We start from the raw sequence: 72,089 nt of genomic DNA on the forward strand, positions 1-72,089 counted from the left end.
GAGTCGTTGATGAAGCCATGTGTCGAGCGATGAGTGAGGGGTTTGGTGGAGCGTCAGAAAAGCAGAAGGTACAACCGTTTGGAATTCTGCGTCAGTGCCACGTAGACCGGTGTTGACGTGACTCTTTCAGTCTTTTCGCTAGACAAGTCTTCGCTTAAGACTGAGGGGCTTGTGTACCGCCCTGGTAGTCGGGAGTGATGACGTGGCATCCTGCTACAGTATAGGCGTGTTGGCAAGGCGCCAGGCTGGCAAAAGGGAAGGAAGTCGGGGGGGCTCGTGAAGCCGCCAGTTATTAAGTTGGCGTGTTCCGATCTCCAGCATATCAGAATAGGCGATCACCGGGTTAAAGATGAAGTCGCCAGATGTGAACTCAGGCGACCAAGCGGTTGGAGATCGCCAGAGAAAGCACATCGCCGAAGATGAAGGAGAAGCAAATTATGAAGGCGGCCGGCGAGACCACAGGGAAGGTGTATGAGGACACCCTAACTCGCCAACTCCAGTAGAGATCGCACTCCCAAGTTAGCTATGCACTGGGCAGTACCATGCATAAGTAACTTAGCCAAAATGAGAGTAGAAGCAGCGCCAAGTCAAGGAGGCTCCAGATGATGGCACGTGTACGACTGGATGCGAGCCACGTGTCCAGGTCTGTAACTGCCAGGAGAGAGAAAACAACCAGGTATATAAGAGTTCTCAACAAACTTTCTGAGGTACGCACGTTCAGATTATACTCTTTACGCCTTCGAGTTATAGAGCTGACTGTGAGAGAGGATTTGCACGGTTCTTGTTCTCTTAGTATTTGGTGATACCGTCACTAACTTGGGCGTTGGAGTGCGATCGGCCGCAGCGGCGCCGCTCTGTTTCTTTGCAGGTTCTTGAGGTGGATCTCGAAGAGGAACGGAGGTTCCAAGCGGTGCGCACGTCGATCCTTTGACGAGGCAGTTTCCAGCGTTCCGGTCAATAGGCAGGATCAGTTATCATGATCACGATCTCTCGCAGTAGAGAAGTTATTCTTGTTACTGGATATATAGCGTAGTAGTGTAAGTACATGTCTAGGAAAGTTCTAGCGAGGAAAGACTTGGTATTTAAGCGTGTCCATTGGTGACCCACCTCTCTTTCCTGGGAACTTACCTGGTGTACTAGTTCACTATCTACAATATACAATAAAGATCAACTCTGACAAATTTTCCAGAACTCATGTGTCGAGAATCACAAATGATTATGTCCTATCGTAACTCGACAGTAAAGGGCAGTATAACACCAAACTTTTATACCATGCAGGTTCATGGAAGTGTTGGGCGACGAAACCTTTCAGCTGGAAATTCAAGACGATAGAGCCATTCCTCGGACGATTAACGCGCCAAGCCTCAAGTTCTATTTTAGTTTTTTTTTAACGAGGTCACCCAATAAAATTATAGTTATTCAGTTAAAAGAATATATCTTCAAGCATTTTGTACAATGCAGTTACGAACCTCTCCCTTGGGTTAGAAACTGGGAATAGTATGGTTCTTAGTGAACCTCCCTCTTGCGTGGGAACGCCAAGGTCAAGAAGAGTATGGTTCCCAGTTAAAATCCTCCATTGCCTCTATACGGCAAGGACGAGGTCAGTAAGCGAACCTCTCCCTTGGGTTAGAAACACCAAGATTGGGAATAATATGGTTCTTAGTGAGTCTCCCTCTTGCGTGGGAACGCCAAGGTCGAGAAGAGTATGGTTCCCAGCTAAATCCTCCCTTGACTTATTAAGATCTTCCCTTGACTTCATACAACAAGGATGAGGCCAGTTATTAAGGTCCTCCCTTGACTTCATACAGCAAGGATGGGGTCAGTTATTAAGATCCTCTCTTGACTTCATACAGCAAGGATGAGGTCAGTTATTAAGATCCTCCCTTGACTTCATACAGCAAGGATGAGGTCAGTTATTAAGATCCTCCCTTGACTTCATACAGCAAGGATGATGTCAGTTGTTAAGATCCTCCCTTGACTTCATACAGCAAGGATGATGTCAGTTGTTAAAATCCTCCCTTGACTTCGTACAGCAAGGATGAGATCAGTTACGAATCGTTCACTTGGGTTAGAAGCCTCGAGATTGGGAGAGGATGATTCATAGAAAACACCTCCCCCTTGAGTGAGAACGCCAAGGTTGAACATTATGGTTCCCAGTTAAAATCCTCCATTGCCTCTATACGGCAAGGACGAGGTCAGTAAGCGAACCTCTCCCTTGGGTTAGAAACACTAAGATTGGGAATAATATGGTTCTTAGTGAACCTCCCTCTTGCGTGAGAATGCCAAGGTCGAGAATAGTATGGTTCCAAGTAAGACATCTCCCTTGCCTTCATACGCCAGGTCGAGAACAGTAAGAAAACCTCTCCCTTACCTTTATACGCCAAGGTCGATAATAGTATGGTTCCAAGTAAGACATCTCCCTTGCCTTCATATGTCGAGGTCGAGAACAGTAAATGAACCTCTTCCTTGCCTTTATACGCCAAGGTCGAGAACAATAAGGTTCCGAGTAGACATCTCCCTTGCCTTTATATGCCAAGGTCGAGAAACAGTAAAGTTCAAGTGAACCTCTCCCTTGGGTTATATGCCAAGGTCAAGAAACAATAAGGTTCATAGCGAACCAAAGTAAAATCTCCCTTTATGGAGCAGTTAGGTTCATAGCGAACCACAGTGAAATCTCCCTTTGGGGAGCAGTAAGGTGATTCAGATGGAACGACCCAGGCTCAGTAAGACTCTGAACTCGGGTGCCCTGAATCGTAGCTAGCCATGACTAATATTGTTTTGCTTAATCCAGCAAAGATAACCTTGTGGAGGTAGAGTTGCACCATAAAGGTGTTAAGAGTAGACTTAGTGTGTAAGCCAACACTCAAGTCAGATACTCTAAGTTTCCAAATGCCATTTAAGAGCAGACTTGGTGTAGAGATCGGCCTCGAGTCAGATGCTCAGGTCCCCCCGGATCTCGGGGGAGGATGTGTAAAGAAACCGATAAAACATTCCAAATGCATTACTTTGATAAGGTTGTCAGTTATATTGCCATCAGTTAATTAAGGCGTACATTGGCCCAAGGTAGTTGAGGTTTACTGAGTTATCACCTACCCCTGAAAACTGTTGTTAGCCACCTAAGAACTCAATAGTCTCTTCACTGAAACGAGTTACAGCTCGAGACTGGGGGGCTTGTGTACCAACCAGTCCTCGGACATCGATGTCAGGGATCGACATCAGACCTCGCTAACAAAGGAAGAGATCGGACATCGGTGGTCTGAACAGCTATATTGGGCCACGTAAGGTGGGCCCCAGAATTATACTAGTTACCAGTTAAAACATCATATATGAGAGGAAGCCCTAAGACACGAGGGATCCATGCAATTGATGCGTATAGCACATTCAGAAGCGACACGAGTTAATAGCCCTTAGAGGCGCTAAGGACCAATTAGGGTTAGGATTTCCAAGGGAAGTTGCATGAATGGCACGTGAATACTTAGGGCACCCACAGAACAGATGGCCCTAGAGATTTGGTGCACAAGTTGGTACCCAGGCAGCCATTCTGTTAGTCGTTGCACTCCAGTTTACGCTAAGATTACGTAATAGCGGCGCAGGGACATTCTCCAAGGAACCCTAGACATGGGTAACAGAATAGAGGTAAACCCTAGTTCAACCTATATAAAGGGTGCTAAGAATCCTAGCAAGGTAGACAGTTTCTAAGACTGAAACTACTTTATACACTTAGTGTTTCTTTGCCTTTATACTGACTTGAGCGTCGGAGTGCAAACGGTCATCAAGGTGCCCCTTTGTCTTTGCAGGTGAGAGATTCTTCAACCAAGGAAGTTCGATTCTCAGGCGGAGATAGGAGGGCCAAAGGCTATCGTTCGAGTCAACCGACGAAGCGAGTCAACCGATAAGAACAGTAGAGAACACCTGCCCCCTCGAGTGAGAACGCCAAGGTTGAACGAAATAGTTCACCAGTTAAATCCTTCTTCTCCTTTGAGCGAAGGTAAGGTCAGTTACGAACGTTCGCTTGGGTTAGAGGTCCCGAGAGTGGGAAAGGTAGGTCCGTAGAGAACACCTCCCCCTTCTAGTGAGAACACCAAGAATGAACAAGTATGGTTCACCAGAGAAATCCTCCTCGCCTTTTAGCAAGGATGAGGTCAAGTACGAACTATTCCTTTGCGTTAGAGGTCTCGAGATGGGAAAGGTAGGTTCGTAGAGAACACCTCCCCCCTCAAGTGAGAACGCCAAGGTCAAACAAAATAGTTCATCAGTAAAATCTGCCTTCATGAGGTCAGTTCAAGTTAGTATGCAAACCCCCGCTACCTAATTGAGAGTATGCGGTAAAATGGGGCAGGGAAGCGTGCTACCTAAGGTTCAAGCGTTTGTCGAAAAACGTTGTTAGAAGCATCAGTGCGAGGTGCGATAGTTAATGATCAAAGATGAAGAATGCAAGTTAAGCGAAATAGAATAGCAACATTCAAACAGATCAAGATCGATAAAGTTAAAGGCTTAAGGCAGTTAAAGGACAGAAACAGCTGTAAGTAAATAAAGCATTCATAAGAAATAAAGATTGTTTGCTAGAAGACTGAGTATAGTTTAAGATGGTGGAGCCCTGGGCACAATCTGACCATCCACAACACGATTCGACGTCGCGAAAGGCGAGGCGTCCATCTTAGAGTGCGCGCAGGCAACCTGAGCAAGGGCATCCTCGAACCCCGCAGCATACGCATCGACGACGTCCTCAATGAGCTCAGCCTCAGCCTTCTTGAAGTTTTCGGCCTGTTGGGTGAGCTCCGCCTTCGCACGGCCAAACTGTACTTCCTGGTTGGTGGCCCTTTCTTCAAGCTTCGCTATCTTACCCTTTGTTGCCACTGCCTCTTCTTCCAGCTCCACCACCCTGGTGCGCAGAGGCAAGACCCTTGACTCAAGATCAATGTAATCTTGACCTTTGTCGAAGAGCCTTTTCTTGGTCTCCCTTTCAGATTGGCGGAGGCTGCTCAGTTCCTGCTCCAACGCGGTTTCGTGATTGGTGAAGACTTGAACCAGTTGAGCCAATTCTTCCTTCTTTTTCTCCTCCGCCAGAGCTAAGTCTTCTTGGGCCTTTGCCTCCACCAAGGCCAGTTGCTGCCTCATCACCTCAGCCCTGTTGATTTGAGCGTTTTCTTGGGCAAGGAGTTCGCTGAAGCCAAGGCCCAAGCGTTCCCTGACCACGTCCTCGTCCACCTCCATCGCTGCCCCTCGTTGGAAACCCTTGAGGGTATGCTGAACGACAGCAGGAAGGTCGGGTGCAGGTGGAGTTTGCCCATTCCCAGGGGCGCTCTCACCGCCACCTTCGAGCGCAAGGAGGTTGTGAGGTGAAGAAGCACTTGGCGGGTGCTCCTTGAAAGATGCAGGGCGACCCGCAGTAGTAGAGTGAGAGGTCACGGCCACCATCGCTCTACGCCTTTTGAAGACATGCCCTTCAGCGGAGTCCTCGTCAGACTCAATCTCCACCACCCTTTTGCTTTTCTCAAGGGGGTGGGAGTAGGTGAAGCATGGATGGCAGCAAGTGGAACCGCGGCGATGGGAGCGGAAGGAGCGGGGGAATGCGCGGCGGCGGCAGAGATGGGGGCGGGAGGAGCAAAGGCACTTGCGGCCCCAAGCACCCCTTGGCGACGAGCAAGGGCGTCAGCGAGCCTTGCCTGTTTTTCCTCGTTCAGCACCATACCTCTGCCAAGGTCAGAATGCAAGAGGTCAGCAAAGCAATTCAGAATGCAAGAGTAAGCATACAAGCATGCAGAGGCAGAGTATACAAGTATAGCAGCATGCTAATAGGCATGACAAAGTAAGACAAGAGAATATCGATACCAATATAACCCTTTAGGGCCCCGACATCATACTCATGCTTGATTAGCTAGACCGTGTTGAACACCGCCCCCAAACTTGAGAGAACCTGGCACACTTCGCGGTCGGGAGGGGCCAGCTCCTCCAAGGTCTTGGGTTTCTTAAACTTGAGTTCCTTCACCTAGTAAAGGGGGACCCCGTTCAGTAGAGTAGGGTCGTGCTCAGTGCAACACACCCTAAGGAACTTCCCTTTGAAGCCCTTGTAAGATTGTTGGAAGAGCGTAAGGAGGACTCTCCCTGCCACACCACTGAAGCTCACCCAAAGATTCTTCCCGGGGCTCTTGGCCTCGAAGAAGTGGAGGAACACATCGACGGAGCGGGGTGCCTAAAGTGGTTGCACAGTATGAAGAATGTCCTTATGAAGGCCCAGCTGTTGGGATGCAGTTGGGCGGGGGCCACGTTGATTTTCGTCACCAACGCCCTCTCAAAGCCAGTGAGGGGTAGACGCAACTTAATACGGTTTGATAGAGGAAGAAGAAGGGTTTTCCTTCGTTTGCCCGTTCATCGGCGCACACGGGTTCGCCCTTGGCACAGGGTCGAACGGAAACGTAGGCATCACTTTCACCCCTAAAGACACGCCTTATACAGTCAGGCTCGCCTTCCCGATGTTTTGTCACGTCCATACTGGAAGTAAGTGAAGAGGTCTTAGCGAGAAGTTCGGCAAAAGCCCAAGGGTACAAGGCTTTGTAATCTACGTTTGGTGGAGGGTTGGAAGTCGTTTTCGTTCGAGCCATCTCGAAGAAAGCTAAAAAGCAAGAAAAAGAAAGAAGGAAACGAGGGTTCAAAAGAGGGTGACGGCACAACCCAGCAAAAACCAGAAAAACCCCACACTCGAAGAAAACCCAGAAAATAGAGGAACGGGGAAAAGCAAAGGAAGCTTAGAATGCAAGGAATTTAAACAGTCTCAGGTAGTTATCAAGCAGCGAAATCGAAAAATAAGGGCGACCAATGGATAAAGTTCATACCTTTCAATCGATGTGGGTGGAAAGTTATGGACTTTGCAGAAGGAAATGCGAGAGCGCTCGAGGAAGAAGATGAAGCAATCAAATGTGTTTCTGAGAATAATGGAACAATGATTGGAAGCGCGCGTTTTCGAAAACTTAACGTAAACTAAGAAGCGCAAGCGACGTTAAGTCCTGACCGTTGATCAAGACACGTGTGTGCAGATTAGAATGGGCACAGAGAAGCGTGACTTCGGTGCACTGTTCACGTCCTATCACGCAAAGCCACGTAGGTCGCCAGGGGCGAGAACTTAGTCTCTTCGCTGAACAAGTTACAGCTCGAGACTGGGGGCTTGTGTACCGACCAGTCCTCGGGTGTAGTTGATCGCTAGTAATGATGGGGCCACGCAAGCTGGGTCTCACGAGCGGCGTGGGCCAGTGTCTCGCAAGGCACGTGAGCCAAGGTGCCGAAGAGTGGTCAGAGATCGATCACCAGGATGTGCTGATGTGTCCTCGGGAGCATAGTGAGGGCGATGAGAGATCGAAAATCAGTGATTTGAACAACAGAGCTGGGCCACGAGAAGTGGGTCTCGGACCATACGCCAGTTATCAGTTAGGGAGAAGCCTAAATCACAAGGGGCTCATGCGTGTGGTGTGGATGACGCGTTCAGGCGTAACACAAGTAAAGAGCCACTAGAAGAGATACGACCCGTGAGGGTCACGTTCCAAGGGTGAGCTGCATGCATGGCACGTGAATAGCTAGGGCACTCCCAAATGGATGACCCCAAAGATAAGGTGCACCAGTTGGTACCCAGGTGGTCATCCCGTCAGAGGTTGCACTCCAGCAAGGGAGTCTTACGCGCTAGATTGCTCTAAGAGTGAGTATAGCGGTTCTAAGGCACACCCTCAGTAAACCTAATTATGGTTAGTGGAATTAATGGAAACCCTAGAGTATATAAAGGGTATTATCAAACCCAATAAGGTACGCGCAATTTTACGCACAGTTTTTACACAGAACACACATATTACACAAGAGCCTTTTACAGCTTACTTTGGTGTTTCCTAGCCTTACACTGACTTGAGTGTCAGAGTGCAAACAGCTGCTAGGGCACCCTTTGTCATTGTGATTTCAGGTGTTTGATCGAGAGAGACACGAATGAAGACAGAGACAATTGGGTGTGTGGTCGTCGTAGACGTACGAAGGAAATCAGGTCAACCGACAGGAACACAAACAGAGATTGGCTTTTTCAACTTCACTTGTAGATATGCTTGATGAGTCATAATTGCAGGCTTTTCTTAATTTTCCTTTTTTCTCTTCTTTGTTTAGTCTTTTAGCTTTAGTATATCCATGCTCACCACATTCAAGGTATGTATAATTGTTAGTTCTAACCTTGGTAGGGTTTTTTTTATCATACATTTTGGATGAGTCTCTTTTGCTGATTCTTTTCTTCAAGAATTTTCTGAGTTTCTTAAACAACATGCTAAGCACTTTCTCTTCATTCTCATTTGTCCCTTCATGAATGACTTCTAAAGTGTCCCACATTTCTTTAGTTAATTCACAATGTGAAATCCTGAAAAATTCATTGGACTTTACAGCAAATGTTATGATATTCTTGACAATGCAATCAAATTTGGCCTTTTCACTTTCTTCATTAGTCCATTGGGACCAAGGTTTTTTAGTAAAAGATCCAACCTTTTCAATTTAGGAATGAAAAGGCCATTTTCAATTGCATCCCAAATTCCTTAATCAATAGATTCAACAAAGATTTCCATTCTAGCTTTCCAATACTTATAATTCAAACTGCAAAACAAAGGTGGTTTGTTAGTTGAAGCACCCTCCTCAAAAGGTAGTTTTTCAACCATAGAAAAAGATTTTAGGATCAAACTTGAATATTTTTCAAGTACCTTGCTCTTGATGCCAATTTTTAGAATATATGCCCTTAAACGAGAGGGGGGTGAATTGTTTAAGAGAGGTTTTTAAAAACTTTTTGAGGTTTAACAAAATTCTTTGTGTGAATTCAAAACGAGAATCAAGTTAGCCAAGAATATAAGCAATTAAACAACAAAGCAACAGAAAAACAATTGGTTGTTTCTTTGAAACAATCGGTTGTTTATACTAGTAAAGCTTAACAATAGAATTAAATGAGTTCAGAGTAAGAGAGAGAGATACACCAACAATTTATACTGGTTCACTCTTAAGCCAAGAGCTACATCCAGTCCCTAGAAAGCCACTAGGTAATCCACTAAGCAATCAAATGAGATTACAACACACAAACCACCAAAGTAGTGACCTTCAACCCTTCAAGAAACACACTCCCTTTGGTAAAACACACCAAGAGTATTGATCTTGACCACCTCAAGAACACACAACACTCCTTGGCAACACAACACCAGAAATACAGTAGGTTGAGAAGGGATTACACTTGTTCACGGTACAAACTGAAATCAATACAATTCCAATCCTATTCAACTCTCTTTGAAAACCCAAAGCTTGATGTGAATGTTCAAATCTTATAATCCATTTTGTCACAACTAAAAAACTCAAATATGTTTCTCTCTTTTGTTTGAAAACATAAACAAACCATTTATATTTTCCAAAGATTGGTCAAAGCAATTAATGAATGAGCGTATTCAGTTGAAAAACATTTAAAGCACATTCAACAACCAAAACTGAATTTTGTTAATATTTTCAAAGAAACAATCGGTTGAAACCATGAAACAACTGATTGTTTGGCTTGACAGTTAAGTCAACCAAACTAAAACAGTTTTCAACCTTTTCAAAACTCTTAAGAGCAAAACAACCGGTTGATTTGACAAAACAACAGGTTGTTTTTCACTTAGTTGGAAAAACACTTGATTTCAAAACGGTTTTAAATCACATCAGTTTTAGATTCAACAAAGGAGTGGATCACATTCTATTCTACCCAGATCCCTCCCAAACACAGCAACAACACCAGCCTTTCATCAAACACTTTGGATTTGGATTCTACAAAGCACTTTATCACTCTTGATCAACACATGTGATCCTTGGTGGGGTCTTGAATTGTTCGTTGAGATGACTGTTCACCATGTGCTTTGTCTTTTGTTTCTTTGGTCATCTTTGTAGCTACTTGGGTTGTATCACCCTACTTCTTCTTCATCTTCACGTTAAGGGTTTCTTTCTTGTTTTCTCCACTGTAATAGTTTTTGGTTTCTTGTTTGGAGCAGCAATTGTATTATGGTATCAAGAAGAGTTTTGTTATGCACTCTAATATCTTTTTTCTTCCATTAATTTCTTGCTCTAGTCTTTCTTTTCTCTTTAGATATGGATGAGAAATGCTTAGCACAACCGGCTCAATCTGACTAATCGAATCAATCGACAAATAGTTACGTCTATTTGCATCCTAATGAGAACCTTGTCGCTCCATTGGTTTCACTAGTCTCGATTCCAAAAACTATCATTCTTGTAGCATATCAGTGATGAAAGTGTTAAGCGCGAAAAACAAAGTTGAGTTCATTCTAGGTTCACATCCCTATCTAGCCAAGAATCATCCAATGTATTTGGCCAAGAAAAGATGTAACAACATGGTAGTTTCCTAGTTTGTTCATTCTGTCTTTGTTCCTATTAGGCAGAACATCATATGAATGACATGGCTTTAGATATCTAGAATGATTTTAAAACGAGGTATCCCTTGGGGGATTTGTCTAGAATTTCTTATTTACAACTGGAAGTTGTTTTTTTAAGTCAAGAGGATTTATCTATCACTAAATATTTTACTAAGCTTAGAATAATTTCGGATAAATTAGAAAATTTTAGACCCAATCCTATATGCATTTGTCAAACCAAATGCTCTTGTTTTGTTGCTTTAGTTATTACTCAAAGAAAGTGTGAAGATCAAGTTATGCACGAGTATCCTCTTAGGTACAAATTCTATAATGGAAAAACGAATCAGATTAATAATTTTTTGCGAAGTTTTTCTAAGCAATGCAAAAGATGACATGAAAGTCGAGATTTTCGCCTCACAGCACAATAATATCAACATTTCAAGATAAAAAAATTGGGGGACCTTACGTGTTTTTTAGGCCTTGAAGTGGCATGCAACAGTTCTGGAATACATCTCCGTCAAAGGAAGTATACTTTATATCTTCTTCATGAAACAGGTATGCAAGATTATGCACATATGACTACACCAATGACTCATTCTTCTTGCCTTTCATCCAACAAGGGCGTAAAACTCACTGAAGAGGAATCATCTACTTACCCTAGACTAATTGGGCGCCTGATCTATCTTACCAATACAATGCCTGTCATTACCCTCAGTGTTAACAATCTCAGTTAGTTTGTTTGCTCCCACCAAGCATCATCAAGAAGTTCCATTTCGCATTTTGAGGTATCTTAAGAGTAATCATGGTTCTGGTATTTTTCTTTATAATAATAGTATTATTCAACTAAGAGCATATAGTGACTTAGATTGGGCCATTTGTCCTTAATCAAGAAAATTTGTAACTGGTTTTTTTTTTTTGGTGAGTCTCTTATCTCATGTTAGTTAAAAAAAGAAACAAATTTTCTCCAAAAGCTCCCCTGAAGCCGAGTATAGAGCTCTTGCAGCAACCACATGTGAACTTCAGTGACTCACATATATTCTTAAAGATCTTGGCATTCCTTACATTGCACCAACTACCTTATATTGTGACAATCAGTCAACAATACAAATTGTCTCCAATCAGGTTTTTTTGCAAGAGAACAAAACACATTGAAATTGACTGTCACATTCTCAGAGAAAAGCTTAATATCAGTATTCTCAAATTACTTTATGTTTCTTCTTCTATGAAAACTGCAAACATCTTCACAAAACTTCTTACTCCTTACTCTTTCTATTTTTAAAACTCTCAAATCCAAGTTGAGAATGAAGAATATTTATTCCCAACTTCTTCTTCTCATCCTTTCTAGAGGTTTCACGCCCTGCTTCTTCTTCATCTTCACCTTAAGGGTTTCTTTCTTGTTTTCTCCGTTGCAGTAGTTTTTTTTTTCTTGTTTGTAGCAACAATCATATGTCTTTGCTTAAAAAAAACTATTTGTAGTTGTTATGGAGTTTGAAAGAGTCAACTCCATTTATAAATTAAGTGATAACCTTTTTTACTTCAATTTATTCTTTTATCATTTTTAAATTTAAATTATAAAATTTATTAAATTTAAAAATGATAATTGAAAATCAATAATATTGTTGGCTTAATTTTAAATAAAATAGGTAAATCATATATATTTTTAAAATATATTTAATAATTCTCTTATATAAAAAATATTGTTGAAACATTGACTTAAATTACCTATCATAGATCTACTTTATTTGGATTAACTAAGCTAGGTGAGAATAAGAATAAGGAGTGTATCCTATGCACTTAAGTGGAAATTAAAGTTTCAGATTTTAAAAGAGGTTAGACACTTTCATGTCCAAAACCTTAAAAATTAGGTAATAAAATATAATTTTCAATATAACTTTGATTTGAACAATACATGGTATGGTAAGTCAAAGAAAAGTGTGAATCTTCCCTTTTTTTAGAAAGTTTCTTGTGTTATTTTGTGGTGACTTTCTCCCTTATGTTTCTTTTGGTCATTCTTAGCTTATCCAATAATAAGTTTGGTCATCTTGTGATTCTTCTTGATAGTACTTTTTAACTTATCAAAGTTAATCCATCTTTTGGGTAAGTGTTAGTCACGTATTTGTTTGTAAGAGTCTTTACTAATTTTGATTCCATTCCTTTTTATTTTTTTGTTATATATTTCCTTTCTTTGAAGAACAATGAAGTCAAGTTATTCCTTTCTCTCTTGTATCATTTAACCATGATCTTCCGAGCAACCAATAACTAAGAAACCTTAAGCTAGCGACAATCAACTATGTCCCATATTGAACCTTATCCATAGTTCAATCAATGCTTCATAACTCACTCGGGAAACAACTAAAAACTCAAATTTCAACCTTATACATCATAATTAGCCTTAAAACATAATTTCTGAAAACTATACTCATTGCCTTGCTCCAAGAGTCATCAAGATTCTTCTAAAAAGTTGACTAAATCCTTGCCAAACCTTCCAAGAACCCTTTTCTATCTACTAATGCACAAATTGTAACCCCACTAAAGTAGGTGGTTGTTTTTCTTTTCATTTTTATGTGAATATATATTTCTTTTTCAAATTTTCTTTAGAGAATCACATAAATAAATCATGTAAATAGTCCGTGCATTTGACGAGTCAAATAAGGAATTGGATTTATTAATTTATAGTATCACTGAAAATTTACATAAGATTGAAATTATATATCTTATTTTATTTTTGTTACTATGTACTTATTTGTCTAATAACGTTGAGATGATATACATTTACACCCAATCATTGTCCACATTAAATAAACTTTGATAGACCAATAATAGTGAAAATATATAGAGATATTTAGTTTTTTACCAACAAGATAAACCACGTCATTTCACTACAAAAGAAAATTATTAAATAAAAATTAATTTTAGATACAAAAAATAATTAGTTACTATATTGATTAAATTAGAGACGATTTTGCATACTAAAAAAATATTTTTCTGAATTAGTTTCTATTATTGATAAATAGTTTCTAAATTGGTGGATAATTAGATACCAATTTAGAAACTATTTATCAATAATAGAAACTGATTTAGAAATAAATAATTTTTGTAGTCTCTAATTTAGTAAATATAAAACTAATTATTTTTTGTCTCTAAAATTGGTTTCTATTTAATGATTTTCTTATAGTGTTTGTTCTCAGTGACCGACCAACTGGTTAAAGACATATTTAAAGCAGTTACAAGAAACCGCAGTCAAGACAATTGTAAGAACCTTTAAGAATCTGGGACATGTCCCATCAAATCTGGGTAACACCCCAATAAAATAGGAAACTTCCCTAAAAATAATCTAATGATAATATATGATAGATTCAGCCCATTACAATAGATGACCCATGATCAAACACTATAAATCAACCTTTTACATAGGATATGCTTTAATCAGTTCTTAACATATACTCCGAATACTGAGTACTACTTGATCGTCAGAGTATCTTTTAAAGGTCAACCCCGATCGAACACGGACAAATTAAAGACGAAGACTTATAATGAAGAACAAAAGAGCGACCGAATGATCGACACGTCAACAATTGTATAACCAGTTTCAGGTACTATCTAGGCTCACTTTGTCTATACAAGTACAATTTAAAAAAAAAAATATTTTCACCTTTTGTAAATATATATATATATATATATATATATATATATATATTTGTACCGTCCCGGGGCGTTGACCAAAAGTCAAAGTCAACTCGTGGCTGGACCGCTCGAGGGCCCCCAAAGAAGGAAAACAAAGTCAACAGGTTGACCGCTTGGGGCATCGCCAGGTTAGGGCGTCACCTAAGAAAGACGTCGCATCGCAAAGGCGTCGCCAAGAAAGGCGTCGCCAGGCTAAGGCGTGACCAAGTTAAGGAATAGTCAAGTTAAGACATCGACGGTGTTACCCCTCGAAACCCATGGGTAGGAAAGACCATGGAGGGGGCAACACCGTGAGGAAGTCTCGGGCCCCGATGGCTCAAAACAACAATGAAGAGAAAAGAAAGGTGGCTTCAAGGCCATAAGTTCTAAGTACCAGTAGGGGGTAACCTGACTCGTGAAATACCCACGCCACCGCTGGGAGACCCTGGGACAGATACGACCCATGAGGGGGCCACGCCCAGGGGAGAACCACGTGCATGGTACGAGAGAAAGGTAGATACACTCCCAAGGTGAGTGACTAGAAGTTGGGGCGCATGAGTTGGCACCCAGAAAGTCACCCCCTTGCGCCAAATGCACTTCGAGAAAGGAGGGTTTGCACGATGGATTAACCCTAAGTTGGGTTACGGCGCTGTAGGGCCCTCCACGAAGAGTCGCGATCAAGTCAGAAGAACACGTGGCAATAAGCACTGAAAACATCAAGGCTTTCCTAAAAGTTCGCTAAGGTACGCGTTAATTCAATTAAGATTCGAACGTTCCAAGGAATATTTTTATACGCTTTCAATGCGCTTTAACGCGCTTTAAATGCAGAAGGTGCATAAAAAGGGGCCTTGGGACATTTGAAAGGGATCCGAGTTTTGACCTAATTCTCGCAGCATTACACAGAGCACAAACCCTAGTTGTTTTCGCTGCGCACCCATTGTGTGCATAAGACGATTAGGGCAACACAGTTTCAGTCATTCAGTATAGTTTTCTACCACTCTTAGACCATTCAGTCACAGTGTTCTACCCGGGGGTGCGTCACCTTTGATGTTTCTCGCTAGCTGACTTGATCGTCGGAGTGCAAACGGCCGCGAGGGCGCCCCTTTGTTCACTTCTTTTCAGGTACTCACAGACGGAGCAGAACGAAGGTGCCCTAGCTCGTAAGGACAAAGCCACGCGTAAAGACGACCCAGGTCAACCGACGGGAACATCAGTCCCACTACACAAGTTTTTTCAGTTCCAGTTCTCAAAACCCAGATAAGTTAAGAAGGTTTCCAGGAAGCCACGAACATGAGACCTGCACGCGCTAGGAGTGAAAAGATGACCATGCAACAACTCATGGGCATGATGCAAGGGCTGCAGAAAGCAATGGCAGCATCGAAAGCGGAGCAAGAGTGCATGCAGGCGGATCTCACAGCATCTCAGGCGAGAAACGATGAGCTCCACCGTGCCAATGAGGAGTTACGCCGTGGATGGCGCGACGTAGATGAACCTGAGACTACCACCCCACCCAGGGAATTCTCAACACCATTCTCACAGGCAATCCTAGAGACAGTGATCCCCAACACGTTCACGGGACCCAAAGTAACCTTCACAAGGATGGAGGATCCTGAGGCACACCTCACTGCGTTCCACACACAGATGATGCTGGTAGGCGGTTCTGATGTCGTAAGGAGCAAACTCTTTATGAGCACCTAGACTGGGATGCCCATGGACTGGTTCATCAGCCTCCCAAAGGGTCACATCACGTCTTTCGCGCAGCTTTCACGGTTATTCAAACAGCAGTATTTAGCCAACAGGGCCCCAGCCCCAGTCTCATACGACCTATTCGACGTGAAGCAGTATCAAGGGGAGACCCTGAAAGAGTACATAAGCCGCTTCGGGGCGCAGGTGGTGAAAGTGGGTACCACAGACGAACCCATGATCGTGTACGCATTCAGGAAGGGGTTGTGTCCTGGATCTTTCAGCAAGTCGCTCAATCGCAGCCGCCCCAAAACTTTTGCTGAAGTAAGGCGTCGGGCAGTAGAACACGTTGCCTCTGAGGGCGAGGCATACAAGAAGTGCACGACTGCCGCGCCCACACGCCCAAGAGCCCAGATGCGCGCACAACCTGCTAGAGTCCACGAAGCCACTACAGAAAGAAAGAATCAAGATAGAAGGCGCACCTACGAGACAAGGAGAACCCAACCTAGGGGTCGATCACAAGGAAGGAGAGAGGGCAATAGACCTCTAAGGCACAACTTTGTGGTAGAACTTAAAGACCTCATCGTTGTGCCCAACATAGCTGACAGGTTGAGGCCAACGGTGAAGTCAAACAAGGTACTGGACCTCACAAGGAATCATGGTGCGAATTTCACGAAGCATTCGGGCACCACATTAACAACTGCTTAGCGCTGGGCTATCAGTTGGATGAGCTTGTGAAGAATGGCTTCTTGAAAGATTATCTCGCTGGGACCACTACGACCACAGCCACGACGACACCAGAGGAAGGTCAAGCGCATGAAATCCCAACTCACGGGGAAGTACACACCATCTCTGGCAGCTTCTCCGGGGGGGACCCACTGCCTCTCAACGTAAGAAATATGTGAGGTCAGTAAGTTCGGTTGTAGAGGAATTCCTAGACGACCCGTGGGAGTCAGACCTCGTTTTCATGAGGGCTGACCTGCGGGATGTCGTCCCACACGATAATGACCCAATGGTCATTTCAATAGTCACAGCGGGAAGGAAGGTACATAGGGTCCTCGTCGACCAAGGCAGTTCTGCAGACGTCATGTTTTGGTCGACCTTCAATAAGCTACAGTTGTCGCCCGACCTTTTGAGACTCTATACTGGATGCTTGTATGGGTTTGCAGATAACCCAGTAGAGGTACGTGGCTACTTGGAGCTGAGGACGACATTCACTGATGGAGCAGCATCACGCACCGAGAGCATTCGGTACTTGGTGGTTAACGCCAACTCAACGTACAACATTTTGTTAGGTAGACCTGCCTTGAACAGATTAAGGGCGGTGTCCTCCACGCGCCACATGAAGATGAAGCTACCAGATCTTAGTGGCAAGGTGATTGTGATCAAGTCAGATCAAGAAGAGGCCCGTAAGTGCTATGAAAATAGTCTGAAGACAAAAAGAGGCGTGGTCATGGTGATTAAGCGACCACTCGTCTCAGATTCGCAAATGGAGTTAGAGCTGTTGGAAGAGGCGACGCCCGCGAAGTCCACGCCGGTTGAAGCCACCCTTGGGGCGACGCCTATAGAAGATGCACATACAGGAGGAAGAGATGGCGATGCCTCGCCGATGGGAGGAGTACGTGGCAGGGCCTCGCCCGCTGAAGAAGTGCCAGAGGAGGCGACGCCCGATGCATCCATTGGGGCGACACCTATGGAAGAGGACTCCACGAATGAGACTCTTGCAGGAAATGCGCAAAATAAGCGACCCCAACCAGAGGATAACATAGAAGAAAGACAAATAGGGGGTAAGGTGTTCAAGATAGGACGCTTGTTGAGCCAAGGAGAACAAGAAGAGGTAGCCGCAGTAATCTCGCGCCACCTAAATGCTTTCGCGTGGACTGCGACGGATATGCCAGGTATTGACCCAGACTTTTTGTGCCACCATCTCACCATGCACGCCAAGGTTCGCCCTGTGAGACAAAGAAGGAGGAAGTTCAACGAAGAGCGATGCCTCGTCATGAAGGAAGAAACACAGAAGCTGCTCAGCGCTGGACACATCAGGGAGATACAATACCCTGAGTGGTTAGCCAATGTAGTTTTAGGGAAGAAGGGGAATGGGAAGTGGAGGATGTGCGTTGACTTCACAGATCTGAACAAGGCGTACCCAAAGGATTCGTATCCGCTACCCAACATCGACGCATTAGTGGATAGCGCCTCGGGCTGCAAAATGCTGAGTTTCTTGGATGCATTCTCAGGTTATAATCAAATCAAGATGCACCCAAGGGATGAGAGTAAAACGACGTTCATGACAGAGACATACAACTACTGTTATAAGGTGATGCCATTTGGTTTGAAAAATGCAGGCGCCACCTACCAGAGGCTGATGGACAAAGTCCTTGCACCCATGCTAGGAAGGAACGTGCAGGCCTACGTAGATGACATGGTGGTGACTTCACACGAGAGAGGGCGGCACGCAGCTAATCTGGAAGAGCTGTTTGCTACCATATCGAAGTATCACCTCAAGCTAAACCCAGAAAAGTGCATTTTTGGCGTGTAGGTGGGAAAGTTTTTAGGTTTCATGCTCACAGAGAGGGGGATCGAGGCAAACCCTGACAAGTGCGCAGCCATCATCGCCATGAGGAGCCCAACCTCAGTTAAAGAAGTCCATCAATTGACTGGGAGGATGGAAGCTTTGTCTAGGTTTGTGTCCCCTGGGGGAGAAAAAGGCCACCCTTATTTCCAATGCCTCAATCGGAATAGCCGTTTTGCATGGACAGATGAGTGTGAAACGACGTTCCTCAAATTAAAGGAGTACTTGGCGACGCCACCAGTGCTTTGCAAGCCACAACTAGGCGTCCCCCTCCGCTTATACTTTGCGGTAACTAAGTGAGCCATTAGCTCTGTGCTGGTCTAGGAACAAAGCCAGGTGCAGAAGCCCATTTACTTCGTGAGCAAGGCCTTGCAAGGCCCAGAATTGAGGTACCAGTCACTAGAGAAGGTGGCGCTAGCGGTAGTATTCTCAGCACGAAGGCTCCGCCATTATTTCCACAGCTTCACAGTGGTAGTAATGACAAACCTCCCCATCCAGAAAGTACTTCAAAAGCCAGATGTAACAGGGAGGATGGTTCGCTGGGCGGTAGAGTTATCGGAGTTCGATATCCAGTATGAACCCAGGGGGTCCATCAAAGGACAGGTCTATGCCAATTTTGTGGCAGAGCTCTCATCGGGAGGGGACCCCCAAGAAGTGGAGTTGGGGTCACAGTGGATGCTCTCAGTGGATGGGTCTTCCAACCAGCAAGGGAGTAGCGCTAGAATAATCTTGGAAGGGCCTAATGGAGTGCTGATCGAGCAAGCCTTACGCTTCGCCTTCAAAGCAAGCAACAACCAGACGGAGTACGAGGCGTTGATTGCTGGGATGTTGTTGGCTAAAGAAATGGATGCTCAGAGCCTCCTGGCGAAGAGTGACTCACAGTTGGTCACAGGGAAATTAACAGGGGAGTACCAGGCAAAGGATCCATAGAGGCCGCATACTTGAGATACGTCGAGGTGTTGAAGAGAGCCTTCGCCGCGTTTGAGCTGGTGCATGTCCCTAGGGAGCAGAATGTCGGAGCTGACCTGCTCGCCAAGCTGGCCAGCTCAGGCAAGGGGGGAAGGCAGAGGACTGTGATACAAGAGACCCTTAAAACGCTGCGAAAGTTTGTTGCAGACAACAGGGTGGAAGTTCTTCACGTTAGTACAACAAGAGGAAAACCAAGGAGCCATCGCTCTTTTAGTCAAGATACGGCAAGGGCACCCTGCATCAGTACCTATGCGACCTCGCCAGAAGAAGAAAAAGGTGTACAAGTGTGTGCTTTAGAGGAAGGCGACACATGGATGACCCCTTACAGGCAATACCTAGCGGACGGAATCCTCCCAGCGGAGCCGGAAGAAGGCAAGAAGATTAAGAGGAATGTTGCAAGGTACACATTGGTAGATGGGATATTATTCAGACACGGGTTCACGCACCCCATCTTGACGTGCGTAAGTGAAGACGAGTGCACTAGGATAATGGTTGAGCTCCACGAAGGTATTTGCGGGAGCCACGTAGGAGGAAGATCCTTGGCATCCAAGGTAATACGCGCAGGGTTTTTCTGGCCAACAGTAAGAGAGGATTGTGTGCGATACGCCCAGCATTGCAAGCAGTGTCAGATGCACGCTGATTGGCACAAGGCGTCGCCAGAGGAACTAAGATCCATATACAGCCTGTGGCCTTTTCATACTTGGGAAATTTATATCTTGGGCTCGTTCCCATTGGCGATAAGGCAGATGAAGTACTTGATCGTTGCCATCGAGTACTTCACCAAGTGGATAGAGGCCGAACCAGTGGCACAGATCACTGCCCACAAGGTACAACACTTTGTTTGAAAGAACATTGTGTGTCGTTTTGGGGTGCCAAGGCGTGTCATTTCAGACAATGGCACCCAGTTCGCGAGCCAACAGTTGGGGAAGCTATGTACAAAAGTAGGAATCAAGCAAGTGTTCGCATCAGTCGAACACCCCCAGACAAATGGGCAGGTCGAGTCAGCAAACAGAGTTTTGTTGAGGAGTTTGAAACGCAGATTAGAGAAGGCTAAAGGTGCATGGGCAGAAGAAGTACAAAGGATTGTATGGGCTTACCACACCACGCCTCAATCCTCCACCATGGAGACGCCTTTCAGCCTGGTGTATGGATCGGACGCCATGATCCCAGTGGAGATCCACGAGAGTTCTCCCCGTTTCCTAGGTTTCGTGGCAGAAGAGTCCAACGAAGAAAGGAGGGTGAACCTGGATCTAATAGATGAAGCCAGAGAAGAGGCGAAAATTAAGGCTGAGGCTGTGAAGAGAAGAGTGGAGCGTCAGTACAGCTCTAAGGTGAAGCTACGACAGTTCCAGGTTGGTGATCTGGTCATGAGGAAGGCTCACCCGTACGAGTTAGAAAACAAGTTGTCTCCCAAGTGGACTGGACCATTCAGAGTAACCAAAGCTAAGGGTATGGTTCGTACAAGTTAGAGAGACTCTAGAAGGAGGCCCCATCCCACGTAGTTGGAATGCGGCGAATCTAAAGTTTTATTTCAGTTGAAATTTTGTAAAGGGGACACTCTTTTTCCCTCTTGAGGGTTTTTTAACGAGGTCACCCAAATAAAGAAAAGAAAAGTTTAAGATATTCTTGCCTTAGTTTTCCCTTTCATGTAAGATCAAAGATCAAAGAAACAAAAACAAAGACGAGGCGTCGCCAAGATGAGGCGTCGCCAAGATGAGACGTCGCCAAGATGAGACGTCGCCAAGATGAGGCGTCGCCAAGATGAGACGTCGCCAAGGTAAGGCGTTGCCAAGAGTAGGTACTGCCAAATAAAGAAGCGGAGGTCAGACGCAGAGCAAGATAACAGGTATGTCAATACAAGTTAAAATCCGGGAGCCTAGTCCTTGGGCAGGGGTTAAGGGATTCCTTCGGGACCCCCCCTCCTCAAGTATGAATAGCTAGCCCCAGTAACAGATGTCAGTACAAGTTAAAGTCCGGGAGCCTAGTCCTTGAGCAGGGGTTAAGGGATTCTTTCGGGACGCCCCTCCTCAAGTATGAATAACTAGCCCCGGTAGCAGATGTCAGTAAAAGTCAAAAATCCGGGCGTCTAGTCCTTGAGTAGGGGTTAGGGGATTCCTTCGGGACACCCCCTCCTCAGGAAAATACAGCTAGCCCCGGTGTCTGGTGTTTTAGACACCCTGAGGACGATACGGCGCTAACGTAGTAGGCCTCTACTCAGGTGTGGGCACCAAACGCAAAGAGATAAGGGCTAAGTTGCCTTGGTGTTTTAGACACTCCATGGACGATACGGTGCTGATTGTATAGGCCTCTCCATGGGCGTGGGCACCAGAGCGCGACTTTTGTCCCAAGTGTCTAGATACGCTGAGGACCCCCAGAGCAGGTCCCTCCTCGAGCATGGGCACCTAGTACAGTTGAGATAAGCCCTCCTCGCCTTCGAGCGATGTCGAGGCCACAAGAGAATAGCTAAGCCCTCCTCGCCCTTGAGCGATGTCGAGGCCAGAAAGAAAAGGACGAGACCTCTTTCGCCCCAAGCAATGGTAAAGCCAGCGATGCCCTTGGTAGTAAGCGCTTGGGGGCTCAAGAACAAGTAAGTAAAGAGTAAGAAGGAGAAGCATAAAAACATGAGTTATCAGAGACAAGAAAAATACGCGAAGTTTAATCCTCCTTTGCCTTTGGGCAATGACAAGGCAGGCGTCGCCTTCATGGGGAAGATTCCTCGCGGATATGAAGGCCGAGTGAAGTGCTAACCGAAAAGAACAGAAGAAGGGTATGCACCGCTACTCAGAATGGAAGAATGAAAAGAGAAGGTCACGTGCTACCTAAAGAGTTAAAGGCAAGGCGAAGAAGCGACGCATCGAAAGTAAGTACCAGTTATGCCTTTGTTTTAGTAAAGCAAGCAGTAAAACAGAGAAGCTAAAAGTACACGAGGATGTAAAGATAAAGCTCGAATAAACATTTAAGATGAAGTTGAGTGTCAGAATTACAGAGCAAATGTTAGAAATACCAATTTACAAATGAAGATTAATTAGATGAAGTTCAATCCCCAAGGTCGAGGGGAATGACCTTCCCATCGACAATATGGTTAAGAGGGTTGCAGTTGGAGGTGTCAACTCCCGGGTTTTCGCAGGCGGCTTGAGCTAAGGCCTCCTTGAATCCCTCTGCAAAGATATCAGCCATATTATCAAAGAGCTTTCATTTAGCCCACTCCAGATTTTCAATGGTGGAGTCTCGGGCTTCCCTCTCTGCAATAAGCTCCCTTTTGGCCCTCTCCAGTTCTTCAATCGTGGAGTCACCAGAGGCTAGCTGCTTCTCAAGAGCCTCATTCTCCACTTGAAACCTGTTCAGTTCAGTCTGAAACTGATTGTGCTCGGTTTGGAGAAGGTTGAGCTTTTCCATCTTTTCAGCCAGCTCCCCCTCGGTTTTCTCCAGCGATTGCCCCCGGGCAGCACATTGATCAGCAAGCAGTTTCTGTTGTGCCTCGGAAGTTCACATCGCCGCTTCAAGGGCGACGATCTTGGACTGAAGAGACGTTACCCGTTCAAGAAGCTCAGTGAGCCGCTTGCAGGCTTCTGTGTTGGACTGTTGGGCATCTCTCAAGGAGGCTTTGTAGACCTCCTCCTGGCACGCCCAACTGCGGCACAAGTTCTCTTTCTCCTCCTTCAGGGTAGCCAAAAGTCAAAGTCAAAGTCAACTCGTGGCGGGACCGCTTGAGGGCCCCCAAAGAAGGAAAAGAAAGTCAACAGGTTGACCGTTTGGGGCATCGCCTAAGAAAGGTGTCGCCAGGCTAAGGCATCGCCAGGTTAAGGCGTCACCAAGTTAAGGAATAGTCAAGTTAAGACATCGACGGTGTTACCCCCCGATACCCATGGGTAGGAAAGGCCATGGAGGGGGCAACACCGTGAGGAAGTCTCGGGCCTCGATGGCTCATAACAGCAATGAAGAGAAGAGAAAGGTGGCTTCAAGGCCATAAGTTCTAAGTACCAGTAGGGGGTAACCTGACTCGTGAAATACCGACGCCACCGCTGGGAGACCCTGGGACAGATACGACCCATGAGAGGGCCACGCCTAGGGGAGAACCACGTGCATGGTACGAGAGAAAGGTAGATACACTCCCAAGGTGAGTGACTAGAAGTTGGGGCGCATGAGTTGGCACCCAGAAAGTCACCCCCTTGCGCCAAATGCACTTCGAGAAAGGAGGGTTTGCACGATGGATTAACCCTAAGTTGGGTTACGGCGCTGTAGGGCCCTCCACGAAGAGTCGTGTGTTGAAGATGGCTGCTGCCCCTTCAAGATTGTGTTTGATGAAGACTTGTATGCTGTGTTTGATGAAGACATTTATGTACTTTCCATGTATTTTGTGCTTTGCTTTAAGTGTGTCTTAGTTAGTGCTTAGAGGTTGTCTAAGAGTAGCTTTTTGCTGAGTATCTCACCTCATAACCACTGGCCATGTGTTAAGAACAAGCATAAGTTTTCTAAAACTGTTTTGCACATGTTTTACACAAAAACACATTTTACTGCATAAAAATAAATCTGTTCTTTTCTAAATAAACAGATTCATTTTCTTCACTGATGCCTTGGCTAAAGTCTTGTAAAAATTAGATTTTGTGCATCAGGTATTTTGACCAAGTCTTCTTCTTTTCAAAACGACTGAGTTTCAAATAGTTAAATTTTCTCTGTTTTCGTTTTGAAAAATAAATCTGTTCATCTGTAAATGAATAGATTCTTTTTTGCCTCTGGTGCCATGTCAAGCTTAAACGTTTTTCAGTTTTATCTCAGCACCAGAGTGGTTGACTAAGTCTCCTCACTTAACAGTTTCTCTAACTGCTTTTGAAAATAAATCAGTTTATTTTATTTTCAATCTGTTCATTTTATAACAGCTTTAACTGTTTTTCAAAATTCTGTTATAGGCTGGCTTTCTATAAAATGCAAACTTGTTTTCTGAGTTTAATAACGATTCAAACAGTATATACATTTGCAAAAACAAGTTTTGACAGCAGAGAGTTAAGTGTTTTCAAGGATTAGCATTTGTTCTTCAAAGATTTCAAAAATCACAAAGTGCTTGTTCTTGGTTTGGTTCCAAAAGCTTGGTGTGAGGTGCAGCTACTGTTCTAGCAATCTTGCCTACTGGTTTAAGGCTGATCTTTGTTACCTCAATCAGGTGTAGTCGTTTCATTTCTTATTACTTGTAATAGTTTGGTTGAATCCTCTTCTTGATAGGTGTTCTTGGAGAGTGGATGTGTGTGTATGAGTGCTGAAATAGGTTTTTTCAGCAAGAGTACCTAAGTTCTTGTAGGTTTCAAGAACAGTGGGAAGTGTACTTGATTGTACTGTGTGTTAGTGAATTCCACCTGTTGTTGGTGAAGACTGGATGTAGCTCAGGTTGAGTGAACCAGTATAATTGTTTGTGTTCATTCTCTCCCTCACTCTGCAATTTCGTTTCTGCATAATTGATAAAACAACAAAGAAATAAATCTGTTCAATTGAAAATAAATCTGTTCTTTCTGGGCACTGTGCATGCTGTTCTTGATTTCTGAAAAAGGTATTTGAATCTGATAAGAACATACATAATTTGCTAAAACCATTGGAACAGATTGACTGTGATAGGTTGCTCAAGAAAACTGTCAACGTCATTAATTGAACCTTAAACAATTGCTTAAAATTAAAGCTTGCTGTTTTGTGATTAAGTGTTCTTAATTTCTGGAAAATTGCTTAACATCAAGAAGAACATTCATAGTCTGTTAAAAGCCACTGAAACAGCTTGTTTGCAAAGATCACTCAATTAATTAGCATGCTATCAATTGAACCTTAATCACTTGCTTGAAATTGAAGCTTGCAGTTTCTGTGTTTCACTGTTTTTCAAATCTGATATTTGTGTGTGTGCTGCTGGAAATTCTCACTGCATAATCTTGTGATTAATCTTGCTGAATTAAAAGCTTTTCAAACAAAAACAGTGCTGAAATAAATCTGTTCATTTTTACATAAATCGATTTATTTTCTGTAAAACTGGGTTAAACACTGTTTCTGTGAAGAAGTTTTAAAAGGTCAATTCACCCCCCCTCTTGAACTTTGGCACTATTAAACCCAACATCGTGATCAAGTCAAAAGAACACGTGGCAATAAGCACTGAAAACATCAAGGCTTTCCTAAAAGTTCGCTAAGGTACGCGTTAATTCAGTTAAGATTCGAACGTTCCAAGGAATATTTTTATACGCTTTCAATGCGCTTTAACGCGCTTTAAATGCAGAAGGTGTATAAAAAGGGGCCTTGGGACATTTGAAAGGGATCCGAGTTTTGACCTAATTCTCGCAGCATTACACAGAGCACAAACCCTAGTTGTTTTCGCTGCGCACCCACTGTGTGCACTAGACGATTAGGGCAACACAGTTTCAGTCATTCAGTATAGTTTTCGACCACCCTTAGACCATTCAGTCACAGTGTTCTACCCGGGGGTGCGTCACCTTTGATGTTTCTCGCTAGCTGACTTGATCGTCGGAGTGCAAACGGCCGCGAGGGCGCCCCTTTGTTGACTTCTTTCCAGGTACTCACAGACGGAGCAGAACGAAGGTGTCCTAGCTCGTAAGGACAAGCCACGCGTAAAGACGGCCCAGATCAACCGGCGGGAACAATATTATTTGAGTTGTTTTCATAAATCCAAAATTTTTATATTTCTTTTATGTGTATGGTTATGTTTTATAATTTTATTTTAAGTTGTCATATTGTTACAATTAGTCAAACTAACATATACATATATTTTTTATAAGTGACATTTTTAGTTTTCGGTACTTTAAAAATAATACTTATAATGTTTTAATATATTTTTATCACTTTAATTTTCTATATTTTCACAAAATTCACTTATAGTTTCATAATGCTTTTAACTAGTTTTAGTTTCTTTATTGTTTTCATAGTTGGTTTTAGTATTTCACGTAGGTTCATGGTTTGATGTATATTAGGTAATAAAATGTAAACAATAATGTGATAATTATGTATTTTACATTATATTGTATAAAAAATTGCAGTGTCTTATATGAATATTATATGAAACTACTTGATCTAACATAATTAATACTTTACTTTAGTCAAATGAAACCTCAATAATAAAAGAAGCAATATATCAGCGTTGAAATCAACATCAACCTACTCACATTACTAGTATATATATATAATTCTAAAAAATAATTAGAAAATTTGCTCCAACGGCAGGTAAGTCACCAGAAAGGGTAATTCGGACATTAAATGAAATAATTAATGTCGTTTCTTTCTACATGAATCATATAGCTGACACGTGACTCGTAAAGTTTTTATCCACAGCCACTAATTCAACACGTTAGACTTTTTTTCTTTCACACTTGCATTATTTTTATATGGGCATATTAAGCAGAAAAGCAAACAAAATATTCTATTAAAAATAAAGAACTATTTATTAAAATATATATTAAATGTTTTATAACTATTATTTCATAAATTATTTAATAATATTTTTATAGTATTATAAATTGTAGTTTTATTTTAGTATAAAAGAAATTTTAATATTTCAAAATAAAATATAATTCATATTTATCAGAACTCACTCTATATTGTCATATTATCTTGTTCATTAATTATTAATAGGAGTGGAGAGAAGAGTGAATTCCTATTCTATATCTATCTCATTTTTTTAACAATATGAATTAAACGTTGGTTCTATTTATTATTGAGATAATTTTAATGTGCAAAGTTGTTTTGTATGAAGACCAAAAACGTAACAGTATTAATATTGTGGATTATTAAAATTAATCTAGATGGATTTTGGAAAAGTCAAATATTCAAGAGAGGATAACTTCGATTGAGTTTTTTTTTTTTCTTTCGAAATTTTTATTATTGATTACTTTTCTTTTTTATAATAATTTTTAAAATCAGTTTGATGATCTCAAATTATGTGAAATAATATTATTATAATAATTTTAAAATCAATTTCACCTCAATTTACTTGAAATAACATTATTGTACATAGAATTATAATTTTATTCTTAAAAAATATGATTAAAGAAAAAGAATATACTCAAATTATTTATAATTTTGATTTCTAAATGATATAAGATTATTGACGTACTATAATAAACTTTTAATTGAGAATTGTAAGAATAATATTCGTCTTTAAAATCACTTATTATATTAATGTTTTAACATCAAATACATTGAAATAAAATAATTAGGTTCAATAAGTGAAATATCAACAACCTAAGATAAGTAAAACCTTATCATTAAAACCGAAAATCCGTTCACAATGTAATATGCAGAGTGAATTACACTATTTCAAGATAAGTCATAATAACTAAAGAATTTGAATAATCTAACTTTGTAAAAGTATGACAGCTTGGATCTCAAATGTGAAAAGTTGATATTCAATTGTTGTTAAAAATTCGTTTATCTACCAAATTAATCTACTTATGATTTCAATCTCAAAATTTATGTACTAACTAATTCCAAATATTCTGAAATATGTTTTCCACTTTCAAGATATGTGAAGAAAACTAATTACAATATAAACAACTTAAAATACTTAAAAACTAAATAACCATGCTAAGTAACGAATATTTAGTAACAAGTAATTTTTAAATATTGTAACCTAGGTGAATATTGTAACAAGTAATTTTCATTTTATACTCATATTTTTATTTCTTTAACTTTTATTGAGTTGAGCCTAGGTGAATATTTTATAGGTGTACTCAAATGTTTTTTCTTCACAACAACTCATTGATCATTTCTCAAAGAACCAAGCTCGGCTTCCCAAAGCCCTACTCGTCTGAGACCCTCCCCTTCGCCAACAATAAGAAAACGCTTGCCGCCGTACCAACTATTCATCACCGCCATACGACTATTCATCACCGCCATAAATGGCCTTATCTCGAAAATCCGACAACCATCTTTGCATCACCAATGAGTGTGTGAGTAACTTGAGGCGGATATAGGGTAAATCCGGGAAAGAGAAAATAAAAGAAAAATAAAAAAGAAGAAAAAAATGTGAGCCCTTAATTTAACAATAAATCTAACGGTCTGGAAAAGTTCCTCATTGTGGAAGACATACTCACCTTTCCCACGCTGGCCTCTATCACTGTTCACAGAGTTTCATTTTCTGTTGTTTGTTGCTTTCTCTTTCTCTCTTCTTTCCCTCCTCTGCGTTCCTTTCGACTTAACCAGAGAACCGAACACTACTTTTATTTGTGGTTGTGGCTTAGTTTCCTTCCCTTCCAATCAAAACCCTAACCTAATCCTTTGATTCATTCGTTTTTCATTAACTTACCGGCTACTACTGCAGCTGTTCGCTATTAAATTGTCCGAGAATGTCGGAGAAATTTTCGGCAGGGCTTCGGATTGGAGATCTCAACGATTTCATCGCTCCATCACAGGCATGTATTGTCTCCCTCAAGGGATTGAAAAAGAACGATAAACCTGAGGTATTTTCGTTTCGTTCTCTGTATTGGATTCAAAATATCTTACGAAGCAGTTGTGAAACCCTTGATGACATTTAAATTCACTGTAGGTGTCACTTGCTAACAAGCAGGTCAAGTCTGAACCTGTTAAAATTTCGCTCAAGGATTGTTTGGCATGCAGGTTTGTCTTTCTCTCTCTTTCTATTTATTTCTCTGCTTTTAACAGGTATATTTTGGGGGCGAATTTACAAGTCAGCGGATATTTTTTGCTGTTTTACTTGTTTCTGTGGTTAGCAAATGTGTAGTATATTGGTGCAGATTGAAAAAGGTACTATGTGGGTCGATGTTATAGGGATTTGGAGAAAAGAGAATACCCACGAGTTCCTATGAATCATTGATTCAGGGAAACATTGTAGAGAAATATAGTTCTGGTGACCAAAAGCAAAGTTAGAGTAGTTAACATAGATAGTCAGAACTAATAGTAAATGTAGAAAGTCAGAAACAATATTACTGTAAATTTCATTACTAATGCATTATGACTGAATATGATCAATTTCCCCTCTGTAAAAACGCTGTAACAAATTTACTTGAAATGAAAACATGAAAATAAGTAACCTTTAGCAATTCTGTGATGTTACATGGTCCACACCTGCTCAACCTATATCTGTAATCTACTGAAAACAATAGTCACCCTATATTATAACATGAACAGCCCACAAACTTTTCACTTGAAAAAAAAAAAACACTTTATTTAATGGATGAATTCAAATTTGCGAGGTTCTGTGGTCATTTTATTTATGGCTTATTTGCATGTCTAGGATTTAGGAATATCAAGTGCTTGATTGTCTTCTGTATTACTTGCAGGACATTTAGAAACTGTTGCTTAAAGCTTTAGTGTCTAAGTGACCATACATGATTCATTACAATTTTTACATTGATTGTGTTTCTTAAGTCTATGGTGTTGTTGATATGTCAAAATTCTACCTTTATTTGGAATAATAATTTATTTGTCTGGTAATGCAGTGGTTGTGTCACATCGGCGGAGACAGTTATGCTGGAGAAGCAAAGTTTGGATGAGTTTCTGAACAATATTAATTCAGGAAAGGCTGTGATTGTATCTCTTTCTCCCCAGTCAAGGGCTTCTATTGCTCTTCATTTTGGCATTTCTCCAATTCAGGTTACACTTTAGATATTGCTTTACTCATAATATTTTTTTTGGTTATATACGTTTTGGGTTTGAAAAAGAAATTGTTTTGGTCGTTGTAATTATCATTGATGGCTTTTATCACTTCAAAATCTAGAGTTATCACATTTAGTCAATGGACCTTAACAACTTTCTCGGGCTTAACATCACACGTGCAATGCCTCCATGTTTTTATGGTGAAGTGGGACTCGGGGTTACATTAAAATGGAGTGAAAGTGATTAATGGTTTCCCTAGGACGAAAGAAAACATTGAAAGTATGTACAGTGAACAAAGTTTACACATTTTTGTTTTCATGATTTGAGGAAAATTTTGGAAAAGTCAATTTGAGATGGAAAGTGAGTGTCCACATGAGTGATGAAAATCTTAAAATATATTTAACCCTACTCTTAAAAATTATTTTAATAAGGTTCTGATTTTAAATACATTTGGGGGGGAAAATCCAACTTCTTTTCCTCCTGGCTGACAACCAAACACTTGGAATTACAGGCTTTCAAAAAACTGACAAGATTTTTTAAATCCTTGGGAGTGAAGGCAATTTTTGATACAAGCTGCAGTAGAGATTTGACCCTTGTCGAATCTTGTGCGGAGTTCATCACAAGGTATAGACAGAATGAATTAGTTGATGATGAGAGGAGTAAATCAAGCCTACCTATGATTGCATCAGCATGCCCAGGTATAGATTGTTGAACTTATCAATATCATAGTATATGCAAATTATGTCTGTGAAGCAATAGACTTGGATGCTGGACATGACTTTGGCACATGCTATGGCACATGAATATTGACCTAGCAAAACCAAAATTATAAGAACACAACAAAGTGATGTGTATTAAAAATTATACAAGATTATGTTATCAATAAAAACATATTTAGGGAGTCATATGACATCTTGATAGTGGAACTTGCGAATAAAATTTGAAAAACTGTTAGATGATTTTTGTATATTCAAACTTTTGAAGTAGGAATATAAGCTGGAATTTCAGGAGGTTCTGTTGACTATGATTTGTGTTTCTCACTAACTTGGCTCCTTTTTTCTATTGTGATGTTATGTGATGCTCATACCCTTTCATTTTGTGTTAGATATACAGGGTTGGGGACCAGATTTACTTTTCAATGTGCAAAATAAGTTCTGGTTATTGATGTGAATATCTATGTGCAGGTTGGATATGCTATGCAGAAAAGCAACTTGGATCCTTTGTTCTTCCTTACATTTCATCAGTGAAGAGTCCACAGCAAACAGTTGGAGTTATAATAAAGAACTGTGTTTGCCAAGAATTAGGACTCAGGTTGTTTATTAACTCTAAATTATAATTTGAGGTGGAAAAACATACATTTACCTTGAAGTTGAGGGAGGTCACTTGATCTTTTGATGATTATGATGCCTCAATCATTAGTGATATGATATATTTTGGCATGATTTCCTGAGAGTTATATGCATAGTAAAAGAATTAAATAATTGTTTTAACAGGCCTGAAGAAGTTTACCATGTCACTGTAATGCCTTGTTATGATAAAAAGCTTGAGGCTGCTAGGGATGACTTTGTTTTCCAATCCGAGTCCCATGTTGAAGGGCATGAAGATGAAATTAATATGATTTCAGAGGTAGATTTAGTATTGACTACGGGAGAAGTTTTGGAGTTGATTCAGGTTATAAATTTGATGCATTCAGACTATTCTGGTTATTTTTCCACTTTTAACTAATGATATGTATACTAATTATTGTTTGGGGTTCAATCTTATTATAGTCAAAAGAAGTTGATTTTAAAAGCCTTGAAGAGACTCCTCTGGACAAATTGTATGAAACTAATTTTTGCTTCCATTTTTTAATTTCATGTGTTTGTCAAACAATGGTGTTCAGATGTAGTGTGGTGCTTGCAGGCTAACAAATATTAATGAAGAAGGATGCCTTTATGGGGTGCGTGGAAGCTCTGGAGGTTATGCAGAAACAATTTTCCGATATGCTGCTAAAACACTTTTTGGAAGACAAATTGATGATTCTTTGACCTTTAGAAACATCAGGAATTCAGATTTTCAGGAAGTTACTCTGGAGGCAAGTTCGAGTGAAGTTTATGAAATTATTTTTATGCTTGATTGTTATCATTTTCTATTTTATGGGAATATCTTCACTATAAATGTTGAATATTATGCATTATAAAAATTTGAGCTATTAGTAATTTTCTAAGAGCTATGTCTTGATGACATAAATTTCTGATGCAGTTTCTGGTTTTGATGTGTTATTTATTTTCTCTCGTTATTTCTTCAAAGTCATCATTCTTTCATGAACAAGAGTCCATTATTATTCTTTCAGCAGCAGTGTTTGCTTGCTTCCATCATTCTTTCATCTTGCTGTGGCAATTTATATTTGTTCCCTGAAAGAATTTTTTCACCTGCAAAATTATTCCCTAGGGATGAAATTGGTAATATAGACTTTTATACTTTGTTTGGGAGAGGGAAAATAAATAGAGAGAGAGGAAGTGGGTAAGTGAGAAATAAAGAAGAAGGAAAATAGGTGGTTCGTTGAAGATAATAGAATGGAAATAAGAGAAAAAAATAATTACTTTTTTTAGATAATAAATTATATATATGTAACTGATTATGTTATATTTGGCATAAAACACAATCGATTATTGATTATGCGGATACTTTTGGTGTAAGTTTTATTGTGAGATGAAAGGATAACAAATTACGTTAGAAACATATTTGATTGTCTGTAACTTTCTCATCTAATTAATGTTCAGGTCTTTGCAGTTATGTGAAGAAATAAAAAGGTGCGTGGACACACCTTTTTATTTCTTCATTCTTCTATTTTGATTGTTTCAAGCGATACTCTCTTCTAAATTGCTGCATTTATTTGCTCTTTGCTCCCCCCTTCTATTCTCTTTTTGCGGTTCCAAACAGTGCTTTAGCAAGCAAGTATAGGACATCTTCTTGGAACAAACCGACATATAAGTAACTACTTTCAGGGAAAAAGTTACGTATTAAGGCGAAGATTCTTTAGGGGTTTGCTGTGCCTTTGTATGGCCTGAGTTTCTTTATCTGGGTACATTTAATTTTGTTATTTCGTCTAGAATTTAAATTCAAAATTAGGCTTTCTGATTTGGGATTGTTTATTTTATATTCTGGATTATCTAATTTCTGGCTCAAAATAGGATTATTTGATTATGATGCTTCGCTGTCAATAAACCGTAGGCATAAACAGTTAGTCACTTTCTCCAATAGTAGTAGATCATGATATTTTGATTCCTTTAGATAGTTTCTCGATCCTATTATAGTACCCTGCCAAACCAAGAGGACGTAAGTACTCTTGCTTACTGTTGTACATCATATTGTCTGTGCAGGTTGAGGGAAAAACAGTGTTGAAATTTGCTCTGTGTTATGGTTTCCGGAACCTGCAGAACATTGTACGAAAACTTAAAACTGGAAAATGTGATTATCATTTCCTAGAAATCATGGCATGCCCTTCAGGTACCGTACTTTTCCTTTTATCAGAAATTTTATTATTTGTTAACTTTTTTATCAATACTTTTTTTTATGAGGCCCATAAAATTGGTAGGTATTGAACTGAAAGAATGTTCATGGATCAGGTTGCTTAAATGGGGGAGGTCAAATTAAACCAAATTCAGGGCAATCTCCCAAAGAACTGAGTCAGTTGTTAGAATCAGTTTACATGGAAACTGTAAGTACTATTATCTCAGACAAGCAAGTACTTTAAGGTCCACTCTTTCCATTAAAAATTTGACTTGCCACTTCAGTGTTTGTCTGCATCTGCATTAGTGGGAGCATCAAAAGCGTTGAACATGTAGATTCTTGTAGGACAAAATTACAAAACAATTGTTTGTCTGTATCCATATTGGTGCTCTCTGCTGCTCTACCATATTTGCTTCTTGCCCTTTGGCACTTTGTCATTGGGTTTTTACCTCATTTTTTTTGTTTTGCACCTCTTTTTGTGAGTAGCCTTTGTTGAGTTTGTTTTTTTTTTCTTCACTTTTCTGCAATCAAACTTTTAATTGGGGATTCATTATGTTTCTTTGTACACTAGGTTTTGGCAGCATCACCATTTGACAATCCCATTATTAAAGGCTTATATGACAAGTGGCTTGAGCAGCCAGGTTCTGTGAAAGCTAGGAGATACATGCACACCCAATATCATCCTGTTGAAAAAAGCATTACTTCTCAGTTGCATAATTGGTGAGGCGTTGAAATGGAACCTTTTCATATTGTTTCCTCTTGAGATCATTTTGTGATATTATAAGGCTCCTTGTGAATATTTTTGCATACTGGAGTCGTCCAATTTTGGTAGTGAACAGATTTTTTTAATGTATATAGACTCTTGATCTGCACCCATATAGGTAGAAATACACATTTTGTTATTTACCATATGGACCTCAGCTTTGTTGTTCCAGCAGGTCCTCTATTATTTTTATTAGGGTCTATTAGGTTCTCAATAAATTATTCCTTCATTATACGTGTTAGTGCGCGTGATTGATCAGATGAGAGGACGTGTGACAGTGCCTGTTGTTGTAGGACAAATTGTAGGCCTTAAATTCGAATGAAGCAACAATTGTTTTTTAGGATTTCCTATTTTGTGGTAACTGTACACCTGATGTAACGTATTCTTCAAATTTCTGTATTCTACAAATATTTCATCCACTAATACTAGTACCTCCTATATTACTATTATTATTATTATTATTATTATTATTATTATTATTATTATTATTATTATAAAAACACATTTTCATGTGGTTGCCGATTCGTATGGGACATCCTGAAGTGTCCCTCTTTTTATCATATTTTTTGCTTATAAAATTTTTTTATTATGAAAACACTCGAGAGCTCACAAGAAGTAACAAGCAATAAGCAATGACCGTGTAAGTGCAAGTTACAATTGCTACATATTTATTCTATTCTTATTTAAATAAAGTTGCCCCCTTTGCCATTGTGTTTCTTTTTTCAGCACAAAGTGTTACTTTAATAAGATAATTTCTTGATGCCTGAACGCTTTTATAAAAAAGAAGATAATTTCTTATGATTTTTAAAATGTTAGAGTTGTTCTCGCCGGTTAACCTGGGTTGTCTTTATGCGTGGCTTGTCCTCACGAGTTAGGCACCTTCGTTCTGCTCCGTCTGTGAGTATCTGAAAAAAAAAGTGAACAAAGGGGTGCTCTCGCGATCGTTTGCACTCCGACGATCAAGTCAGCTAGCGAGAAACATTAAAGCTGACTCACCTCCGTGTCGGAACATCGTAAACGAATGCTTTGAAGGTGGTCAACATGCCCCTCAGACAGTCACTTCTGCTACCTCTTCCTCCCATGGGGACGAGTCTTTGAGGGAGGACCCTCCGAGTGCCACCTCTCCTCCTCAACCAATGAATCTGGAGGGAGGAGTTAAAACTGAGCCCACAGGCGTTCCTCCACCTGCCCCAGAACTCCCTCTTCCCATGCAAGATTCATTGAGGGGTTTCTTGGGCAGAGCGTCCCCCCGTGACCAAGTTGAAGGGCCCCAGAGGGAAAGTCTATATTACTATATGGGGGCCTCCATGTCTTGCGCCCATTCCTGGCATATGCAGGCCAGAGCTAAGGCTGTCCAAGCCTCCGCCTTTCAAGCACTGGAAAAGGAAGTTGCCTCCCTGAAGGAGAAGGAGAGGTTGGCCACCCACTAGGGGCGTCAGGAGGACGCATACAAGACCTCCTTGAGGGTGGCGCAAAAGGCGAAGGAGGAGGCCAATAAACGGTTACACGAGGCGTCTCGGGCCAACGCTGAGCTCCTTAACCAGGTGGTGCCTCTTCGAGTGAAGATTGCTGATCTTGAAGAGGCGGCCAAGACCTCCGCGGCGCAGCAGAAAAAACTTGAAAACCAGTGTGTCGATCGGGAGCAAACACTGGGGAAGACTGAAGCTGCGCTCGAGGAAAAGACTGGTGAGTGCTCCCGATTGGTCAGTGAGAACGTCACCCTCCAAGCCAAGGTGGAGGATTGAGGAGTGGTGCGGTAAGCCCATACAATCCTTGGTACTTCTTCTGCCAACACCCTTTTAGCTCTCTTTAATTTGCGCTTCAAATCCCTCAACAAAACTTTGTTTGCTGATTGGACCTGCCCATTTGTCTGGGGGTGTTCGACTGATGCGAACACTTGCTTGATTCCTACTTCTGTACATAAGTTTCCCAACTGTTGGCTCGCGAACTGGGTGCCATTGTCTGAAATGAGACGCTTTGGCACCCCAAAACGACACACAATGTTCTTCCAAACAAAGTGTTGTACCTTGTGCGCAGTGATCTGTGCCACTGGTTCTGCCTCTATCCACTTAGTGAAATATTCGATGGCCACGATCAAGTACTTCGTTTGCCTTATCGCCAATGGGAACGGGCCTAAGATATCAATTTCCCAAGTATGGAAAGGCCATGGGCTATATATGGATCTCAGTTCCTCTGGCGGCGCCTTGTGCCAATCAGCGTGCATCTGACACTGCTTGCAACGTTGGGCGTATCACACGCAGTCCTCTCTTACTGTTGGCCAGAAAAACCCTGCACGTATTACCTTGGATACCAAGGACCTTCCTCCCATGTGGCTCCCACAAATACCTTCGTGGAGTTCAATCATTATCCTGATGCACTCGTCGCCACTGACACACGTTAAGATAGGGTGCGCAAACCCGTGTTTGAATAATATCCCATCCACTAAGGTGTACCTTGTAGCGTTCCTCTTGATCTTCTTGTCCTCTCCTGGTTCTGCTGGGAGGATCCCATCCGCTAGGTATCGTCTGTAATAGGTCATCCATGTGTCGCCTTCCTCCAAGGCGCATACCTGTTCACCCTTCTCTTCTTCCGGCAAGGTTGCGTAGGTACTGATGCAGGGCGCCCTCCGTATCTTGACTCAAAGAGCGATGACTCCTTGGTTTTCCTCTTGTTGTACTAACGTGAAGAACGTCCACCCTGTTGTCTGCAACAAACTTTCGCGGCGTTTTGAGGGTCTCTTGTATTACAGTCCTCTACCTTCCCCCTTGCCTGAGCTGGCCAGCTTGGCAAGCAGGTCAGCGTTGGCATTCTGCTCCCTAGGGACATGCACCAGCTCAAACGCAGCGAAAGCTCTTTTCAACACCTCGACGTACCTCAGGTAGGCGGCTATCTGTGGGTCCTTTGCCTGATACTCCCCTGTCACTTGCCTTGTGACCAACTGTGAGTCACTCTTCGCTAGGAGGCTTTGAGCACCCATTTCTTTAGCCAACAACATCCCAGCAATCAACGCCTCGTACTCCGCCTGGTTGTTGCTCGCTTTGAAGGCGAAACGTAAGGCTTGCTCGATTAACACTCCATTAGGCCCCTCCAAGATTACTCCAGCGCCACTCCCTTGCTGGTTGGAAGATTCATCCACTGAGAGCATCCAATGTGACCCTAATTCCACTTCTTGAGGGTCTCCTCCTGGTGAGAGCTCTGCCACGAAATCAGCATAGACTTGCCCTTTGATGGACCCCCTGGGTTCATACTGGATATCAAACTCTGGCAGCTCTACCGCCCAGCGAACCATCCTCCCTGCTACATCTGGCTTTTGAAGTACTTTCTTGATGGGGAGGTTTGTCATCACCACCACCGTGAAGCTGTGGAAATAGTGGCGGAGTCTTCGGGCTGAAAACACCACTGCTAGTGCTGCCTTCTCTAGTGACTGGTACCTCAATTCTGGGCCTTGTAAGGCCTTGCTTACAAAGTAAACAGGCTTCTGCACTTGGTCTTGTTCCTGGACCAATACGGAACTAATGGCTCATTCTGTTACCGCAAAGTATAATCGGAGGGGGACGCCTACCTGTGGCTTGCAAAGCAGCGGTGGCGTCGCCAAGTATTCCTTCAACTTGAGGAACGCTGCTTCACACTCATCCGTCCATGCAAAACGGCTATTCCTCTTGAGGCATTGGAAATAAGGGTGGCCTTTCTCCCCTCCAGCAGACACAAACCTAGACAAAGCTGCCATCCTCCCAGTCAATTGCTGAACTTCTTTAACTGAGGTTGGGCTCCTCATGGCTATAATAGCTGCACACTTATCAGAGTTTGCCTCTATTCCCCTTTCAGTGAGCATAAATCCCAAGAACTTCCCTGCTTCCACGCCAAAAACACACTTTTCTGGGTTTAATTTGAGGCGATATTTTGATATGGTGGCAAACAGCTCCTCCAGATCAGCTGCGTGCTGCTCTCTCTCGTGTGAAGTCACGACCATGTCATCTACGTAGGCCTGCACGTTCCTTCCCAGCATGGGTGCAAGGACCTTGTCCATCAGCCTCTGTTAGGTGGCGCCTGCATTCTTCAGCCCAAACGACATCACCTTGTAACAATAATTGCACGTCTCCGTCATGAACGCCGTTTTCTCTTAGGGTTTAGGGTTTCCCTGGGATGCATCTTGATCTAATTGTAACCTGAGAATGCATCCAAGAAACTCAGCATCTTGCATCCCGAGGCGCTATCCACTAATGCGTCGATGTTGGGCAGTTGGTATGAATCTTTGGGACATGCCTTGTTCAGATCTGTGAAGTCAACACACATCCTCCACTTCCCATTCGCCTTCTTTACTAGAACTACGTTGGCTAGCCACTTAGGGTATTTTATCTCCCTGATGTGCCCAGCGCTTAGCAGCTTCTGCGTCTCTTCCTTCACGACGAGGCATTGTTCCTTATTGAACTTCCTCCTTCTCTGTCACACAGGGCGAACCTTGGCATCCATGGTAAGACGGTGGTACAAAAAATCTGTGTCGAGGTCTCTCCGTATACTTCTTTCATTGGCGAGGCATCGCCGTTTCTTCCTTCTGTATGTGCATCTTCTATAGGCATCGCCTCGGCAGGTATGGCCTCGACAGGCGTGGACTTTGCGGGCGTCGCCTCTTCCAATGGTTCTAGTTCCATTGGCGAATCTGAAACGAGTGGTCGTTCAATCACCATGACCACGCCTCTCTTCGTCTTTAGGCTATTTTCATAGCACTTTTGTGCCTCTTCCTTATCTGACTTGATTACAATTACTTTACCACTAAGGTCTGACTTGATTACAATTACTTTACCAATGCCCTTAATCTGTTAAAGGCAGGTCTGCCTAACAAAATATTGTAAGGTGAGTTGGCGTTGACCACCAAGTACCGGATGCTCTCGGTGCGCGACGCCGCTTCATCAATGAACGTCGTCCTCAGCTCCAAGTAGCCACGTACCTCTACTGGGCTATCTGCAAACCCATACAAGCATTCGGTATAGGGTGGGGGACAACTGTAGCTTATTGAAGGTCGACCAAAACATGACGTCTGCAAAACTGCCTTGGTCGACGAGGACCCTATGTACCTTTCTTCCCACTGTCACTATTGAAATGACCACTGGGTCATTATCGTGTGGGACGACATCCCGCAGGTCAGCCCTTGTGAAAACGAGGTCTGACTCCCACGGGTCGTCTGGAAATTCCTCAGCAACTGAACTTACTGACCTCACATATTTCTTACATTGAGAGGCAGTGGGTCCTCCTCCGGAAAAGCCGCCAGAGATGGTGTGCACTTCTCCGTGAGTTGGGATTTCATGCGCCTCACCTTCCTCTGGTGTCGCCGTGGTTGTGGTCGTGGTGGACCCAACGAGATAATCTTTTAAGAAATCATTCTTCACCAGCTCATCCAACTGATAGCCCAGAGCTAAGCAGTTGTTAATATGGTGTCCGAATGCTTCGTGAAATTCGCACCATGATTCCTTGTGAGGTCCCAACACCTTGTCAGACTTCACCGGTGGCCTTAACCTGTCAGCTATGTTGGGCGCAACGATGAGGTCTTTAAGTTCCACCACAAAATTGAGGTCTATTTCCCTCTCTCCTTCCTTCTGCTCGACCCCTAGGCCGGGTCCTCCTTGTCTCGTAGGTGCGCTTCTTGTCTTGGTTCTTTCTTTCTATGGTGGCTTCGTGCACCCTAGCGGGTTGCGTGCGCATCTGCGCTCTTGGGCGTGTAGGTGCAGCTGTCGTGCACTTCTCGTATGCCTCACCCTCAGAGGCAATGTGTTCTACCGCCCGACGCCTTACTTCAGCAAAAGTTTTGGGGTGGCTGCGATAAAGTGACTTGCTGAAAGATCCAGGACACACCCCTTTCCTGAATGCGTATACGATCATGGGTTCGTCTGTGGTACCCACCTCCACCACCTGCGCTCCGAAGCAGCTTATGTACTATTTCAAGGTCTCACCTTGATACTGCTTTACGTCGAATAGGTCATATGAAACTGGGGCCGGAGCCCTGTTGGCTAAATACTGCTCTCTGAATAGCCGCGAAAGCTGTGCGAAAGACATGATGTGACCCTCTGGAAGGCTGATGAACCAATCCATGGCCATCCCAGTCAAAGTGCTCATAAAGAGCTTGCATCTTACGACATCAGAACCGCCTACCAGCATCGTCTGCGTGTGGAACGCAGTGAGGTGAGCCTCAGGATCCTCCATCCCTGTGAAGGTTACTTTGGGCCCCGTGAATGTGTTGGGGATTGTTGTCTCTAGGATCGCCTGTGAGAATGGTGTTCAGAATTCTCTGGGTGGGGTGGCAGTCTCAGGCTCATCTACGTCACGCCATCCACGGCGTAACTCCTCGTTGGTCCGGTGGAGCTCATCGTTTCTCGCCTGAGATGCTGTGAGATCCGCCAGCATGCGTTCTTGCTCCGCTTTCGATACTGCCATTGCTTCTTGCAGCCCTTGCATCATGCCCATGAGTTGTTGCATGGTCATCTCTTCACTCCTAGCGCGTGCGGATCTCATGTTCGGGGCTTCTAGAAGCCCTCTTGTCTATCGTGCGATTTAAGAATTGGAACTGAGTTGGAAACTGCAACTGGAACTGAAAAACTGTGTGATGGGACTGATGTTTTATATCGGCCCCACGGTGGGCGCCAAATGTTCCCGCCGGTTGACCTGGGTTGTCTTTATGCGTGACTTGTCCTCACGAGTTAGGGCACCTTTGTTCTGCTCCGTTTGTGAGTACCTGAAAAGAAGTGAACAAAGGGGCACCCTCGAGAATGGGTGCGCAGCGAAAACAACTAGGGTTTGTGCTCTGTGTAACACTGCGAGAATTAGGTCAAATCTCGGATCCCTTTCAAACGTTTCCAGGTCCCTTTTTATACACCTCACGCATTTAAAACGCGTTAAAGCGCATTGAAAGCATATAAAAATATTCTTTGGAATGCTCGAATCTTAACTGAATTAACGTGTACCTTAGCAAACTTTTAGGAAAGCCTTGATGTTTTTAGTGCTTATTGCCACGTGTTCTTCTGACTTGATCGCGACTCTTCGTGGATGGCCCTACAGCGCCGTAACCCAACTTAGGGTTAATCCATCGTGCAAGCCCTCCTTTCTCGAAGTGCATCGGGCGCAAGGGGGTGACTTTTTGGTGCCAACTCATGCCCCCCAACTTCTAGTCACTCGTCCTGGGAGTGTATCTCCCTTTCTCTCGTACCATGCACGTGGTCCCCCCTTGAGCGTGACCCTCTCATGGGTCGTATCTGTCCCAGGGGTCTCCCAGCGGTGGCGTGGGTACTTCACGAGTCAGGTTACCCCCTACTAGCACTAGAACTATGGCCTTGAAGCCACCTTTCCCTCCTCTTCATTACTGTTCTGAGGTACTGAGGCCTCTCGCGGTGTCGCCCCCTCCACGGTCTTTCCTACCTATGGGTATCGGGGGGTGACACCGTCGATGTCTCATCCTGGCGACGCCTCAACCTGGCGACACCTCACCTTGGCGACGCCTACCCCTGACGACGCTTTATGCGGTCAACCTGTTGACTTCCTTCCCTTGGGCCCCTTTGAGGGGTTCCACCATACGTTGACTTTGACTTTGCCATTGTGTTTATTTTTTCAGCACAAAGTGTTACTTTAATAAGATAATTTCTTGATGCCTGAATGCTTTTATAAAAAAGAAGATAATTTCTTATGATTTTTAAAATGTTGGATTAAATTTCTTAGAAAATAGTTCTCTGCGTCTCTTTGGGAACAATTTGGAGTTGTTTTTCTTAAAAGCAGATACGAGAGAAATCACTTTTTATTAAAAAGATGCTCTTTTCCGGTAATTAAAAACATATAATTTTCCCTTAATTAAAACTTTTACAGTAAACAAATACATAACATTTTCTTCAATCTTCCTTTTTGAGAATGATTTAAAAATAAATAATCTTTTAACAAGTAGAACTATTATCATGGATTGAAGTATCATAAGGAATGGGAATCAAGTGAAGGTTGTTTTTCCTTCCCACCACAGCTCCGAATGCTTCATCCATATCAAGCTCCCCTGGTTTCATTCCTTCTGGGAGCTCCCAGTTGAAGTGATACAGTAATTTGGCTAGAGCCAACTCTACATTGGCTATACCGAATGAGATGCCCGGACACATTCTCCTTCCTGCCCCAAAAGGGATATACTCAAAGTCTGTTCCTTTGAAATCGATACATGTATCATGGAACCTTTCTGGTATAAAGCTTTCCGAATCATGCCAGTGGTCAGCATCTCTTCCTATTGCCCATGCGTTCACTATGACTTTAGTCTTGATGGGTATATCATAACCATCGATGCTGCATGTTTCTATGCACTCTCTCGGAAGCAACAAAGGAAGAGGAGGGTGTAACCTCAAGGTTTCTCTTATTACTGCCTTTAAATAGGTAAGTTCGCCCAGGTTGCTCTCATGTGTTGTTTCCTTAAGACTAAACTTTTGTCTAATCTCATATTGTGCCTTTTCCCTTACTCTTGGGTTTCTCATCATTTCTGACATAGCCCACTCTAGTACTTTTGTTGAAGTATCTGTCCCGGCAGAAAATATGTCCTGCATAACGTTGAATATAGTTTCACGTATACTTCAATTCATGACAAGGGCAAAAAGATGACATTGATTTTTTAACATACTTGTTATGCCTATGAATTTAAATCCAATTTACACTCTGATGAATGATATGGCAGAGATACTTACCCAAATCACAGCTTTGATATTGTTGTTCGTAATTGGAGTGTCCAGGTTGCCTCTGTGTTGGAATCTTAAAAGAACTTCAACTAGATTTTCATTATTTTCTTCTCCCATGCCTTCGTTAGCTTGATTTTCCCTTATGATCTTCTCTAAGATCTTGTCACTCTTTTTATGCATCTTATCCAATTTGGCTTTCAACCCGGTTATTAGATGTATAGGTTTGAAAGAAGGAAACGCATCCGCAAGATCAAAACCGTCTGCCACTTCTATTGCTTCCTTCACAGTCAATACAAATTCTTCATGATCTTCATTTATTTTACCAAATGTTGCTCTAGACACAAAGGTACTTATGAAAGAGCCAAATCTACTGGAAAGATCGATTGGTTCACCTGCAGATGACTGAATTGTTTTTATGAGTTTGGCTACCTCTTCTTCTCTAATATGGAAGAAAGACTGAACCTTCTTTGCACTGAGAAGCTCCAATGTACATAATTTCCTCATTTGTCTCCAGTAATCACCATATGGAGCAAAAGCTATGTCTCCAGATCCATAGCCCATAATATCTGAAGCAAGAAATTTGGGCCTCTGTGCAAATGCAAGATCATGTGTTTTCATTATTTCCTTGGCTATGCTGGGGGATGATACAATCACTGCAGAAATCTGACCTAGTTGTAGGTGCATCAGGGGTCCATATTTTTGGGCTAGTTCTCCAAGAGCACGATGAGGAAGTGTACTTGCTACTGCTAGTTGATGCAGGTTCCCTATGATAGGTAGCTTCCATGGCCCCGGTGGCAGTCGACGGAGACACTTTTGCTTACAGTTCTTTGCAAGCAAAAGCAGTGAGAGTGAGAAGAAGATGATGACTGCCAAGGAAGATTGGACTTCCATGGTGCGAAAAATTGATGTAATTGTTTGGGAAGGACAATTTTTTATATGTATTAATTTTGATAAGCCTCTGTGAGTTTTCTTGTTTAGAATATCGTATATATACAACTGACCATCATTCATGACATCATCTACCTGAAAAACGAGTCTATCAAACAAAACCATTTTTCTTGTGCAAGGAATCGATCCATATAAGGAGGAACTTAACCAATAAGACAATGTCCTTTAGCAACCCAACATTGTTTGATACATAGTTCTATTGGTGCGCGTGTTTGTTGTGTTACATCCAGCCAAACGCAAGACAACAATCTGGTTTTTGTAAACTTCTCAACCTCGTTGCCAATGGTAAGAAGATCCTCACTGGCCGGCTAAAAAGATTATATGAAAGCAACAAAAACCATCTTATATTATATTAAAATTCGATTTGCGAAGTGTTTCCGATGTTATTGATTAGTTATAAGCTGATGTAGCAAATTTGTCAAATTGTAAATGTCAAAATGACGATAATACAATTAACACATGATAAAATTATAAAGACTAGTGCTTTATTATAAGCGTAAAAATGAAAATTATACAAATATAATAGTAAGAGTAACATAATCTGTGAATATGTACTTTTTTTTTCTGTCTTTGTTATGTCATCTTGTTCCACAATTATCTTTTTCGTCTTCTTATATCTTTTGTTCAACAATGGTACAAATATACTGTAGAAAGACTGCTCTTTTCTAAAAATATTCCTGACCACTCTAGAAAAGGCCAGTAGCCATTGGCCACAAAGACTGAACACGAGAAAAGACGAAATGACTTCCTGCCGAATGACAATTAGAAAGGTTCGCATGTGAGCAGAACAGATGCATCACCCTTATATTAGTTCTATCAATCCAATATTAGTACAAAATATTTAATTATATACTATTACTATTATTACGTATTCTACCCTTGCCAGAGACTTTATAGTCAGTTGTAGATAATTAATTATGTTTGATATTTAATTGACAGAAAAGTGTTCTAGACTCGTAAATACTGTTGAGTTCATAGAAAGGAAGAGGGAATGGAAGACCAGTAAGTTTAATTACATATTATGTTTGGTTGAGAAAAGTGGAAGGATTTTATTTCAGAAGAAGTAATTATTTTCTTTTTTGATTCACAGAGAAAAAAATAAATAAAGTTATACTCATAAGAGAACGTAGCTCCTTCAAGGCAGTAACACGAGAAACATTGAGGTTATACCCGCTCTTCCTTTGTTGCTTCCAAGAGAATGCATATAAGGATGCAAGATTAAATTTTATATATAACTTACCCATCAAGACTAAAGTCATAGTGAAAGCATAAATAAACACTGGTATGACGCTGAGATTTATATCACCCAAAAGGGAACTCAGACTCCCAAAGTTTTTCCAATACAAACCCTTGAACACTTTGGGAGAAGCATTAAGGGTATGTTTGCTTTTGGGAAAGATGGAGGTGAGGGTGGAGGTGAATGGGTGTCACCCTTGTTTGCTTCTATGAGAGAGGGAGGTTGAGGGTGAGAGTGAGTGAAAAGTTGAGGGTATTTAGGATTTTCTCATAATTGAAGAGAAAGGAGAGTGGAATGAGATGAAAAGGCTATAGTGTCCTTCATACAATAATATTAATAATGAAAATTATTATTAATAATTATATATATATATATATATATATATAACATAACATAATTTAAATAATCATAAATAAATTAAAATTATCTAAATAAATTAACAAGTAACAAAATTAATTTAAATTAATAAAGTGAAAAATAATAAAATTATACTTACATTTAAAATTATATTTAATTATTTCTTTGAATTTTATATATATATTTTTTATTTATAAATGAAACTTTAAATTATTTTAATTAATTAAAATTTGCAAAAAATTAATATTTTTTTTATATTTAAGGGTAAATTTGTAATCTTACAATTTCCACTATAAAAAAAAAATAAAAAAACTCTTACAACCATCACATCAGTCACCTCAATAAACTTTCTTCACAAATCCATCCTAATATACCCTAATCCAAACACACTCACTTTTTTCACACTTTCTTCTCACACTCTCACTTTCCCACATCCTCAACTTTCCACTCCCCAATCCAAACAAAGCCTAAGGGTTGAACTCATTCTGACCCTGGAAAGGTGCTGACACCACCAAATATTGATACTCAAAAAAGCGTCAAGATTTAAGAGTTGATCTAGGTCGGTCACTTAAGAAAATTTGTTAAAAGTGATGAGTACTGTTACGGGGAACGCTCTCCCTCAAAAGAAGAAACCCTCAAAGGAAGAAAGAGATAATTGATGCATCAATCATCACTGCAATGATAACGACTTAGCAGGTGTAGGGGCCTCAACATTGGCAAGGAAACGACACATTAGGAAAGTACAATGTGTGAATCATGTGACGAAATCTCCTTATACTAATGTAAATTTCAAAGGCATCGACCAACTATAAGACATCACAGTTATGAAAATGTTGATTGACCAGGGGAGCTCGATAAATATCTTGTACCGAAAAATGTTGAAGAAGCTGCAGATATTCGAGGTCGACATCTGACCATACTACAAGCAAGTCATGGGATTTTTGAGTGAAAGAGTGGATACAAAGGGTACATTGATCTATGCATCGCCATAACTCACTGAACGATTAAAATTTGGTACCTCATTGTTGATGTTGATACTTCTTATAATATTCTATTAGGCTGACCTTCTTTAAATCAACTCGACGCCATAATATTCACTCCTACTTGACAATGAAGTTCCCATTGGCCTCAGGAGACTTCTAATGATCCATGTCTATTAGAGAACAATCAAAGAATGTTATGCTGCTAGCTTGTGGGGGCCCGATAAGGAATGATAACCAACAATCGAATATAAGCATAATTGTCGTAGTAAACATTGACCCTAGAATGAATGATGATTGTCGAATGCAACTGGGCAAGGAAACTACTATCATAGAAATTAGAGGAAAAGGCCACACCACAAAGATAAACACATCCTTAACGACCTTCGATGCCAAGAGATTGATTGAAGCCCTTGCTAATAACACTGACTTATTCACATGGACAACAACAGAAATGTCTTGGGTTGACCCAAATGTCTCTCATAAACTCTTAATACATAAATATGTTTGACTTTTGGTGTAAAAGTAAAGGAAGCTTAGGGACGAAAAGAGGGATGTGACAAAACAAGAGGTCGACAAGCTATTATAAGTCGATTTTATCACCAAGGCCAAGTTATCGTTGATGTCCACCCAACAATGAGGGGACTTGTACACAACAAGAATCTTCTAGGCGGGCAACTTTTTAGGTAATTAATCAAATATCCTAAGGATGTCTCGGTCTTTTGACGTCATGGATGATTCGTGCCCTAAACTATAAATGAATATTGAGTACAATAAAGGGGAAACCTCATATTGTTATTCTTGTCAAAATATAAGGATTGATTGGGCGGTTCTATATACTTTAAAAAATTGATCTTTAAAGTTTTTATACGAAGATATGAAGGGAACGAATAAGCAAGAATGCGGATGGTCGACTAATGATAGTGATAACCACCCCACCGGTTATCTGAATGAGCACTAAAGTAGTGGAGGAAAACTTGAGGGGTGGGAGACAACCGTAACATGTCACAAATCAGACAAAAGGCTTGAAGGACCATCCACGAGTTTATGTGAAGCTGCATAGGGGTGAAATTTAACACAAAGAATACCTATAGTGAAATCATCAAGGAGGAAGCAGATGTGAAGGTCGATGAAAAAACAAGAGTAAACATAAAAGAAGTTGGAATTGACAACCTCCAAGCCATCACACACGTTGTCAATTGCATAACATCTGTCGACTGAAACAATGCTGACTTTCGCATTCAAACTAAACATGGGAACACTCAATACGAAAGACCGAACTAAGGAAGACAACATATATCGAGAGAAATGCTCAGTCACTTTGCTATCTACCATTCATAGTACATCTGCAATGGAAAGTTGCTTTTTCTTGATCCATGGCCAACTGCTTTGCCCGGTCATGAACATTCCCTCGACATGACCTTGTCTCGGACTCTGTCTCGGAAATACCACTTCCTTTGACAGCTAAGGATTACCCAGATTCTGCCAAGGACCGACCACCGGAAAACAACAAAGAACTCGATAAAAAAGACATGCCAACATGGAGGATAAGAAAACTCTCAGCACCTAGCCACTATTTGGAATGAAGAAGAAAGCAAATGATCTCTCAAAGAAATTGATGGAAGAGGCCCAAGGACAAGTCCAAGTGCAAGCTCAACAAAGAGAAGATCTGGGCCTACCACTAGAGCCATTGTCAAGAAGGATCAAGAAGATTGGAATACAGCTACTGATGGCAGAGAAACCTTCTTTTACATGTTTAAAATGCCATAACTCTAGTGTAGAAGTAGGAATTATTTTTCTTGTTAAAGAATAGGAAATTTTACTTGTAATTCTTTTTAGGTGAAATTTGGTACCTAAAAACCAACCTTGGTTAAATTAGGGTTCTTTGAACACCTAAATTAACCAAGGCCGGTTATGACTAAGCCTTGGAGAAGAGAGCATATGTTTCATGTGCTTAAAATCTTTCCATCACATGCTCCATGTGCTAAGTCCCAAATTAGGCGCCAAATGCATCACATTTGATTTAGCTTTTATTTCATTTGTATTTGACTCTTCCAATTTCGATCCTCCAATCCTATATAAGGAGGTGCTTGGTTCATGAAATGGTAGGATTATTCTAGAGCAAATTGCTGTCAAAATTGTACCAATTTTGCTCCTTGTCTCCTACCTCTCTAGGATAAACATTTTAATCTTCATTTTTCACCTTTGCCAAGTGAGTTGGCCTCACCACCCACTCTCCACACCTAGCATGCACCTTCAAGGAGTCCACAACTCTACGTGAGTTCCTTGCTCATTCTTTTCCATGAAGGCTTATGCCAATTCCACCAAAGAAAAGCTAACGGATGAAGGCACTCTTCCATCAAGTGGTATCATGAGCCTAGGTTCTTCAAGAGCTAAGTGTGCCTTCTTCTTCTCATTTTAATTTTGTGTTGTTCTTCATGATTTCGTGTTTTCATCTTGTATCCTTGATTGTCTTGCTGCTTTTGCATTCTAATTTTGGTTTAGATGTTGTTTGAATAAATCCAATCGGTGCAATGTGTTCAAATTGTTCTTGAGCTTCTAGTTTCAATTTTGTGTAGGATTCCTTTGAGTTTTGGTGTTGCTGTTTTAATTTTATTAGATTTGAGTCTTTTTTACAATTTTAATCGGTTCATATTGTTATGTTTGAGTCATTTTGATTTTTGAATCCATTAATGTTTGTCAAGTCATGTTTCTCCTAAATTGTCAACACTTCTATGTAATACTCTTTTTGATAATTTTGGTTCAATGATTTTCTTTTTAAGTCTAGATTTATAATTATGTGTTTGATCCTTTTGTGCATTTTAATTTTTATATTTGAGTTCATATTTGTGTGCTAAATCCACACAAGTTCTTATACATCAATTCTATTGTATTTTTGAAGTTTCTTAAACCTGTTTTTAATTCCAAAATTAGGCTTCCTTTGTTTTTGATTTTGTGCTAGCTGTTTTTGCTTAAGAAATTAAATTTCGTTGGAGAAAAATTATGAAATTCTGGATCTAAATTGTTTGAAGTATTAGAAAAAAGTGAAAAGAAAAAAGTGAAGCAAAATTCAAAATAGAAAAAAAAATGATAAATCAAATACAATCAGTGTACAATTTTGGCGTGAAAAAAAATCCAGTGAAGCGTCAGCAGATTTGAAAAATTTATCACAATTAATTGGTGCATTCTTTTAGTGTGATACCAACGCCAAAAGTTAGTTAAGATCTTGATCTATTTGTGCTTAAAAATTCAAATTTGAAAGATTCTGCTCAGCATAAATCAAGTAAGTCACGTTTTTTGACACCTTAATATTTTGTAGTACTGTTTTGGTTTTGTTAATCCAATTCTAGTGCCATTCTCTAGGTTCAATTTGTGTGCTATCCATTTGTTGAGTTCCTTATTTTGTTTGCTTGTCAATATTTGTTCAATTACTTTTTCAAGTTGTCATACATCAACTTCCTTTGTTGTTTTTGTTAGAATGTATGGCCTTCTCTGGTGGGGGGGGGGGGGGGGGGGAGTGAATTGTTTAAAGGGGGTTTTCACAAACTTTTTAAGTTAGAATGAAATTCTTTGCAAGAAACAAAATTAGGAATTCAGTTAGCCAAGAAACAAAGCTCAAAACAGTAAAGCACCAGAAAAGGGGGGGGGGGGAGTGAATTGTTTAAAGGGGGTTTTCACAAACTTTTTAAGTTAGAATGAAATTCTTTGCAAGAAACAAAATTAGGAATTCAGTTAGCCAAGAAACAAAGCTCAAAACAGTAAAGCACCAGAAAACAATCGGTTGTTTATACCAGTAAAAATAACAACAACTGAATTTAAAGAGTTTAAGGAAGAAAGAGATGTACAAACAGTTTATACTGGTTCACTCTTAAACCAAGAGCTACATCCAGTTTCCTAGAAACTACTGGGGAATCCACTAAGTAATCAAAACCAGATTACATACACACACCACCAAAGAAGTGACCTTGATCCCCTCAAGAAACACAATTCCTTTGGCTCAACACACACCAAGAATGTTGATCTTGACAACCTCAAGAGCACACAACCCTTCTTGGCTTTACAACACCAGAATGTACAAAGTTTTTAGAACGAATTACACTTGTTACAGAATGAACTGAAATTAATACAGATGTAATCCTATTCCACTCTCTCTTGGTAAACCAAAGCTCAAAGTTGAAAACTCAAATATTTGAAAAGCTCTTTGAAAAACTCAAATCTGTTTTTCTTTCTTGTTGTTTGTTATAAAACATTAACAAACTATTTATAGCATTCAAAGAATGGTCAAGGCATTTAAAGCAGGAGCGTATTCAGTTATAAAATTATTTAAAGTTCACTTAACTAACAAAACTATTTCTATTAGGATTTTCAAACAAACAATCGATTGAAAATGCGAATCAATCGGTTGTTTTGGTTTGACAACAAGTCAACCAATCAAAACAGTTTTCAAACTTTTTCAAAAACACCTAAGTATAAAACAATCGGTTGTTTCGACAAAACAACAGGTTGTTTTTCACTTAGTTTAAAAAATACTTTAAACTTAAAAGATTTGAAAACACTTAAGCTTTAGATTCAACAAATTGTGGATTACAAAGATAAACTAGCTCAGATCCTACTCTAAAACACATCAACAACTTCAAGCAACTTCATCCTTCCATCAAATGCTAGGATTTGGATTCTTCAAAGCTTTGATCACACTTGATTCAACAATCTCCCCCTATTTGATGAAGACAAACCCTGGTTGCTTGTGTTGGACTTGATTGAATCTGAAGCAGTTCCTGCATATACAACACATATACAATCCAGTGTATCTTACAGTAGCAGGTTAGATCTTCATAATTACAAAGCAGTATATCAGACAAACAATCGATTGTTTGTACGAATCAATCGGTTGTTTCTGTCAGCAGAAGCAAAAACAGTTTTGATTTCAGAGTTTCCAGCAGTTTAAAACAATTTTCCAGAGAAAAACACACAAGAACCAATCAATTCTCTCCCTATTTGTCTTCACAAATAGATTGTAACAATTATAAAACATTTTAGGAAAGATTTTGAGAGTCAAGAATACCTAACTCATTTCTTAAAAAGAAGAACCTTTCTTTTGGTAGAGGTTTTGTGAAAATATCAGCCAGTTGCAGTTTTGTCTCAATGAACTTCACTTCACAGTCTCCATTGTTCACATGATCTCTGATAAAATGATGGCGGATCTCAATGTGCTTAGTTCTTGAGTGCTGAATCTGATTTTTGGTAAGATTTATGGCACTTGTGTTGTCACACATCAAAGGGACCTTGCTAATCTTCAATCCAAAATCTGCAAGTTGTTGTTTAAGCCAGAGAATTTTTGCACAAGAGCTTCTAACAAAAATGTATTCAGCCTCTGCAGTAGAGAGAGTCACACAAGCTTGCTTCTTACTATGCCATGAAATGAGACTTGAACCAAGAAGGTGGCAAGTACCACTTGTGCTTTTTCTGTCTAGCTTACACCCTGCAAAATCAGAATCTGAATAGCCAATTAAATGTATAGGAGAGTGAGAAGGATACCATAGACCAACATTTGTTGTTCCTTTGAGATATTTCAGAATTCTTTTTGCAGCTTTGAAGTGGGATTCCTTTGGATTTGCTTGATATCTTGCACAAAGACATACCACAAACATTATGTTCGGTCTACTTGCTGTGAGATAGAGCAATGAGCCAATCAAACCTCTATATTTTGTTTGATCTACCCCTTTTCCAACAGCATCTGCATCCATATAACAACTTGAGGGCATAGGTGTGCTTGCTTCCTTGCAACTTTCCATTTCAAACTTCTTGAGAATTTCTTTGCAATACTTTGATTGGCATAAAAAGATTTCATCCTTTGTTTGCTTGACTTGCAATCAAAGAAAGAAAGAAAGTTCCCCATCATAGACATTTCAAACTCACCTTTCATAGCTGCCCCAAATTCTTCACACAAACTATCTTGTGTAGCACCAAAGATGATGTCATCAACATAGATTTGCACAAGGATAATTTCAGAATTTGACTTCTTGATGAAGAGAGTCTTGTCAATCATTCCTCTTTCATAACCATGTGACAAAAGGAAGTTGCTAAGCCTCTCATACCACTTCCTTGGAGCTTGCTTAAGCCCATACAATGCCTTTTTCAGCTTAAAGACATGATTAGGGTGTTGATGATCTTCAAAGCCCAGTGGTTGATTCACATGTACTTCCTCATTGATGTAACCATTGAGAAAAGCACTCTTTACATCCATTTGAAAGAGTTTAAATCCACTTATACATGCACAACAACAACAACCTCACAACCTCCAATCTTGCAACAGGGGCAAAGGTTTCCCCATAGTAAATCCTCTTCTTCTTGATTGTAGCCTTTGACAACTAGCCTTGCGTTGTTTCTTGTGATCATTCCATCCTCATCCAGTTTGTTCCTGAAGACCCATTTCGATCCAATGATGTTCATCTCAACTGTTTTAGGGACAAGAAACCATACCTCATTTCTAGCAAACTGATTCAGCTCTTCATGCATAGCTTCAACCCACTTTTCATCCTTGAGAGCTTCTTCAATAGACTTTGGTTCAATTTGAGAGACAAAAGCAGTGTGCCTGCAGAAGTTTGAGATAAAGCTACGTGTAGAAACACTCTCCTTTATCTGCCCAATGATGTTCTTCACTGACAAATCTCTAGGGATTCTCCATTCTTTAAGTAGCACACTCTGCTGCAGAATTTCAATCGGTTGTTTCGAGCATTCAACCGGTTGTTTTTCTGCACAGCAGTCCAACTTCTCCAGATTGATGTTTTGCTCATCCTCTTTTGTTTTGTTCTTTGAGACTTGAATGCTTTTGCGATCAACTTCATCAAATACCACATGAACAGATTCTTCTACAATCATTAGTTTCTTGTTGTAGATCCTATATGCATGACTATTTAGGGAATAGCCAATAAAGATTCCATGATCAGCTTTCTCATCAAATTTTCCTAGGTTTTCCTTTCCATTATTTAGAACGAAGCAGTTGCAACCAAATACTCTAAGGTGACTGATGTTTGGCTTCCTTCCATTGAAGAGTTCATAGGGAGTCTTCTTCAAGATTGGCCTTATTAGCACTTTATTCATCACATAGCAAGAGGTGCTAACAACATCAGCCTAAAAATATTTGGGTAGGGAAGATTCACTTAGCATTGTTCTTGCTAATTCTTCAAGGGATCTGTTATTTCTTTCCACTACACCATTATGTTGTGGAGTTCTTGGAGCAGAGAAGTTGTGCATAATTCCCATCTTCTCACAGAATTTGTTGAATTTCTCATTTTGAAATTCCCTTCCATGATCACTTCTTATTGAGCCAATGTTGTTGTTCTTTGTATTTTGCAACCTTCTAGTAAGCTTCTTGAAGGAAGAGAAGGCATCACTTTTTGATTCCAAGAAGAGAGTCCATATGTACCTAGAAAAGTCATTCACAATAATAAGGGCATAATAGTTGTCACCAAGGCTCATGGTTCTTGAAGGTCCAAAAAGATCCATGTGAAGTAGCTAAAGGGGTTTTAAAGAAGAAACAACATTTTTGATTTTGAAGGAGTTTTTAACTTGTTTTCCCTTTTGACATGCTTCACAAATGTGGTCCTTCTCAAACTTGAGCTTGGGCATCCCAATCACAAGATCTTTTGAGATTAATTTGTTTAAGTGATTCATGTGGATGTGAGCAATTCTTCTATGCCATAGCCAAGACTCATCATGCTTAGAAAGAAGACAACCAATAGAACAAGGAGAAAGGCAATAGAACAAGGAGAAGAGATATCCAAGAGATAAACATTATTGATTATCTTACCAATCAACATTACCTCTTTTGAGTTGGGAAGACAGATTTCACAAGAGTTTGTCTTGAAGATCACTTGATATCCTTTGTCACATAGTTGGCTAATGCTTAGCAAGTTGTGCTTTAAGCCTTCTACAAATAAAACATCATGGATGATCAAGATATCCTTGTCTCCTATAGAGCCTCTTCCAAGATGATGGATGATCAAGCTTCTTGTTTAAAGGTGATGCTTACAAACTTTGATTTATCTCCAGTCATGTGTTTTGAGTAGCCACTGTCCAGATATCATTGTTGCACGTTTTCCTTCAAAGTTTCTACAAAGTAGATTTTCAAGTACAAAGATTTGGTCCCCTTATAAATGTGGGTCCAATTTATTTACATTCATTATTTGAAACCTCACAATATTTGGGAATCCACTTCATGAAGCCTCTAGGAACAACATATTTCCTTATTTTACAGAATCTTACAGAATGGCCTCTTTCATGCAATAAAAGCATGTAACAACCGGTTGTTTCGACAAAACAATCGATTGTTTTTATGGCAGTTTCGAAAATGACTTTGAAAATTTGTCTTGCTTGTTCTGTGGATTAAAACCTAGTTATGCTTTTCCAAAAACACAATTTTGAGATGCCAAGACATTCTCAAAGTTGGATTGACCTTTTGAAAGCTTATCCACAGTTCTAACAAGATAATGAACTTTCTTTTCAAGATTTTCACAAATAAGAGTGTCACACTTGCAAGAAGAGTTTTTGTAAAGGATTTCAAGGTTTTTAAAATCTGTTTTTGAATTTTCCAATTCTTCTTCCAATGTTTTGACTCTGTTTTCAAGGCAATTGTTTATTCCCTTTAACCGGTTGTTCAAGAGATCCAATCGGTTAGTTTCTTCATGTGTTTCTTGAAAAGCTTGAAGCAATTTACTGTAATTTTCATCTTTTGAAGAATTCGAGGAACTTACACTGCTTGAATCATCTTCCTTTTTGGCCATGAAGCAGAGGTTGAGGCTTTTTCGATTTTGCCTCCTTTTTCTTCTTGCTTGATTTCTTGTCTTTGCTTCCTTTGATTCAATGATGTTTTCATGAGTAGCTTTGAGTATGTCCCACATTTCCTTAGCAGATTTGCATTCTGATATCCTGAAAAATTCATTAGAATCCAATGTAGAAGCTATTATGTTTTGGGCAATACAATCAAGCTTGGTCATCTTACATTCTTCATTAGTCCATTGGGACCAAGGTTTTTTAATAAAAGATCCATTATTTTAATCTTTGGAATGAAAGGGCCATTTTCAATTGCATCCCAAATTCCTTGATGAATGAATTCAACAAAGATTTTCATTCTAGCCTCCCAATACTTATAATTCAAACCACAGAACAAAGGTGGTTTGTTAATTGAAGCACCTTCCTCAAAAGATAGTTTTCCAGACATTTGAAAAAGATTTTAGGATCAAACTTGAGTATTTTTCAAGTACCAAGCTCTTGATGTCAATTGTTAGAATGTATGGCATTAAACGAGAAGGGGAGGGGGGGGGATGAATTGTTTAAAGGGGGTTTTCGCAAACATTTTAAGCTAGAATGAATTTCTTTGCAAGAAACCAGATTAGGAATTCAGTTAGCCAAGAAAAAAAAGCTCAAAACAGTAAAGCACCAGAAAAACAATCGGTTGTTTCGTAGAAACAATCGGTTGTTTATACCAGTAAAAATAACAACAACTGAATTTAAAGAGTTTAAGGAAGAAAGGGATGCACAAACAGTTTATACTGGTTCACTCTTAAACCAAGAGCTACATCCAGTTTCCTAGAAACTACTGGGGAATCCACTAAGTAATCAAAACCAGATTACATACACACACCACCAAAGAAGTGACCTTGATCCCCTCAAGAAACACACTTCCTTTGGCTCAACACACACACCAAGAATGTTGATCTTGACAACCTCAAGAGCACACAACCCTTCTTGGCTTTACAACACCAGAATGTACAAAGTTTTTAGAACGAATTACACTTGTTACAGAATGAACTGAAATTAATACAGATGTAATCCTATTCCACTCTCTCTTGGTAAACCAAAGCTCAAAGTTGAAAACTCAAATCTTTGAAAAGCTCTTTGAAAAACTCAAATCTGTTTTTCTTTCTTGTTGTTTGTTATAAAACATTAACAAACTATTTATAGCATTCAAAGAATGGTCAAGGCTCAAAGTTGAAAACTCAAATCTTTGAAAAGCTCTTTGAAAAACTCAAATCTGTTTTTCTTTCTTGTTGTTTGTTATAAAACATTAACAAACTATTTATAGCATTCAAAGAATGGTCAAGGCATTTAAAGCAGGAGCGTATTCAGTTATAAAATTATTTAAAGTTCACTTAACTAACAAAACTATTTCTATTAGGATTTTCAAACAAACAATCGATTGAAAATGCGAATCAATCGGTTGTTTTGGTTTGACAACAAGTCAACCAATCAAAACAGTTTTCAAACTTTTTCAAAAACACCTAAGTATAAAACAATCGGTTGTTTCGACAAGACAACAGGTTATTTTTCACTTAGTTTGAAAAACACTTTAAACTCAAAATATTTGAAAACATTTAAGCTTTAGATTCAACAAAGAGTGGATTACAAAGGTAAACTAGCTCAGATCATACTCTAAAACACATCAGCAACTTCAAGTAACTTCATCCTTCCATCAAACGCTAGGATTTGGATTCTTCAAAGCTTTGATCACACTTGATTCAACAGTTTTCCAATTTCAAATTCAATTTTTTGTTGCTTTAACTTTTGTTGACCTCATTTCTTGGTGGATAAATAATTCAAAGGTGCTTGTTAAGTTTGGAGCTAACATCTTTGGTGAGAGCTTTATCACTTAGTAGGTGCTGTTTTGAATTTTTAAAGTTGAATATCGTTGAGCAAGAGAGCAACAACAAGTGAGTTTAAACACTTACACAAAGAAGGAATGTCAAAAAAAAAAAAGGATTGCATAAAATAGGAATTTCTAAATTTTTGTCAATTCAATTTTCTTTGTATTTTCTGAGTTGTAACTTGCAAGACCTTGAATAAATAGTGGATTAATTGTGTATTAGACAATGAGAGTGTCTTCAAAGGTTCAAAGTGCCAAGAAGTCTCACCTTGGGAAACGTCTAGTTTACAAGATTTCTAAATAACAATTTTTCTATTAAAGTATTTAATTGCTTTGTATTGCGTAATAGACAGTGAATGTGTCTTTAATGGTTCTAAGTGCCTAGAAGCCACACCTTAGGATACATCTAGTTTAAAAGCTTACTAGATAGCAATTTTTTTCAAATTGTTTAGTTTATTTGCTTTGCTTTGTTTTTTTTTAAAAATTGTTTTCATTCTTGATTGTGCTATAGGTGAATTACTTATAGAAAGGTTTGCGAAAGTTTTGAAGGATAGAATCTGGAAAGGAAAGGCTTGGTACTTAAGTGATCGAAGTGATCCACCTATCTTTCTTTTAATAAATTGCTTTTAATACATACGAATTCTATTCCGTATGTAAACAGGTATTACATACAAATTTTTTCCGTATGTAACTCTCACACTATGAAGTGAAATTAAAATAAAATCAACATTGGATGGGATTCAAACACAAGTTCATTCAGTGACTAAAGAAACCTTAACCACTACACCAAACAAATTCTTTAGTATTATTATGAGTTTTATTATACTTATTATTATTAATAATATGAATAGTATGAATAGTATGAATAATATTAATAGTATTAATAATATTAATAATATTATTAATATGAATAATATGAATATAATTTATATTATTATTATTATTATTATTATTATTATAATTTATATTATTGTTATTATTATAATTTATATTATTATTAATATAATTATTATTATTATTAATATAATTATTATTAGTATTAATATAATTTATATTATTATTATTATTAATATGATTTATATTATTATTAATATAATTTGTATTATTATTAATATAATTTATATTATTATTAATATAATTATATTATTATTATTATTATTATTAATATAATTTTTATAATTAATATAATATTTTAAATAATTATTATTAATATAATTTTTACACTTATTATAATTTATACTTACTATTATTAATATAATTATTAATAATAAAAATTATATTAATAATAATAATTATAAAAATTATATTAATAATAATTATTATAAATATTATATTAATAATAATAATTATAAATATTATATGAATAATAATTATTATAAATATTATATTAATAATAATAATTATAAATATTATATTAATAATAATAAGTTTAAATTATATTTATAATAATAAGTTTAAATTATATTAATAATAATAAGTATAAATTATATTAATAATAATAAGTATAAATTATATTAATAATAATAAATATAAATTATATTAATAATAATAAGTTTAAATTATATTAACAATAATAAGTATAATAAAAATCGCAATATGACCAAAGAACTTGCCTGGTCTAGTGGTTACTGCTTCTCTAGTGACTGAGAGGACTTGGGTTCGAGTAAGGATGTATATAGTAGCCAAAGTGATAAAGCTAGTGGGGAAGAAGAAAAAGAAAATAGTGAAGGGGCTTATCCATGTGAGGGCGAGTTAATGATGATCCATAGAACCCCCAACAATCAACCTAATATGAACCAAGAGACACAAAGGAAGAACATTTTTCACACAAGGTGTAAAGTTTCTGAAAATGTGTGTTCTCTCATTGTGGATAGCGGTTCTTACAGCGCCATCCCTCATCCTAAACCTTACAAACTTCAATGGATCAATGAAGATGAGGAATTAACTGTAGATCAACAAGTGAAAGTCGAGTTTTCTGGGGAACTATAAAGATAAAGTTTTGTGTGATGTAGTCCTCATGGAAGCGTGTCATATTTTGTTGGGTAGACCCACGTGGAAGAAGAGTGTCCCTTCCCACATGGTCATTTTGTTAGAATGGATGGCTTTAAACTAGAGGTGAGGGGTGAATTGTTTAAAGAGGGTTTTCACAAACTTTTAAAACAAGAAAGAAATTATCTCAAGAAACAATTGATAAGAAATTCAGTTTGCCAAAACAACAATCAAAAACAGCAGTACCAGAAAAACAATTGGTTATTTCACAAAAACAATCGGTTGTTTATACCAGCAAACAACAAACAAAACTGAATTTAAAGAGTTTAAGGATAGAGAGATTGCACACAGATGTTTATACTGGTTCACTCCAAATCCAGAGCTACATCCAGTCTTCTCAGAAACCCTGAGGAAATCCACTAAGCAATCACACCTTGATCACTTACACCACAACCAAGAAAGTGACTTGATCACCTCAAGACACACACTCTTCTTGGCCAACATACCAACACTAAGATTGTTGATCTTGATCCCCTCAAGAACACACATCCAATCTCAGCAAACACAGAAACAAAACTTGTTCAACATAGTACAAGGATTACACTTGTTACAGAAGATAATCTGAAATCAATACAAGCAGAATCCTATTCCACACACTTTGATCAATCACAAACTCTAAGCAATCTCAGCTCTTTGAAAAACTTAAAAAACTCTTTTCAAAATCTTGTAAAAGATTGTTACTCAAATATGTTATTCTGAATTTATTCAAAGATGTTGTTTGTTATCAAATCTTAACAAACTCTTAAATTGCATTAAAAGATTGGTCAGAGCATTTAATGACTGGAGCGTAAGCAGTTAAATCATTTAAAGCTCAGTCAAACATAAAACACTTTTTTTGTTATGGTCCCAAAACAAACAATCGGTTGTTTCCTCGAATCAATTGGTTGTTTTGGTTTTAACAGCTCAACCATTTGAAAACAGTTTTCAATATTTTCTCAAAACATCTAAGTATAAACAATCGGTTGTTTCGACAAAACAATCGGTTGTTTTAAATTAGTTTGAAAAACATTTTACTTTCACAAAGATTGAGAATGCCTATGCTTTAGATTTAATCAAAGGGTGGATTACAACACTCAAACTACCCCAAAACTAAACTAAACCAGCACAGCAACAACAAGCACAACCAAGGCTTCAACATCCTTCAAAGGGTTTGGATTCTTCAAAGCTTGAACACCACATGGTTCAACAATCCCCCCTATTTGATGAAGACAAATCTCTGATGCTTGTGTTGTACCTGATTGAATCTGAAGCAGTTCCTACAAGATATAGTTTTGAACAAAGCATAGAACTTCTGATATTTGGTTAACACAGATATAAGAATTAAAGTTCAGAGCTAAATATCAGAAACAAATATTACTCATCCAAACTTGTTTTAACAACTAAAAAACAGAAATTTAAACACAACATATATATCTCCCCCTATTTGTCTTCACAAATAGACAAAGAGAAGAGATAAAACAAGATATAATTGTTTTGATTACATCAGAATTAAAGCAGTAACAGCAAAAGGAAAAAGAAATTGAAAAAACAGATATAACCACAAAAAACAATCGGTTGTTTCGATACATCAACCGGTTGTTTTTCCTCATTCATCATCATCAGCAAACTGAAGATCAAAGATTTTGTTATGGACAGCTTCGATCTGTTCATCTAGAGTCATGAAACGTGCATCCATGTTGTTAAACCTGTTGTCAATTCTCTAGAAATTACTAACACAGAGATCATGGAGGTTTCTTTGATTCTCCCCAAAGTTATCAAGCTTATTCATCATGAGTCTTTCAAAAGGAGACATGGTTTGTATCCCTTCTTCTTGATTTCCAGCACCAGCACTAGGTCCAGCATCTTGATAATCTTCAGGTGGATCTTCATGTTGAACATCCATATCAGCAGGCTCATCTTGTTCAAGATCAGCAGCACCACTAGATGAGGCACCAAGATCACCATCCTTGCTAATCCATTTGCCACCTACTTTCGTAAAACCCATTTTGCTGAGTGATCCATTGTTCAACTCTTGAGTTGACTTGACCAACTCAGATGTTTCATCTTCAAGGTTCACTTCAAAATAGAGTAGAAATTTAGATACCAAAACAGCATATGGATAGTGATAGTCACATAACCTCATAGCCTTTTGCATGTGCTCTTTGATGATGTGGATCCAATTGATTTTGATCTTCTTCATGATGCAGAAAATATATACCAGATCTTCCTCAATAAGAACAGAATGATTACTCCCCCTTGGAGTTAAAATCCAAGTCACAATGAGAGCAAGCAATCTTTCATCAAGCTTTAGACCTCCAACCGAGCATGTTCTCACTTGAGCATGTTGATTCTTCAAGCAACTCTTATAGTATTGGATTTTGTTAAAATCCTCCACTACACCAAGATTTCCCTTGTTGATTCTAAGCCCAGAGAACTTGAGACCAGCAACAACAGTCCATACTTCATGAGTTATCTCCATTTCTACACCTTTCACCTGGGAAACTAGATTGTTTCCCTCAAACTTTAGGTTTGTGTAGAACACCCTTACCAAATCTGGGTAAATGTTTCCCTTCATCTCTAGGAACTTTTTGAGAGATTGGTCTTTGAGCAGCCTCCTTACATTCTCAAGCTTTTGACTTTTCAGCCAATCAAAGCACACAACCTTGGGGTTGTTTATCTTTTTTATACTTGTTTCATACCTATACCTCTCAATAAGATCATTGTCTCCAGAAAACCAGCCTTCTAGCCTTCCTCCAGACCTTACAACTCTGGTTTTGACTCTCTTTGAGGTGGGAGGAGTTGATTCCATGATGGCAGAGAAGAAAACAGAGAAGAGCTCACTTCACAGATTTTTGCAAGAGATGTTGCAATTGGTTGTTCTTGTGGAAGAGATTAGCTGCACCAGATTTTATAGTAGAAAAAAAAATCAATTAGCATTCAATGTTATGAGTGGGTACCTGATTTTCAGAGAGAGAGGACTTGACTCTGCCCTGCACAGAAAACGTCAGAAAAAGCTAAAAATCACATGGTTTTCACATGTGATCTTTGACTAGTCATTAAGACTCTTGAATTTCCAAGATTTTGGAATATATTCCTTTATGACTGTTGTAACTTCTCTCTGAACGTGATCAGCTTTCAACACAGATTCTTTGACCAAGATTCTCTCTTTGAATTGATCTGCAACGAATAGAAATTCAAAATAGCAATTAAAAAGATTTCTTCACAGTGCTGTCAGACCTAAAACAATCGGTTGTTTCGAAGAAACAATCGGTTGTTTTTCTGTAGCAGTTAAAACTGATTTTGAATTTTAACCATGAGCAGAAAAGGTTCAAAGCAGATGACATTAAGCATATTAAAAATATTTTTAACCATGAGAAAGAACTTTAAAACAGAAATTAAGAACAAATAAAGGAAAGTCTTATCCTTATGTTAATTCTTCAATGAGCCATGTGCTTTATGATCAAGAAGCCTCTTTTCACTGTTGAGGTCCTTTGGACAGATGCATAACATTGATTCAGCTTCAATGATTGTCTTTTTCTTCCAAGAACTTGATCACATGACTTAGTCCTTCACACTTCTTTAGAATTCCTCATTTGAGCTGCAAGATTCATCATCATCTTCAACAACCAAGCAGATGTTTGCTTTCTCATCTTCACTTGATGAAGAACTTGATGATGACACCTCATTTTCATCCCAAGCTATGTAGGCTCTTTTTGTCTTGCCTTTCTTTTCCTTGTAGCTAGGCTTTTTCTCCTTGCTCTAGTTTGGACAATCTGCCTTTATATGACCTTGCTCACCACAACCAAAACAAGTATAGTTATTGGAATTAAAATCATTGGATTTCTTGTTTCCATACCTATCTTTGTTGTTGTCTTTGTTGCGGTTTCTCTTTAGGAATTTGTTGAACTTTCTTGACAGCAAGCTAAGGATTTCCTCATCACTATCATCACTGGATTCTTGTTTTCCTTTGTGCTTGGAAGCTTTTAAGGCTATGGTCCTTGTGTGCTTGTCTTCATTCTCTTGAACATTGAGTCTATTCATCTCTAACTCATGTTCCCTAAGCTTTTCAAACAAAGAAGCAACACTTAATGATGTTAGATCTTTAGATTCGGAAATAGCAGTTACCTTGGGTTGCCATGCTCTATCAAGACATTTCAAAATCTTGATGTTCAACTCTTCTTTATCAAAGGTCTTGTCAAGACTCATGAGATGATTGATGATGTGCGTGAATCTTTTCTGCACCTCAACAATTGTTTCTCCTTTAAGCATTATGAACATCTCATACTCTTGGATTAGAGCATGCTTCCTAGCTCTCTTCACCTCATTTGTTCCTTCATGAGTGACTTCCAAGGTGTCCCACATTTCTTTTGATGATTTGCATTGAGAGACCCTGAAAAACTCATTAGAATTTAAAGCAGAGGTTATAATATTTTTGGCAATGCAATCAATTTGGCCTTTTTGCTTTTTGCATCAGTCCATTAAGACCATGGCTTCTCAATGAAAGATCCATCTTTTTCAAACTTTGGGAGAAAATGACCATTTTCAATTGCATCCCAAATTCCTTTGTCAAGTGATTCCATAAATATTTTCATTCTCACTTTCCAAAATTGGTAGTTCAAACCACAAAACAGAGGCGGTCTGTTAATTGAAGCACCTTCCCCAAAAGGTAGTCTATCAGCCATTTTAAAAACAGTTTAAGATCAACTTGAATAACTTTCAAGAACCAAGCTCTTGATGCCAATTGTTAGAATGGATGGCTTTAAACTAGAGGAGGGGGGGGTGAATTGTTTAAAGAGGGTTTTGCCAAACTTTTAAAACAAGAATGAAATTATCTCAAGAAACAATTGATAAGAAATTCAGTTTTCCAAAACAGCAATAAAAAACAGCAGTACCAGAAAAACAATCAGTTGTTTCACAGAAACAATCGGTTGTTTATACTAGCAAACAACAAACAAAACTGAATTTAAAGAGTTTAAGGATAGACAGATTGCACACAGATGTTTATACTGGTTCACTCCAAATCCAGAGCTACATCCAGTCTTCTCAAAAACCCTAAGGAAATCCACTAAGCAATCACACCTTGATCACTTACACCACAACCAAGAAAGTGACCTTGATCACCTCAGGACACACACTCTTCTTGGCCAACATACCAACACTAAGATTGTTGATCTTGATCCCCTCAAGAACACACAGCCAATATCAGCAAACAAAGAAACAAAACTTGTTCAACATAGTACAAGGATTACACTTGTTACAGAAGATAATCTGAAATCAATACAAGCAGAATCCTATTCCACACACTTTGATCAATCACAAACTCTAAGCAGTCTCAGCTCTCTGAAAAACTCAAAAACTCTTTTCAAAATCTTGTAAAAGATTGTTACTCAAATCTGTTATTCTGAATTTATTCAAAGATGTTGTTTGTTATCAAATCTTAACAAACTCTTAAATTGCATTAAAAGATTGGTCAAAGCATTTAATGACTGGAGCGTAAGCAGTTAAATCATTTAAAGCTCAGTCAAACATAAAACAGTTTTTCTGTTATGGTCCCAAAACAAACAATCGGTTGTTTTCTCGAATCAATCGGTTGTTTTGGTTTTAACAGCTCAACCATTTGAAAAACAGTTTTCAATATTTTCTCAAAACATCTAAGTATAAACAATCGGTTGTTTTAACTTAGTTTGAAAAACATTTTACTTTCACAAAGATTGAGAATGCCTATGCTTTAGATTTAATCAAAGGGTGGATTACAACACTCAAACTACCCCAGAACTAAACTAAACCTGCACAACAACAACAAGCACAGCCAAGGCTTCAACATCCTTCAAAGGGTTTGGATTCTTCAAAGCTTGAACACCACATGGTTCAACACATTCAAAAAGAAGAAGAAAAATTTGAAAATAAGATTGAAAAAATACTTCTTTCTGAACAACCTTCAAGCCTCCTACTTTGTAAAGGAACACTTACATGCACTACCACACTTATTGAGACTTGTGTTCTACCTCCTCAAGTAAAAGATCTTTTAAAAGACTTTCATTACATATTTTCTAAAGAGGGCCCTAGTGGACTTCCCCCTTTTAGAGGAATTGAACATCAAATAGATTTAGTTCTGGGAACTAGTCTACCCAATAGACCAACCTATAGAACTAATCTTGAAGAAACTAAGGAGATAGAATCACATGTGCAGAATTTGTTGGATAAGGGTTGGGTTCAAAAGAGCCTAAGTCCTTGTGTTGTACCTGTTTTGTTGGTGCCCAAAAAAGATGGCAAGTGGAAAATGTGTTGTGATTGTAGAGCCATCAATAACATCACCATCAAGTATAGACATCCAATTCCAAGACTAGATGACATGTTTGATGAATTGCATGGGTCCACCATATTTTCTAAAATTGATCTTAAAAGTGGATATCACCAAATTAGAATTAAATAAGGTGATGAGTGAAAAACTGCTTTTAAAACCAAATTTGGACTATATGAGTGGTTAGTGATGCCTTTTGGGCTCACTAATGCACCTAGCACTTTCATGAGGCTAATGAATCATGTCTTAAGGGATTGTATAGATAAATATGTAGTAGTTTATTTTGATGATATTTTAGTATATAGCAAAAGCCTAGAATCTCACCTAAGCCACCTTATGGAAGTTCTCATAGTGCTTAGGAATAATAGTTTGTTTGCTAATAGAGATAAATGTACTTTTTGTGTTGATAGTGTAGTATTTTTAGGATTTATAGTTAACAAAAATGGGGTACAAGTTGACCCCGAAAAAATCAAAGTCATCCAAGAATGGCCAAATCCACAAAATGTAGGGGAAGTTAGGAGTTTTCATAGATTAACAAGCTTTTATAGAAGATTTGTGCCTAACTTCTTAAGTCTAGCTTCACCACTCAATGAGTTAATGAAGAAAGACGTCCCATTTTCGACTCACTAATGCACCCATTCTAGTTTTACCAAATTTTGCAAAAACTTTTGAGCTAGAGTGTGATGCATCGGGAGTAGGCATAGGTGACGTGTTGTTGCAAGGTGGACATCCAATTGCTTACTTTAGTGAAAAACTTCATGGAGTTACTCTCAACTACCCCACCTATGATAAAGAGCTCTATGCACTTGTGAGGGCCTTAAAGACTTGGGAGCACTATCTAGTATCTAAAGAATTTTTCATTCATAGTGATCATGAGTCTTTAAAATATTTGAAGGGTCAACATAAGTTGAACAAACAACATGCAAAATGGATGGAATTTCTTGAACAATTTCCTTATGTTATCAAATACAAGAAGGATAGTACAAACATTGTGGTTGATGCTCTCTCAAGGAGACATGCCCTATTTTCAAAACTTAGAGCCCAAATTCTTGGATTTGAAAACATAATTGAACTCTACAAAGAAGATCATGATTTTGCATCCATCTTTGCTCAATGTGAACATAGAGCACAAAGAGGATTTTATATGTCTGAGAGGTATCTTTTTAAAGAAGGAAAACTTTGTATACCTCAAGGAACACATAAAACTTCTTGTAAAAGAATCTCATGAAGGAGGTCTCATGGGCCATTTTGGCTTGTAAAAGAATCTCATGAAGGAGGTCTCATGGGCCATTTTGGAGTTGATAAAACTCTAGATCTTTTAAAAGAAAAATTCTTTTGGCCGCATATGAGAAGAGACGTCCAAAGACATTGTTTAGATGCATATCATGTTTAAAAGCTAAGTCTAAAACAATGCCTCATGAACTCTATACTCCTTTACCTTTTGCAAGTGCTCCATCGGAAGACATTAGCATGGATTTTATTCTTGGACTTCCTAGGACTACAAGAGGTTTTGATTCCATTTTTGTGGTTGTTGATCGTTTTAGTAAAATGGCACATTTTATTCCATACCACAAAGTGGATGATGCAAATAATATCTCTAGACTCTTCTTTAGAGATGTGGTAAGACTTCATGGACTACCTAGAAGCATAGTGTTCGATAGAGATCCAAAATTTATAAGTCATTTTTGGAGAACCCTTTGGGCAAGACTTGGAACCAAATTTAATTTTTAAACTTCTTGTCATCCTTAAACGGATGGACAAACCGAAGTTGTAAATCGATCTCTTGGTACTATGCTCAGGGTAGTCATGAAAGGCAACCATAAATCTTGGGATGAGTATCTTTCTCATATTGAGTTTGCATACAATAAAGTAGTTCATAAAACTACTAATATTTCTCCATTTGAGGTTGTTTATGGATTTAATCCTCTTACTCCTTTAGATTTGTTGCCACTTCCTAATCCACAAGAATTTGTGCATAAGGAAGGAGTAACAAAAGATGAATTTGTTAAGAAAGTGAGGAGAGAGAGAGAGTGAGAGAAGTGAGTGTATTGAGAAGAATGAGAGTGGGACAAAATAGAAGAGGGAAACGTGTGCAATACAACACTTTTCGAAGAAATTTTCCACTTTTTAACGACGGTTTCTCCTAGAACCATCTTTACATCTCTCTCAAAATAGTTTTTAACGACGGTTCTAAGAACATCATTATATCTCTCCATAACAGTTTTTAACTACCATTCTTAGAACCTTCTTTATATTTCTTCCAAAACCATTTCTAACGACGATTTCACTCACGTTAAAAACACAATATAATTACGAAATTATCACCATTTTTTTTACGATAATTTTCTACTAATATCTTTATATAAATTGTGATTTTGATATTTTGTACTAGTGTGCTTTACGAGTCAGGGGCTAGTGTACTATTCGTACCAACGACCAAATACCCCATTTGGGACGTGACCAAGTATCTCACCGATGAAGTAGGTGTATACCCCATCGGTGACATGGACAAATACCTCACGAGTGACGTGGCTGAAACAAGTTCTTAAGAGTCCAACAACTAACCTTGTTTAGGACGTAATTAGCCTAATTAAAAGTACAAAATTTTAGTTTGACATCAAAATTAACGAAGTTGTAAATCGATCTCTTGGTACTATGCTCAAGGTAGTCATGAAAGGCAACCATAAATCTTGGGATGAGTATCTTTCTCATATTGAGTTTGCATACAATAGAGTAGTTCATAAAACTACTAATATTTCTCCATTTGAGGTTGTTTATGGATTTAATCCTCTTACTCCTTTAAATTTGTTGCCACTTCCTAATCCACAAGAATTTGTGCATAAGGAAGGAGTAACAAAAGATGAATTTGTTAAGAAAGTGAGGAGAGAGAGAGAGAGAGTGAGAGAAGTGAGTGTATTGAGAAGAATGAGAGTGGGACAAAATAGAATAGGGAAACGTGTGCAATACAACACTTTTCGAAGAAATTTTCCACTTTTTAACGACGGTTTCTCCTAGAACCATATTTACATCTCTCTCAAAATAGTTTTTAACGACGGTTCTAAGAACATCATTATATCTCTCCATAACAGTTTTTAACTACCATTCTTAGAACCTTCTTTATATTTCTTCCAAAACCATTTCTAATGACGATTTCACTCACGTTAAAAACACAATATAATTACGAAATTATCACCATTTTTTTACGATAATTTTCTACTAATATCTTTATATAAATTGTGATTTTGATATTTTGTACTAGTGTGCTTTACGAGTCAGGGGCTAGTGTACTATTCGTACCAACGACCAAATACCCCATTTGGGACGTGACCAAGTATCTCACCGATGAAGTAGGTGTATACCCCATCGGTGACATGGACAAATACCTCACGAGTGACGTGGCTGAAACCAGTTCTTAAGAGTCCAACAACTAACCTTGTTTAGGACGTAATTAGCCTAATTAAAAGTACAAAATTTTAGTTTGACATCGAAATTAATTTTGTGACTTACCTTAATCCAAGCTTAAAGACGATGATCCATTATAACCCTATACATATGCACTACAAGACAAATGTACGCATTAAACAATATTTGTTATCTTTACTCACCACATAGTGAATTTTAACTTAAACATTGGAATACCTTTTGTAAATACCTTATCCTTATCATCAAAGACAGGATCGCACACAACAAGAGTGACTAGAAGTTTTCACAAGAACCAGGAAAGTACTTCCTAATCTATACAAAAACATAATCAATAACTAAAAATAATTGATCATGATGTCTCATTAATTAAACAAAAAAAATCTCTAACTATGTTATCTTTTTTAATTTATTCTTTTAATGTCTGAAGTCACCCATACAACCAGAACGTTCACGTAGATCATGGCCATGCCACTAGCTGGTTCCGCGCAAGTGTCATGTTTTGTATTTAGATTTATTTATTTATTTATTACAAAGTTAAAAACTAAGTTTTTAATTTAACAGTTTCATATTTATTTAATTCATAATTTTATTATGATGGTATTTAAAAATATTACAACCTCTGTAACCTTAATTTACAACCCTATTTAGCAGTTAACAGTGGTGAGAGAGAGGTGCACGAAGTTAGCTACTTGAAGTGGATGATGGAAGAAACATTGAGGTTTAATGGAGGGAAGCATTGATGATAGGTGGCTGTGAAATACCCGTGAAGACGAAAGTGATGCTTGGAAGAGATCCAAAGCATTGGGATGGCATAGATTTTGATTTTAAAGGGAATAATTTTGAGTAGATTAGAACCCCTGACATGAAATTGAATTCCACAAACTGACCAAGAAAATGAAAAAAAAACACACGAGGTAGAAAGCTTTGGATTAGAGAAAGCTTGAAGAAAAAAATGCAATGAAAATTAAAAAAAAAATAATGTAAAATATTTAACAACACAAAACTCCGAAGCTTTCTTCATTAACTGGGAAATTTCTAAAAAAAGTTTTGTTTTCTTATAACTTTGTAACTTACTCTATCCATGTTTTTAATTTCACGGTTGAGTCTATAAGCAAAAAAAAAATGGTAAGCCCTTTTCCAATTATACATATATTTGATTATGTATAGTCAAATATAATTCATAATTTTTTTATAATCGTTAATATTTTATTAATACACATGTAATTAATTAAATAATTAAACTAATAGATAAAATAAAATAAAATAAAATAATTTTAATTTTTAGATTTTGTAAAATAATTTATTTTGATATATTTTTATTTTAAAGCATACTTTTTTTATTAATAATTGATAATAATTTTTTATTTAATTTAAAAATTATTTTAGTTCTAATTTTTATTATTTTACATCAAATTATTTTAAAAAATTTATTTTAAAAATTATTTTCTAAACCTATTAATATAAAATATTAATAGATTATTTTGTCAATTCACTTATAAGTTTTTTCTTCGTCTCTCCCTTTTGTTTTACTTCAATTCCCATAAGTAAAGTTTTCATTTATTTATTTTCCTTGTACTCCCATTCCAATCTATATAAATATAACAAATAGAAGGCACTTCCAGGGTAAGTTTTAAAAAAATTCAAAAAGAAAAAAATTCAAATTTTAACTAAAAATAACAAGCTGAAACTCATTCTGGGAGTGACAAGTGGCACTCTATATGACTTACACGTGTACAAAATTCCATTTCTTTAAATACTATCTTTCTTTATATACCCTTTCAGCCTTTCTCTCTCCTATTACTCAACTTCTCCGATCTCTCTTGGTTTCTTCTTCTTTGCGTTTCCTTTATTCTTCATTTCTGGGTTCTTCATTTCAGCCTTCTCCTTCTCCAGGTGACTATTTCTTCATCTCATTTACGATTTCTTTGTTCCACCGCATAAATATGAAAACTTATTTTGTTTTTCTTATCAAAGTTTCGTTCTTTTCATGTTTAGGATGAACTTTTTTCTTCTTTGGGTTTCCTGCACCGATCTTCTCTGGGTTTCCTGCGATTCTCTCCTATTTCTCCAGGTTATTATTTCTTCTTTTTGGGTTTTTCTTATCAAAGTTTCGTTCTTTTCATGTTTCTACCGTTTATTTTCCTCTTTGTTGTTCACATGCTTGATTCTGTGTTTTCTCATTTACGATTTCTTTGTTCCACAGCATAAAAATGAAATATTTTTTGGTTTTTCTTATTAAAGTTTCGTTTTTTTCATGTTTCTGATGATTTTTCTTCTTCTTTGGGTTTCCTGCGGTTCTCTCCTATTTCTCCAGGTTATTATTTCTTCTTTTTGGGTTTTTCTTATCAAAGTTTCGTTATTTTCATATTTCTACAGTTTATTTGCCTCTTTGTTGTTCACATGGTTGATTCTGTGTTTTTTTGTTACTTTTGACAACATCAAAATGATATTCATCTACATTTCAGTTTCTGCAGCAACCGGTAGTGGAAGTGGAATGGATTTTCAAGCACCAAGGTGAGATCTTTTCCTTCCTCGGTTTATCTGTCATCATTTTTTTTTTCATTTTTCACTTTGCTGTTGATTTAATCTTTTCTGGAGTTTTTCCATCTACATTTCAGTTTCTGCACCAACCGGTAGTGGAAGTCAAATGCGATTTTCGTTCATATCAACCATGTTCAAGCACCAAGGTGGATTTTATTCATCTCATTTACGATTTCTTTTTTCCACCGCATAAAAATTAAATCTTTTTTTGTTTTTCTTATCAAATTTCGTTCTTTTCATTTTTCGACCGTTTATTTGTTTCTTTGTTGTTCACATGGTTGATTCTGTGTTTTTTTGTTACTTTTGACAGCATCAAAATGATATTCATCTACATTTCAGTTTCTGCAGCAACCGGTAGTGGAAGTGGAATGGATTTTCAAGCACCAAGGTGAGATCTTTTCCTTCCTGTGTTTGTCTGTCCTCATTTTTTTTTTCATTTTTCACTTTGCTGTTGATTTAATCTTTTCTGGAGTTTTTCCATATACATTTCAGTTTCTTCAGCAACCGGTAGTGTAAGTGGAATGGGATTTTCGTTGATATCCATCTTTTTTTCAGCATCAAGGTGAAATCTTTTCCTTCCTTGGTTCTCATTGTTGTTTTCATTGTTTATTTTTTTTGCTGATAAAATCTTTAATGGTGTTTTTTTGTGTTTATTTCATAAATCTCATACATGTGTTTATTTTCTTTTAGGATCTTTATCTTAAGGCCAAAAAAGCTTCTGTTAAATTTGGTTGTGGATGGAGGAAATTATGTCAGATACAAGTACTGTGTGAAGACCACAAACTGATCTTTGAAAGTGGACTAACCCCAATTCATATG

General features: G+C 38.9%; 5 protein-coding genes and 1 long non-coding RNA gene across 6 annotated transcripts in view; 4 read left to right on the plus strand and 2 right to left on the minus strand.

The window, feature by feature from the left end:
* Positions 1-15,767: 15,767 nt before the first annotated feature.
* LOC137839183 (uncharacterized) lies at positions 15,768-16,448 on the plus strand. Its single transcript, XM_068648308.1, has one exon. It carries the CDS (start codon positions 15,768-15,770, stop codon positions 16,446-16,448), a length of 681 nt encoding a protein of 226 aa, XP_068504409.1.
* Positions 16,449-20,402: 3,954 nt separating this feature from the next.
* On the plus strand, positions 20,403-20,750 carry LOC137839184 (uncharacterized). The gene has a single exon (XM_068648310.1). It carries the CDS (start codon positions 20,403-20,405, stop codon positions 20,748-20,750), a length of 348 nt encoding a protein of 115 aa, XP_068504411.1.
* A 7,591-nt stretch (positions 20,751-28,341) lies between these two features.
* LOC137806769 (protein NAR1) lies at positions 28,342-34,474 on the plus strand. The gene is made up of 12 exons (XM_068607043.1): positions 28,342-28,487; positions 28,580-28,718; positions 28,805-28,875; positions 29,718-29,871; positions 30,386-30,572; positions 31,059-31,185; positions 31,368-31,545; positions 31,644-31,693; positions 31,777-31,948; positions 33,237-33,363; positions 33,483-33,574; positions 33,938-34,474. The coding sequence occupies exons 2-12, from the start codon at positions 28,605-28,607 to the stop codon at positions 34,088-34,090; spliced, it is 1,425 nt and encodes a 474-aa protein (XP_068463144.1). The 5' UTR covers positions 28,342-28,487; positions 28,580-28,604; the 3' UTR covers positions 34,091-34,474.
* A 7,565-nt stretch (positions 34,475-42,039) lies between these two features.
* Positions 42,040-42,895, minus strand: LOC137839185 (cytochrome P450 71D8-like). The gene has a single exon (XM_068648311.1). The coding sequence runs from the start codon at positions 42,682-42,684 to the stop codon at positions 42,040-42,042; it is 645 nt and encodes a 214-aa protein (XP_068504412.1). The 5' UTR covers positions 42,685-42,895.
* On the minus strand, positions 42,787-43,839 carry LOC137839186 (cytochrome P450 71D8-like). Its single transcript, XM_068648312.1, has one exon. It carries the CDS (start codon positions 43,822-43,824, stop codon positions 42,787-42,789), a length of 1,038 nt encoding a protein of 345 aa, XP_068504413.1. The 5' UTR covers positions 43,825-43,839.
* A 27,434-nt stretch (positions 43,840-71,273) lies between these two features.
* Positions 71,274-72,089, plus strand: part of LOC137805822 (uncharacterized) — a 1,027-nt gene continuing 211 nt past the window's right edge. The window contains exons 1-3 of the long non-coding RNA XR_011080246.1: positions 71,274-71,416; positions 71,581-71,658; positions 71,763-72,089. The exon at positions 71,763-72,089 is cut by the window's right edge and continues 211 nt beyond it. This is a non-coding gene — a long non-coding RNA (uncharacterized lncRNA). The remainder of the gene's footprint in view (positions 71,417-71,580; positions 71,659-71,762) is intronic.

The sequence above is a fragment of the Phaseolus vulgaris genome, chromosome 3 (genome assembly GCF_000499845.2).
Source record: "Phaseolus vulgaris cultivar G19833 chromosome 3, P. vulgaris v2.0, whole genome shotgun sequence".
In the NCBI taxonomy this organism is placed as follows: Eukaryota; Viridiplantae; Streptophyta; class Magnoliopsida; order Fabales; family Fabaceae; genus Phaseolus; species Phaseolus vulgaris.

What these genes read in the sequence shown, in the direction of transcription:
- LOC137839183 (XM_068648308.1), top strand. Translation starts at nt 15,768, where the DNA reads ATGGACTGGTTCATCAGCCTCCCAAAGGGTCACATCACGTCTTTCGCG.
- LOC137839184 (XM_068648310.1), top strand. Translation starts at nt 20,403, where the DNA reads ATGGAGACGCCTTTCAGCCTGGTGTATGGATCGGACGCCATGATCCCA.
- LOC137806769 (XM_068607043.1), top strand. Translation starts at nt 28,605, where the DNA reads ATGTCGGAGAAATTTTCGGCAGGGCTTCGGATTGGAGATCTCAACGAT. An exon ending in AAGGATTGTTTGGCATGCAG is followed by an intron (nt 28,876 to 29,717) that starts GTTTGTCTTTCT and finishes CTGGTAATGCAG; the next exon opens with TGGTTGTGTCACATCGGCGG. An exon ending in GATTGCATCAGCATGCCCAG is followed by an intron (nt 30,573 to 31,058) that starts GTATAGATTGTT and finishes ATCTATGTGCAG; the next exon opens with GTTGGATATGCTATGCAGAA.
- LOC137839185 (XM_068648311.1), bottom strand. Translation starts at nt 42,684, where the DNA reads ATGCAGGACATATTTTCTGCCGGGACAGATACTTCAACAAAAGTACTA.
- LOC137839186 (XM_068648312.1), bottom strand. Translation starts at nt 43,824, where the DNA reads ATGAATGATGGTCAGTTGTATATATACGATATTCTAAACAAGAAAACT.